Raw genomic sequence first — 67434 nt, 5'->3', positions numbered from 1 at the left:
GGCCCTGCCCCTTATTCATATCTCGTTCTTCCTCATTCTGTTTTTGGTGTTCATATCACTGATGTGTTGGTTCTCAATTTGTGGTACAAAATTTGGATCTGTGAAGTGCGATCTCTGGGTGATGTGACCTGATTTTCATTTTTCACTATCGTTCATATTCAGTTTGAAACTTCTTCCCATGATCAAGTGTAACTTGGTCACCCTTTGACCATTTACTTGATCTTTAAGAAATCATTTACTGTGCCCCATGGAAATACCGAACCTTTGAGTCTGGAACTATTTTTCAATACGTAGGGATGAATTTGTTTCTTCCTAAAAAGGGATGAATTTGCTTGGTCAATGCCATGTTGATTCCATTCATATAGAGACCTGCTGGATAGGGTAAATATAGTTATGCTAGCTTTTGTAGGCTTTGTATACTAAGAATTAACCACAGTGAATGCTCTAACTTCTACTCATCTCACTGCAATCTTGAGAAATGTAACTAGATTCTTGCACCTACTTTCTGCTAGCTTTTGTAGGCTTTGTATACTAAGAATAACCACAGTGAATGCTCTAACTTCTACTCATCTCACTGCAATCTTGAGAAATGTAACTAGATTCTTGCACCTACTTTCTAATTGGTTGTGCTAATTTTTCTTCTTGATATATTTAGAATGGTAAAAGTAAAGCTAAACGTGTATGCAGAAAGCTTCTTTGGTTCATTAGTTCATTAGTACATTACTGTTTCTAATAAACTGTTGGTGTTTCCATTTTAGTCTGTTTTTTCTTATAATTTATAAATGGTATGATTCGGAGCATGCACAGAATGCACTTGTAATCCATGTATGCTTGTCGATATTTTCTTTCCTTCTATTTGTTAGTGAGGTGTCAAAGACAAATTTGAGAACATGTTATTTTTCCTGTACTTTAGGGTCTCATGCGGGGACTGCTTTACATCATGCGGCGAAAAGAGGCCTTGAACAAACTGTGAAGTTACTTCTGGCCCATGGAGGTATGGTGTTAATTTATCGTTGGAGCTTGGACCTCAGTTCCTTGGGAGGAATGAGTTTTTTAATTATTGCCGTCTGTCAAAGTGTTCTTACTTAAGGAACTATTGTTGAACATTTCAGCTAATGCTTTTGCGATGAATGATGATTGTCAGACCCCACTTGAAGTTGCTAGGTCAAAGGGGTTTAGCAACGTTGTCCGCGTGATTGAGGTAGTTTTAAAGTTTCAGGCCGATAGTCTGTGGGGGCCAGAGTGCTATTTTAGCGCATGGATTCCAGAAAAAAAAAAAAAAAAGTTTTTTTGGTGAAGGAAGTGTTTTTACTATTGGTTTCTTTTGCAGAGCCATATATGTCTTTTCTCTGGATGGATGCGTGAGTTTTATGGACCAGGGTTTCTGGAAGCGTTAGCCCCTCAGTGGTTATCAAGAAAAATGTTGGTAGCATTATAAGATTCAGAGCTATTCTGATGCATGAGCACCCTCATTCTGTTTGCATTAGATTCTATATATGTGACTATTGGATTAGTGTTGTCTGAGCTATACCAAACTATGGTACCCAGGTACATGCACATGTTTAATGGACCCGCTAGCCATGATATGATATTGACTATACTAGATACTACATATTCTAGAGTCGGCCTGATTCCCCTTTCCAACCGCATATGCTATATACTTAAACTTCTGGAATTTTTCTTATTTGTTTTATTAAACATGGTGTGGATATGCACACATATAAATGGTATATAACAACTTCTCCTATGAAAAACTCTGTAAGTAGTTGACTTTGGATAAAATTTGGCAAAATATAAATACTAAATTCTCCCTCAAAAAAAAAAAAAAAGAGGTACTTGTCGTAAACATTGAAAATAGAAGCATGCTATAATGCTAACAGTATATCAGTTTACTTTTACTCCTGTCCATCTCCTGGTTTACTAGAAATGGGGAGCCATTTCCATGGTTCTCTTCAGTGCCTGTATCTTCATCTGTATCTGGTAATCTTAGGTGCTAACATGTATCTGTGGTGGACGAGTTTAGAGTTCATCTTGTGTAATTTGCATGTTTGCAACTCTTCTCTCTCTGTCTCTTTTCTCTCTCATAGTTGGGTTTATATGCTATCTAATATCTGCAATGTTTGCAGTTGGGTTGTGGTCATCCCTTGTGGTTCGCGTAATGCTGCAAACCCTATCAAGTTGGAGGTTGCTGCATATTCTAGTCCACAGGTATGATGGATTATCATTAGTCACCTTTGAAGAAATTTAAGATTATGATATGAATTCTCATTGTAAATATTGAACATATATTTATATGGAGAAAAATTTTCTGGTCTACCGATCAGATAACTGATACCGTGTTGCAGAAACAGAAATACCAAAAGTAATTTCTGGAATAGAAACATAGCCCAGAAACAGAAGTGTTATCATGCAGGGCTTTGGTTGTCTGTCTTTTGAGCGGCTGAGTAATTACTTTGACGTGTTATATTTCTTGAGTTTTCTCCAAATAACATCCCATTTGTGATTAAGTTGGCAGTGCGATGGAGAGAGTTTAATAATCAATGAAGACTTTAATCTTTTGGTATATCAACTTCTGTCTTGGTAGAGTTTTCAGTGATACAGATAATAAGTATCACTATCTCTGCAGTCATGTGCAACTTGAATTATGAGTAAACCGATATGAAGTGAGGTTTACAATATTTTGAGTCATGATCTTAGGTTATTTCAATGACTTGCAGGGTTAGTCCCATTCCATTTTCTCTCTCCGAAAACAATGCCAGAGACTGTATTCAGGTCATATGCTTAGTTCCTAAGTCTGGTGTGGAAATAAAAATTGATGTTGTAAGCATAATGGCGGATGGAGTTTCTTTTGTACCTTTGTGTTTACTATTAATTCCCATGTTTGTAAACAAACATGCTATTTGCTAGAAAACCCTCACTTGCGGTGCTGCTGCCCTTATGCCAGCTATTATTTCCTCTTGCTTCTCCGTTACACCCTTGCCCTCCAACAGTCTAGTGGGGTTACATGGGACACCTTTGTTCACTGATCCATAATTGCAATATCTTTTCAATTTGATTTTAGTTTATGTTATTGTTTTCAGTATGAAGATAAGAGAGTCAAGAGGGGTGGGGTAGGGGATTCACGATGCCTTAAAAAAAACTAGACTAGACAGATTCATATATTGAGTTTTCATGGTTTAGAAACTTGCTCATTCTTTCCATAACTAGTGGAAATTTTGCTAGCTTTCGTTCTTTACACTTGATTCATATATTGAGTTTTCATGGTTTAGAAACTTGCTTATTCTTTCCATAACTAGTGGAAATTTTGCTAGCTTTCATCCTTTACACCATCCCAGTGGTTGTATTTTGATTCATATATTGAGTTTTCATGGTTTAGAAACTTGCTCATTCTTTCCATAACTAGTGGAAATTTTGCTAGCTTTCATCCTTTACACCATCCCAGTGGTTGTATTTTATTTTCTGTTATTTTCATATTCTTCTTTTGCCAGTGACTAAATACTCACCTTTTGAGATATCATAAGTTTGTTGGTAAAGGGTTTTTGATGAATAAACAGGAAGCACAGCCTCGTATAGTTATTTCACTCTGGAAGGCCAACATTGAGGAACCGAGGTTTCACCAGCCTGATCCTACCTTGGTCATTTTTGATAAGTCTACTAGTAAGCTTCTTGTGCTCCAAAGCTCATCTCTCAGGATTGTGTCATGTTCATATGTGAATGGATGTTTTGAAATTGAATACCATAGTTGGCACGACGACTAGGCGACCAAGGCACCTGGACGCCTATGTGACACCTTGACAACTATGTTGAATAGCATGTCTATCTAGAGATCTGCGAAGCTGCTCTGCTTAACATAGGAACATGGGAGCCATATAAACCCGTTACATCTGTCCACTCTAATTAACTATCGAATTTTATTGGGATTTTTGTTTTACCTGTTTATGAGCTAGGAAAGATAATATTTTTGTATTTCATTCCCCCCAATTAGATGGTACTGAACATTACTTATTTAGCTATTTAACGATGCAAATATATTCCTCCTACTCTAAGCAGAGTATTGGATTATTTTGAAGCCACTGTTCGTCTATTCTGATGCTAGCTCATATTTTGTGTACTAGAAAATGTTTTCTTAGTCTTTTTTAATAGGAATAATGCAAATTTTGGTTGATTCTTGGTGGGGAAGGGGACCATGACACCATGTTCAAAGGTGTTCTCTGTAACATATCTCCATATCTTAAAACTGCACATCGGAGAGGAAAGTGGTCTAGTTGTCCATGTGATGTAAGGAGTCTAGAGTACCGAAGTACCGAACACAAATTTTCGGTTTTGTTGACGCTGAACACCTCCAGAATGAATGAGAAGAAAAGGGTTTTAAAAAGGATACAAGCGCAGTGGTTTCATCCTATCTACTGATATTTATTGAATCTCCAACTTCTCCAAGTTGCCTTATCATCTTTAAATGGAGATCCATTCTTTCCAGAAAGTCGATTTTTCTTTAAGAATCCTTCTTTCACAAGATCCTGATCGGTAATTAGCTCCAAGGGGCACCAAATATTCAATGTAGCTTCTAGGGGTAGTCCCCAGTATCTGGATGAGAGGTTACCCATTTTACAACTGACAGCAGCAGCGAGACCATCAAAGATTAGGATTTTTCCAACCCCCAAATACTTACACTTTTACTGAGGTTGATCTTCAACTCAAACACCACCTGACAGCAAGTTATAATTAGCTTCAATTTCGTCATTTCACTGTGGGCTGCTTCACAATTAATGTGGGCATTGTTGGAATACTGGAGATGAGATACCAGGAGGGAGGAGTTTCAAATTTAGAAACCTACTTATGCACCTACCCTATACAGCTTTGTGGGTTGTTTGCTTAGGCCACCACCACTATGACCACCATATTCAAAATTACATTATTTCTATCTTCTATTGGTTCATCATGCTGTCATTACCTACAGATTTAATGTGCATGTGTATTTACTGAACTGTGCCTAAACTTTCAGTACATGTTTCTATGCCAGAAACGCGATGTAAGCTTGCTTCTGCAAATGAGGGTGACAAGCAGCAACTGCAGTTTTTTTATAATGCTTGCAAGGGAATTCGCCAGGTAAGACTTAACAAAAGCTGTATGTTAACTTGGCATCACTTTCTGCTCATCTTTTACACCTCTCATTTCTTGAATGTAAAGAAGAAAAATGATCTTTCTTTGCTTGTGACTGACAGAGAGAGACGTACCAGTGCTCCCATTGCATAACAAATTTCAATTTGAGACCAGGATGTTGGCTTTAACTCTATTATGCTAATAGATCATTAAAATTCTGGTTATATATTAAGAATAAGTTAAAGAAATCTTTATGAAAATCTGATCCGATAATTTAAAGAACCTTAATGAAGCACTGACAATTGAACTTTCCGCTACAAGGGGCTACTGAGAAGGTAATATGACTCTCACAAACCTGATGTTGGACAAGGAAAAGAAAGTTTTCTACAGTTAGTTATAAGAGAAGACAAACTGAGGAATATTAACTAAGCTCATGAGAAAACTTGATCTTGTTAGACAAAATAAGACTAGAAGGAGCAATTCAGGACTTTTTTTCTCCGCAGTTCTTTTTGGTTTTAACTCTACATTCATCCAGAAATCCCTAACCTGGTCCCTTGGAATTTTCCCTGCTTTCCTATAATTCGGGAGCTTACTAGACTATTCAAATTTTTTGTTGCACTAAGGAATCCTGTTACCTTTTTATTTTTTTGGGTGTCTGTTTGATGAGTTATAATGTTAGTGCATTATGTATTGTATTTCAAATTTACACTTGAACTTGCCTCCGTCATGCTACAATTAGCAACTACTGCTTATTTGCAAAGGTACTGTACTACATATAGTTCTCCCTTTTGATGGGTAGGTATCTCTATTAGTAGTTTGTACTCCAATCAACAAAAAAATGAAATACATTGATCATTTTAAATATACATAGTTGCTAGTTTTTGACTTCTTCAAACATTTTCCAGGTACTGTCTCCTCTGTTGCCTGGTGCTCCAATTCTTCCTCCAACTGCACAGGCATCTACTGCAGAAGATCTTGATCTTGAATTAGCTATGGGAATAAATGCTTCCATGCAGTCTGCTACGGGTGTGATACCACCCCTATCTAATACCCATCTGAACTCTGAAGTGGACAACATGAATGGTTGGGCAAACAATGTAGATTCTAGTAGTCACAATGGCTCGGGGATAATAGGGGCTGCATCTTCTTCAGAAGCGACTAGCAGTGGATGGCTTGATGAGCCAGTTAAAGATGCATATAATGGATGGGGTGTATCTGGAGCTGGTCCAAGTAGCAACCCACCACAGCATATGCATAGTCTGAACAATGCGACAACTCAAATGGTTCCTGAAACTGCTTCGTCACTTCCATCAGCTCCTCCAATTCCTAATGAGATTGCATATGATGGCCCTATTCACTATCCATCAATCGACTCGAGTCCTGTTGATGTATCAGTGCCAACTGTGGAGGACAGACCAGGCAGAAAAAATGAGGGTAATGAAGCTGGGGGTGCTTCATCCTCATGTGTGATATGTTTGGATGCTCCAGTTGAGGGGGCTTGCATTCCTTGTGGCCACATGGCAGGATGCATGTCTTGTTTGAAAGAAATCGAAGCCAAGAAATGGGGCTGCCCTGTTTGCCGTGCCCAGATAGTTCAGGTTATAAGGCTTTATGCTGTGTGAGCAGAGGTCTAGAAATATATGGAGCTGATGGTGGTTCACAGGTATGTGGAATTCTGGGATTCTAATCTCAAAGTTCTCTTTATTCGTCATCATCGGACTTCATTACCTTTGTAATGCCGCACTGTACAGTTCGCAGTTAGGCCTTCAATATATATAGTTGCATAGCCAATACTCATAAGACTGTTTATCCCAAAACATAAAAGAGGGTAGGGTAGGGTGGGGTGGGGTGGGGGGGGGGTAAGGAAAAGAACAAAAAAGGAACCGTAAACTGCCTTATTTTTATGAGGAGGATTTCTCGCATGTACAGAAAGCATTACCGATTAAAAAGAACTTGGTTTCAACTAAACTCCAACTTACTGAGAGGAGGGGAATCTTCACCTATTATAGGTAATCTCTGTCAGCTTCATATGTATGTTTCCCTCACAACTCCACTTTGATCTGCAAGGGTTGCCAGAGATTGGTTGAAGGCATTGAAGTTTTCTATGCATTGAGCCTGGATGAACATTTAGGATCTGTATTATTGAAGTTTGCTTGTAGTGATCATTATGTTTCTCTATGTTGGTACAATGTGTTTATTTTGGGTGAGGGAATTTGAATCTTCGTCTGGATTATTGCTTTTGATTGTGTGTACAGTCCGTATTTGGAATCCTTCGGGTTGAAACTTTTGATTCTTGGAAGGATAGTGAATGAATTTATACAAACTCAGTTTGTAAATCAAACTTCTTTTAAGTTAATCAAATCTCAGTCAACTTAGGTTCCTTCAATGGTTGGAACACGTGGGTCCAGAGAGTACGGTTGGGTTAAAGAGGCTCCCTTTTTTCCTCTGGCCATTGTATCTCTTGCTTTTTCCTGTTGAACAATGTCATGAATGTATATATGATTAGAATAAATTTACTAGAAACGCACTCTGTCCAGGAGCACGGCACCTTAGGCAGACATTGGATTGGGCAAAATGACAGCCCCACCCAGTGTAAAGGGGGGAAATCTCACCCATGTTGATGCTTTTGTACGTGCTTCCATTGTTCCTGTGCTGGTGCAGGAGCCTTGCTCATTTCTCATGAACGGAACACTCTTTCCCAAAAGTTTATTGTTAGGGTGAGGGAATCCTGCCAGTTTAGCGTAGGAAACACCAAATCAGTGGGGCAATGGGAAGGCATGTGGGAGTATATTCTGTGCACATCAAGGGTTTTGGGGGGGGGGGGGGGTGTGGTCTTTTCGCACCCTGTGCATGACTGTCAGTGTTCTTTTATCCTTATTAATAATAGATCATTTGTAAACAAGGGAGCACGTCAAATTACACAATTTGATGGCAGTCTGATGGTATAGATGTCCATGATGAAGGAATTCCTCCTTAACCATGGGTGAAGGGAAACTCGTCCCTTAGTGAGATGAAAGTGATGCTTCTTGTTTCTTGGGAATGTTTAACCATATTCTCTCTCTCTCTCTCTAACATTAGTAAACTTAGTCCCGCTGGTGAGGAAGGTAGGGAGATGAGGGTTGAGGTTCTTGTTTCCTGGGAATGTTTAAGCTTCAGCCTCTTTCTTGTCTCCTAGTGAGATGAGGAAGGATCTCTCTCTCTCTCTCTCATGCTTATTTTCAGCTTTTATAATGAGGGGCTTAATTAGTTGATAAGCTGGATAATATCTTCCAACTTTGGGTTTTCAGGCCCATAAGTGGAGAAGACCCATCATCAAAATCTAAATCTAAAGGAAATCTCTTTACCAAAATATATATATATATATATATATTTAAATATAAATAGGCTTTAGTAAGTGCCAACCACTTCCATGTGGTATGCCACAACAAGCCATATACAGGCAGTCCTGCATGGGGTCCCCTTAGGTTCCATTGCCGGCCAGCAGGCACCAAACAAACAATAGATCATACATAAATCTTTTCTATCATTGCAAATGATGATGCCATTGCGTGAAGAGAAGTTCTGTGTATAGTTGGAAACACCTAAGATTTTTTGTTTTTGTTTTTTGTTTTTAATAAAATTGGAAACACCTAACCACTCAATGCCACAAAGTACAAAAAAAGTTTAATGCAATCAAGGATTTAGGCTGCGTTTGGTAACGTTTCTGTTCCAGAAACAATGTTTTGTGTCAAAAACGAAAATTTTAGTTCGTGTCAAATGCCCCTTTTTTTTTTTTTTTTTTTTTAACGAAACTGAAACGACGGAAACTACCATATTGCCCGTTCTATCAATTCTCGTTTCTAGCTTTTTTTTTTTTTTTTCACATTTTGTTCCAAAAAAAACGAAACATGCCATAAATACACCAAATGTTTTATTCCATTTCCATAGAACAAAAAAAACTCTAAAAATGTTTTTCTAGAACATTACCAAACGCAGCCTTAGTTATCGATATTGGTATATGGGTAAGGATTGTTGTTTATCGATTATTTTTGCACTTGTTTTTAAAAAAAAATATATATATATATATATATATTTTACTATTTTATCCCTGAAACGATATGGGAACTAATCCAAATTGATCAAGTATTGATATTGATTTTTGCTAATATTGATACTATATAATTGATACAATCGATACGACCGATACTTGAAACCATGAATGCAATAGAACTGAAGGGGAACGGGGATAGGGGGAAGGGGCCTTCACTAACCAACATTGATGACACTCTCAATCACCACATGGTCTTGCTTCCCAAGGGAAGCATTTTTTTTTTTTTTTTGGTAAGGGTCCCAAGGGAAGCATAAGAGGACAAAGGGTAAAACTAGAGAAGACCTACATGAGCTATGAGAATGAACCCTGATAAGACCCAACTTGGCACCCAACAGGCTAGCCATCTTTCTCCCACCTGGGGAACATTGCCATTTCTTTAACAGTCACATTGACCTATAGATTTTCCCTATTTCCTATTATCTTTTGGGTACGAAGGGTTCAGCTTGAAGGCCATAACTGGTTTATCAGGCCAATTTTGTTTCATAAGATGAAAATATTCTAATGAATAATTAGACAGTTTCTATCCCACAAGAAACCCATGAAATTGGATAGCTTGGGTTGATAAGAATGTGCACCCTTCACCCCAAGTCAAAGCTAAGGATGAGCCACCAACCATAAAATGAGAGTGAGAGAGAGAGAGAGAGAGAGAGAGAGAGAGAATATTACCATTCTCAACATACTAACACATAAGTTCCACTCCATTCCATGGAGATCGAAGCCTATAATCGAGGACTGTTGGTCTCAGATCCACAGATTTACCAATGTCTCATTTCGGCATATCTACGGAGAAGGTAATGCAGTGGCGGACCAGCTCGCTAACCATGGAGTTGAACTTCAAGGATCTCACTTGTGGACCAGTTTTTTGCCGCCTTTTCTAATTTTTTTGCTCAATATAGATGTATCTTGTGGGATCTTTTTTCATGTAATTTAAATTTTATTTTTATCATAAAAGAAAAAAAAGAAAAAAAGAGAGAAGGTATTCAATATAAAGGTTGGATAGCTTTTCTTGGTCAATGAGTCAAAACAAACTGCCATGATAAATAAATAAACTAGTCAATTGGATAGGTTTGCCAACCTCAAAATAAATTGGTTAGGGAGACAGGTAATACCTCTTTTTGAACCCCTTCATGAGTTATTGTACAGTGGATAAGTTTGTTTGGAATTAGTTTTAATAGTGACAAAAGAAAGATGTGGATAAGTCTAGGTCCAAAAAAATTAGTCCAACTTAGTGGTTCTAAGGGGATTAAATAAAAAAAGGTCATGAAGAACGTGGTAGATGGGTTGAATATATGAAACTTATAAAAGGTAAATCACACTTATTTAATTCCATGGCTGGAAATAGTTTTCCTGGAGAATATCCTCTTTCACATGGTTTGCATGTGTCCCAAACAATAACATTACAATTCCTAAACAGAAGATACCTTGGTTACAATAAGATTTTTCTAAAAAAAAAAAAAAACTAAACAAACCCGATATTAAACTGATGACAGTCTAATAAGAGGAAATCTAAATAAATCAAACCCAAATCAGATCAAAACCGAAGCTTTCTTTATTAGGTCGTTTCTTTATTTTTGTTACTCTCTTACTTTGTTAGTTAATACTTGTCCTTGAGCAATTTCTTAATTTGGATCTGCACATTGCACGTTAGAAAGGGGCCATATGCTAACAAAACTTTGGAAATAATAGTCAAGTATTTACCAAGGAAAAAAGAAGAATTGTTGAAAAATAAGGCTATGATTGAGAGTCAAGAAAAGAAAGAAAAGAGAACAAAAGAAAAGTTTTAAAAAACAATTGAATTTGAGGAGAGAGATAGATGTTATAGAAAAATAATTGTGTAATTATCATTTTTGTCTTATTATGTCTTTTGCACTTTTTTTTTTCTAGGCTTCGAAACAATAAAATGGATTGGCTGTTCATACAATCATTTGGTTGAACAGATGAGTATCCAACACCTATTCTTTTTACTTTCAAATACACCCCTCTTCACCTATATAATGGCAAGAAGTGGGATAGGTGTTGGATGTTTATTCGTACGACCAGGTGATCGTACAAGCAACGGATCCATTCTTATTCCCTTGCGACCAAATGGAGCTACCACATGAAAGGGTGTTACGAGCAGCGAATCCATTCTTACATCAAATCAATAGAACATCATTTCATGTGGTAGCTCCATTTGGTTGCAAGGGAATAAGAAAATGGGAGAAAATCGAAGAATGGGAGAAAATCGAAGAAAAATATTTGCATTTTTCTATAAAGTATATTTACTTTTCAAGTAAATATTTGCATTTCCGTTACAGTGAAACATAAAAAATTACTTTTTCTATAAAATATATTTCAGCTTTTCAAGTAAATATTTGCATTTCCGTTACAGTGAAACATAAAAAATTACTTTTTCTATAAAATATATTTCAGTCTCCAAATAATATTTGAATTTCCTTTGCACTGAAACAGAGCCGGTATAAATTAGGTGGATCATCTAGTAAAGTATTTTCATCTATGAATCATCTAGAAGACCTTTTGCCTTAAGTTTACAACAACTGCAAAAGTTTGCAAGTAACAAAGAAAGAGATAGGTGCATTGAAATCCCACTTCAATTTGTGGGGTTTACAATTAAGATTTATTTATTTATTTTATTTTTTACAAGAATGCATGTAATGGCCACACTATATTCAAATTGCTTTCTTCACTTTTCATGATCTAATGGGGTCATGTAGGTTTTTATCTAGGGGATTTTCTATGTAACTTAACCAATCAAGGTTATTTAAATAATAACAAACCAATCAAAATATCACCAAATAGAGTTTTAAATTATTCTTTCAAGAATTTGTTGCCACTAGGTTCCAGAAGAGATTTATATATTTGGGATAAAGGTTTTGCTAATGAATATTTAATATAATTTAACATATTTTAATTAATGTATCGGTGGGCTGATCTTGATTAGATTCAATTTATATAGACATCTCATCATTGCTTGATCATGATTAGGTACTTCTCTGGTAAGTTTAGAATATATACTAAAGATCCTAAAGATTAATTTTTTTTTTTTCTTTTTTGGTGAAATTTCAAACTATTAATTTGGTGAATCCAACAATGCACCAAGTATTGTTTAAACAATTATCTGCCTTTTAACACAAATATATATATATATATATATATATATTTATATCTGTCCTAGGTTAGCAAAGGTATCAATTAATATGTAGAGAACCCCTTCACTCTTATAGTTGGAATTCAGTCTCTTGTAAAGTCACATTACTAGCAATATTAGCAAATTGGAAATGTTACTAGCTCTATGAACAAGGAGGGAAACCACCATTCCACTTATAGTGGGGCTGCTTTTAAAAGTTTCGCCTTTTATTTCCCATAAATTTTGAATTCTATACGAAGTGGATAAGGTGATTCTTGGAGCTTGTATCCTCTATGACTGTTTTATTATCAAGCAGTAAATTGAGGAGGCAAGGATTACTACATATGTGAAAATGATTTTAGATTTACAATATCTCCATTTGATTGCAAGAATAATTCAAATATTTTTTTGAAAAGTGAAATATACTTTACAAGAAATTAGGTTTTTGTGTTAAATTATAAGAAAAATGCAAATATTTCCATAGGAAGTAAATGCTCTGCATACAGGGGCAGAAAGAGGAGTAGTTTTCAAGAGTAACAAGCAGATCAGATTTGAGCATGGTAACAAGGTATCTATTGACTTCTCTATGGTCTTAAGTGCAAATTAATTAATAGAAGGTCCAAGTAAATTTTGAGCTAGCTCTTATTGTTCATGCTTTTGATGATGCAGAAGGTTGATGATGTGTCTGATTTTTTTTTCTTAAACCTGCAAAATGATATTTTATATGGAAATTTTAGTTTATATAAAAATTTCTTCTTTTCTTTCCAAGGCTCCCTTTCCCCTCATACTCCCTTAAAAAACAAAAAATATCCTTACTTTTCTTCAACTTGATTTTCCTTTCATTGGGTACTTTGCTACATTTTCTTTTCCTGCTTGCCTGTAGCATTCAATGAGATTGATAAACATCCAAAGGGTATTCTGGTCACTACCAGTTCATCACAAAAGGAACTTGTCATTGAACTAAACCCTAGTTACCTAGTAAGACTTATAATTTTTTTAATAAAAAAAAAAAAAAAAAACCCTACTAAGATAAACAATGGAGAGAGGATGTAGCCATTAATCCGTTCTTACATTGGCAAAAACTAATAATGATCAACAAAATATTTGCCCTGAAAGTAACACATGCATAGCAATGGACAAATGGGGGACCTGACAACTTCACATGTTCATTTTGGAAGTTCTACAAGAAAGGTCTTTCATAAACCATAATCTAATCAAAATGCTCATCCTTTTCAAGGACTCAATAAATCATTATAATTTGATAGAAGAAACTATGTAATATGTATTTTACCTATATCATTAATAGTTTTTTTTTTTCTTATCAATATATCATAATTTCACAGATAAAAATACATATTAATTTTGATCACAAATGCACTTATTTTGTTAACCTACCCACTTATCCTTTCTTCATTCATCTTAAACATTATTTTTCCAAAATTTATTATTTTTTTTTTCAAAAAAATATTTACTCCCTCATATATGTATGCATTGTTGTTATTATAGACGTGTCAAAACCCTAAACCAAACTAGTCAAACCAATGGAATAAACTCAAATTAAGTTTCTATCGGACAACCTTCAATTTGAGATATTATGACACTGATTAAAAATTGGATCGCATTAGATAAATAACAAAATATTAGAAAACACATTTTTTTACCATAATTTCTTAAGGGAGAAAGAACTTTGCTGGTCCCCATTCCCTATGCCCACACCCACTGTTTTAAGGGGCTGTAAAAAAGACGTCCCTACCCCTGAAAATAGGGGCTGTGTGTGAGATAGGGGATAGGCATGGACATAGATATTTTTTCCATCTTTTAAATATATATACATGGCAGACCCAAATTGGATCGAACCCAACATCAAAATGATAAGAGTCTGATAAGAGGAAATAAAAAATAAACCAAAATCAAATCAGATTAAAATCAAAACCAAACTTTTCTTATCAGTTTGGATTTGATTTTGCCCATTATTATTTCGAAATCTATTTAACTAGAATGAAGCTAAATCAAACGGACCATTTGATATACCTAGTTTTCATGATTAGCTTCTCAAAACATAGCTAAAAAATTCATCAAAAGTTTGTTAATTTTAAAATGTTTAATGATATATTAAAACATTTTAATTTAAAAAATATACGCCAAGATTTCAATCATCTCAGTCATTTACTAGTTTTGCTAATATAAATCATCTTGGCCATTAACCTCTCAAAATGATCAAGGGAAAAACATGAAATAATTTATGACAAAACAAAAACGAATTTTTTTAATCTTGTCCCAAAATATTTGTTGGGTTTTTTTCACTTTTTTTTTTTAACTTTTTCTTTTAAATTTTTGTAAAAATAAATTATTCATTAACCAATAAAGTTTGCCATACCATCAAGATCAGTATCAGAGAATAAACTCCCAAGACTAACACTATTAGTAAATTCCCTCAACTAGTTGATTGGTATGATGAAAGTTGAAGAGTCTTTGAGGGACAAACAGAAAAAGCCAAAATAAAACCTGAGTAAAGACTCTCTAATAATGCCAGATGGAGATCAATGGTGAGAGTCATTATCCTGAGAAATGAGAATATTATGGCCCCCATTTGTCTCAACAATGAAAGCATTATGGGTTCTCATTTGCAGGTTAAAGGTAGCAATGGAGATCCGCTTCCATCAATTCTGTTAGAATCAGCTAAAATCGAACGCTAATCCTTAGAAATCGGCCTATTTTCTGCATCAGAAATCGAGCAGATTCGAAATTCAAATCCTTTCGATTCGATTCGAACGGAGTCGATCATGCATTTGCAAAGAATTCTGTAATTCTGTATCCTCTTTTTAAGTTTCATAAAATCTGATATTTTCTACTTCACTTAAAAAAAAATTACAGATTCTAATTTTATTTTAATGGTCATAAACTATGAATTTTTGATGAACCCATAAACGTAAAATGCTAATATTCTTGTTTTAATCTCTTAAAAATGCTAATTATTCTTGTAGACAACTTTTAGCTAGAAAGAGTTACCTGTAATCTTCATGGTCAATATTTAGTAATCTCATATCTTCTAATCTTCTATCATTATTATATTCTTAATTAATTTCACCAGCACAGCCAACAAATCTGCAATTAAAAAAGGACCCACAAACGACTCTTTTTACCCTTTTCCCCTGATATTCTGTTTCTCTTCTTTGTCATGGATGCCTGTAAGAGGAGCACTCAAAGCATGAATCAGAGGTTTATTGCAAGGATTCAAGCCTTCTTCAAGGAGATTCAAGCATACCCAGTTCGCTTTTTTTCACTTCAAAGTTGCTGATTTGGCGTTTAAACCGTCACAGGCTCAAACAGAGGTTTGTTTTGTTTTGTTTTATTGTTTTCTTTGTTTGTTGAAATGTAGTTTTGTTTCTGTTTTAGAATTTGTTATTTCTGAATTGTCTTGGATGCGTTGAAGATGCTATCAGTTGGGTTTTCCTTTTGTCTCTCTGAATTCAAGCTAGAAAGCTCATCTGGGTTTTCTTTATTTTCGTGAATTTGAGGCCTTACTGTTTTAGTTTGGTGAAAAGAGGAACTCAGAATCTAGAAGATGCGTATCGATATGATTTTGCGGTATCTTCTGATGTGCAAAAATGGTATTTTTTTCCACAATGAATTCATGAGATTTTCTTATTTAGGATATGTTCTTGCAGAAATGCTTCCCCACCCCCTCCCCCAGACTGAACATTGGTATCTTGAGTTGTTCTTTGAACAAGGTGTAACATTGGATTCCTCAACTGGGTTCTGTTGCTGGAGAGAAAATCTATGTAGAAAGCTATGAGTTGTTTATTATTTTTTTGGCATTTTTCATGTTTGTTGTCATGATTTGATATAAAAATTAGTACTGTAGATACCTAATCTGTCCTGGTGAGAAATGAGTGAAGGGCAATAGGATAGATTAAGATTTTCTGTTTGGTCGTTCTATGTCCAGAATATTATAATTGTTGCTACATTATGAATTCCCCTCTCCTCCCCCACAAGGACCAAGCTATGTTTGAGGGTGTATATTTCTTGAGGGAGCCTTCGCAGAAATCTTATGAGGATGGATCATGGAGCCAGTACAACTTGAGATGTTTTCATTAATCCATCATCATAAATCAGTAAAATCTGTCATGGCTGCCCCCTTTCCTAGTTATTTGCTATTGCTTCTCTTTGAAAGTTATGTCTTCCAAATCTAAAATCAAAATAAAAAAGAGACGTAAAAGCAAAAGCAATGGAAAGTGTTCTGTAATTAATGGGCCCTAAGGTTTCCGATTCTTGGAATATGGACTTCAACTTGCTGTGAGTTGAATTCTCTGGCTCATATTAATCCTATAACACCAGAGATAACCGTTTTCACAGCTTTATGTTAATCCTATTATGCAGTTTATGTTCATTGACCAAACTCCCTTTAATGTAATTATGCATTGGTTGTCTGAGGATGACAATTATTTCTTCCATAAACAGTTTCCTATGTGGAAATCCCTTCAGTTAGTTTTTTTGTTAATCAAAGTAATTGCTTTATTATTTTATGTTTTAACCCATTCAAAATGCTTTCTGCAACCACATTTGAGCTCCCATATGTTCTAACCATAGATAGCCAGAAAAAGAGAAAGCAAACTAATTTAATAGAAAATGGAGTCATATGTGTGAAGGTCTGATGCGAAACATGGAGATTATTGCGATAGTGATGGGCGGTGTTGTTCTTTAGAATTTAATGTAGATTTCTCTCCAGCATTATGATAAGCTAGTCATCAATGTATATTGAGATTTAAACCACAATTTTGAATCTATTCATGCTATTTTTTATGTTGATGTTCATTATGAAAAGTAGTAGCAGAAGATGATGTTCATTATGTGCTTTGCTTGTCTTGAAGTTGGTCTCATGGACACAAGATCTGTACCATGTCTGGTTAACAGCATTTCTCGATTCATTCACCTGGTTGCCTGCCAGACTCTGAAATTTGTGCCCGTTCAGAAGGATTATCAATATATGGTTGGTCTATTGAAGGTTTTAAAGCCAATGCTTAATGAAATCGTTGGTTCCAAAATACCTGCAAGTGGAATGCTAATTAAAGAATGCGAGGAATTGGATCTGGCTGTTAATAAGGCTAGAGAGTTCTTGGAGAAGTGGGATCCCAAGATGAGCAAGATAAATAGTGTGAGTGTCTGAACTCTTTTTCTTATTTTTCAGTCAAGCAAGAGAAAGAAATGCTTCTATCATTCAGGATTGATTCACCAAAGTCCTGAGTGGTGAAGAGAATATTTTTCATCTGGGGAGGGAGATATAACGATATTCACTGTGAAATGCATCGTTCTGAGAATTAATATTATTTTTCTTTGCTTTGAAGTTGTTGTTTATGATTTCTTAGTTAAGGATCGGCACTATGTTGACTCGTATCTGGTTTGCATGGTGTCAGATTTGTGTCGTGTTGAATTCGCCTCAACATGAGCATGACCTGTTTGATTAGTACAAAATTTGAACATGAACATGACCTGGTTTTCAACCCTTGAATATAGGGGTGTCAATCAGTCGGGCAGGGCCAGTCTCGGTTGGGCCTAGTCAGGCCTGGCGGGGCTTTGTCCTTAGACCATGACCTACCTATTTAAGGATGAGTTGGTCTCGGTCGGTCTTGTGTTGGGTTCGGTTGGGTTCTGGGCTTTAATCGGGGTAATCAGGCTATAATTGGGCCTTAAACGGGATAATGTACCAATAAAGCCTTAAATGGTCTTTACTTTTCATAGATTTAAGATGCTTTAATCTATTTTGTTAAATCATCAACAATTTTGAAAAGACTTAATTACATTCAATAATTGATAAAAATATCAATATATACCCTATTCTATCCCAGAAAAAAAAATCAAAATATACATATAAATGGTCAAGCTAAACGTGTCGGTCCGAGTTGGGCTTGTAAATGGGTCGGGCAGTGCAGGAGGCCCATCGGGCTTACCCCTTGCACCGTGTACTACCTGTTTATAAACAGGCTGGGCTTAGGCCCAACACGTTTAATAATCGGTGCAGGCCATGCCGATATTTAAACGGTTGGCCTGATCAGTCCAACTAGTGCGGGCTTGGGATTGACATTCAAGTTGAATACCAATGAAACAGACTGACCCATTTAATAATGGGTTGGCGGGAATATGACACCATGACATGATTGCAAATTTGCAACCTCTTTAGGATTTCATGAAGTCAAAATTTCTCATAGAATTACAATGACTTCAGCTCTTGGCCTCATGTATGAGAAGCAAGCGAGGCACCAACAGGCCATGCCCTAAGGTGTTTTACCATACACATGTATAACATTTAATTTTATTTTATACTGTTATAAAGCTAAATGATTGGATGGTTTACACACAAAAAAAAAAAAAAAAAAAACCCTTGTTCATAAATAGGGTATACATGTGGAGCCAAAATTTCCCCTAACGTAATCATTGCTAGATGCCAACCAAACATGCTAATTACCTGTCATGTCTGTTTAGCAGTTCTAGCAAAGAATTGTGTTCCCTCACCAGGTTATCATAGCCTGTAAAGATGTATCCTCGGGACTCTAAATGCTTGAAATCTCTTTAGTTTCTCTGTGCTCTATTCTTTAATTGACCCAAATACTTGCCTTTATTTAGTTGCTGATTCTGATTTGCTATTTTAACTGGTGGAACAGAGCAGAACCAAAAGGGTATATTACAAAATTCTAAAAGAAATGAATAAAAATGGAAGTGTGACTAAAGGGATTCCACAATGCTTTTTTCTCCCTGCAGGTTATATTTTTCTCCATAACATTTCAGAAGTAGTGGGATATAACCTGAAAATAAAAAATTCTTTGTTGGACTTCTTTCTTGCCATGCCTGAAGAAGCTTATCTGTAAATTCAGCAAACTATCTTTGCATGTTCTTTTAATCCTCTCTGAATAGGTCCTTTGTTATCTCCAGGTTTTACGGAGTGAATCATTGGCAAGAAAAGTTCAGAGTTCTTCACTGGAAATTTGCCACACATTGTGTAGGTTGCAGCAGTCCTCTCCACTTAGTTCTCATATGACTAGTATTCAGGTACTTGAGGAGTGAGCTTGCTGTTTCATTGGAAGTTTGCATGTTCTTTTTACTAATTATAGGCTGATTTTCTATGTACATTCTCTCAGTGTTGTATTCGGGAGCTTCAAAGTTTGGAGCAGGAGTACATATCAGACCTTGTAGAAGAGGCCATAAAATATCAGAGGGATAATCTCATCCCTCGTGCTGATATCCTGCTCAAAATTGCTGAGTTACTTGGTTTTACATCGAATCGAGAGTTGCTGGCAGAATGTGTGGCCCTGGAAAAGGAGAGAATGAAGGCTGGATGCAAGAAAAGCAATGGGGAGCTAGGCCACCTAAATCAGATACTGAATCTTGTTGCTCATATAAGGGATTCGATGGGTAAACTTGAACAATTTGGGGAGATAAATGGTGTACCTGTTCCTTCATACTTTCGTTGCCCACTGTCGCTGGAACTGATGGTGGACCCCGTAATTGTGGCCTCTGGGCAGACCTATGAGAGGGCTTTTATCCAGAAGTGGCTTGATCAAGGGCTTACCATTTGCCCCCAAACCTGTCAAACTCTCGCACACTCAAATCTCATACCAAATTTCACTGTGAAGGCGCTGATAGCAAATTGGTGTGAGGACAATAATATTAGGATTTTCAGAACTGTTGATTGCAACTATATGTCATCCCCATCCTCATCTCGTAATGTATCTAGCTTCCATGGTTCTTTGAGTGGCAGCAATTCCACTCCGAGGTCATCTATGGATGTTGGAAATGGATCTGAGAAGCAAAGGGTTGAGGTCTCTTCAAGATATGGTGCAGTCGATAGCAATGTATGTTGCAGCAGGACAACCCTAAAATGTGACCAACCTTCGCCAGAACAATCTTATGATCAAAGCCGAAGTGAATCAGTCTCAAGTGGCGTTTCCAGCATCGAATATATGCCCACAGCAATGACAACTGGTCTTACTGAAGAGCCAAGGGTGTTGAGTAGGCATGTCAGTGCTAGTGTTCTGTCAGAAGTCAAATGCGAGGGTCTGGCTTGTTCTCCAAATAAGGATTCAGGTTTTTCTCCATGGTTGTCGGGGAAACAATTTCACACTTCCGAAACAATGGTGGAAGTGGCTGAGGATGGCAAAAATAATCATCAAAGAAGTCTTTCTCTTCCAATTTCAGATTCCAGATTTGATGATTTGACCACTTCTTCCCATATTGAGAAATTGGTTGATGATCTAAAGAGTCAATCCCATGAAGTGCAAACTGCTGCTGCAGCAGAACTGCGGCTTCTTGCAAAGCACAATATGGAGAACCGTATCATTATTGCCCAGTGTGGGGCTATTGCTCCTTTGATTTCATTGCTCTATTCGCCAGTGAAACTGACACAAGAGCATGCTGTCACTGCCCTATTGAACTTGTCAATAAATGAAGGTAATAAAGCCTTGATTGCAGAAGCAGGAGCTATAGAACCTCTTATCCATGTTCTTAAGTCGGGAAATGCGGGAGCCAAAGAAAACTCTTCTGCAACTTTATTTAGTCTATCTGTATTGGAAGAATACAAGAAAAAAATTGGTCGATCCAATGCAGTAAAGGCCTTAGTTGATCTGCTAGGCTCTGGAACACTCAGGGGGAAGAAAGATGCTGCTACTGCTTTGTTCAATTTATCTATCTTTCATGAGAACAAGGCACGCATAGTCCAGGCCGGGGCTGTGAAGTACCTGGTTGAGTTGATGGATCCTTCCACGGGGATGGTTGACAAAGCTGTTGCTCTTCTTGCAAATCTCTCTACGATTCCAGAGGGACGGTCTGCTATCACTACCGAAGGTGGCATCCCGTTACTAGTTGAAGTTGTTGAATCAGGATCACACAGAGGAAAAGAAAATGCTGCATCCATCTTGTTGCAGCTTTGCATTAATAGCCAGAAGTTCTGTGGCCTGGTTCTTCAAGAAGGTGCAGTGCCACCTCTTGTTGCGTTATCTCAATCTGGGACACCGAGAGCAAAAGAAAAGGTGTGTATCTGAGTTTATAAATGTTACAATAGGAAGCTTTTGCATCTTTAAAACTAGCATCCCAGTAGCCGATCATACATGCATGGAAATGGTTTTATGGTTTTACCATATAAATCATGGGCTTCTTGTGCATTTTCTTAGATTTATGTGTATAATAATGAAGGACCTGCGAGAAATGATGGCTCTTTAGGAAAGGTTCCCTTTAATTTCTGGATGTTCTGAAATGAATGACATGCATTTTCCCTGTTCCCAAGGTATCTGGAACCCTGTGATTTAGAAAGACATGTTTTGCAGGCACAACAGATACTTAGTCACTTCCGGAACCAGCGAGAAGGAGCTGTTGGAAAGGCAAAATCATGACTTAGGATGTGGAATGTTTCAGCTTTCCGTGAGTTTGGCCTTCTCAAGTGCAATGAGTTCATTGATCAGCTATGGTATATTGGAAATTTCTTTGATTCTTTGTAAGATGTTCTAATTCTGCTTTCAAAATTCAATTGCAATACTTTCTTGAAAATTCTTTGGTTTTAAGTGGTTACTGTATTCATTTGCAGCATGAAACTTACTTAAGCGTGTGTGGATCACAAATAGAAGAGAAAGTATAGGCCATATCTCTCTTAGCTCCATCAAGGAAGCAAACAGCTCAACTTGTTACCAGGAGTAACTGATTTTGTCTGTTCTACTGTATTTGATGCTCTGGGTCTGCTGCAGCAGATATGTATAACTCCCTGTTGTCATTTGTTGTACAATAATATTATAGAAGTTCCATTTAATACATCAAGTTCTCTTATGCATCATGAAAGCAAAACACCATGTGGAAATCACTTATGCAAGAGATTCAAATTGTTTATGGCTGTTAAGAATGTTGGTATTAATGTTACCGCAGGGAGTAGTTTGCGGATGTAGCAGTTCTAGTTTGATGAGTTGTTGATCCTCGGTATGTACATTTGCCCCTCCCAGACCCTGCAGTAGCGGGAGGCTTGTGCACTGGGTTGCTCTTTTTTTCTTTCTTTTTTTTTAAAGTACAAATTGTATTCTAGTAACCTCTGCTTTTATTATAATATTATACGAGGCTTCTCTTCTTCTTCTTCCTCCTCCTTATTCTCTTGTGTTGCAGGTACTGACATGATATTTTTTCAATGGCATTTGCCAAATTCAGTGAAAAAGTTTCTCTCTTCTTAAAAAGGGTCTTCAACAGGAGCGTGTATTTGATTTTGGGCATCCTAAACTCAAGGTTCATCAATGGAGTTATAAAACCCAGATTGCAGAAGAGGGATTGGTCCTCTAGTTACCAGACTAACCCAGCATAACATCAGCCACGCATTACCAAATGTGATGCAATTATGAACCTTGATTTTGGTTTTGAAGTAAGGTTTCAATTATATAGATTATGGGAGAGGTTTACCCACGCTGCCAGCGTGGGCAGATATTTGGGTCATTATGCCCAGTTGGCGAAGACAATACCTCAAAATTAAGAGGTCATGAGTTCAACTCTCCTTGGGGCCTAATAATAATAATAATAATAATAATAATAATCTTTAAGTCCTTGGAAAAAAAAAAAGCAAGCCCCTCCTATATGATGCCTCATCTTGCACTCTCATTGGTGCCACCCACTAGTATATCCGCACAGGTGTTGAGCCCATCCCTCTCCCAAATTCATGTATTGCTCTCACTCAAACTTTCAACATCAGATTTAGTGCTGAGACCCATTACTATGTAACTTGTGAGCTAACTCTGAAGCTAGCTCTGAAACTATGTACTATCACCTTCACAAGCTCACACTGTCAGACATGTAATTTTCCATTGTTCTCTCTCTCCTTGCATGACCATGGAGGTCTAATGAAAATGATACCATTCCATTTTGCCGTTGGTGTGGCGTGGGAGATTCTCCCCAACTGGCACTATGGGTACCCTCTTCATTCTAAATTACGGGGAAAAGTTTTGCCAGTCTAGCGAGGCTGGCATAGAAAACTCTCAACTGTCAGATTAGGACTATTTAATGTGGACCATTGATTTAACTAGTGTACAAAATAAATTGCATTTAAGAAGGATACCATATTGTATGTATATACGAAGACTTGTTTTGTAGGTTATTAAATGAGCTATTGTTCTATACCGAAATAGAGAGGAGCTGGGTCATGGGCGTCTTTTCACAACCTGGTTGTACTTCCCATGTGTAGGGTGTAGGATATAGTAGGCAATAGTGTTCTTTTCCCCCTCTCTCTACCATTAGTTATTACTTTCTCTCTCGTTCGTCTCACTGTGACCCTTTCTTGTATTCAAAGAACTTCTGTCGCTCCATCTTCGTAGGGGCAAAGAACCCCTCAATGTCTTGCTTGTGCTACCATAGGGCAAGTCTATCCAAGAAGAGGCCACAAATGGAAGGTGGGTTTCTCTATGGAAATAGTGATCAAGTGTGGATCTCCTAATTCCATGCATACAGAAACAAATCCTCAATTGAAGTCTATCTATTGAAGATTTGTAAGGCTTCAATCTGAAGCAAGAGGAAGGATGGAAAGTTGATGAAATATGGAGTGACATTGAGGAGCTAGGAAATCTTCTTCTAAATGATAATATCAAATTGTGGCTTTGGAGTGATAATCCTCTCTTTTTGAAAGTTAATAATTCTTTATTGAAACCTATTTTTTATCTTGAGGCTAACAATGAATTAATACTTTTGTTAAAGAATATAGCCAACATGACTATGAACAAAAAAAAAAAAAAAAAAGATTAGGATCTCTAACCTTAGTATGCTAAAACGTTTCTTTTTTAATATTGAAGCCTCAATCAAATCCTCCACTGACTATTTCCATGAGTGCGTATTGCATGGTGTTTGCCTAGATCAATCCACCGATCCACTCATATTTGGCACAGCTATAGTCTGGTCTGAGTCGTTAGATGACTCAAGCGGACCGAAAAGGGTGAGAAACACAGACGACCTGAAGCATCCCTAGCTAAGAGCAGCTGAAGCTCCACAGCGATGCTAGTCGGGGTAACAAAAGTTTCACCAATGGAGGTAGGGGTGTCAATCTACGGATATGAATTTGAAATCAAAGTCGTGTACCAAAACTAAACCAAGCCATTTACATCAAAATTGTAAAACCGTTTAGTAAATGGTTTGGTTCTGGTTTCAAGTTTAAAACCGATTAGTTAAATGGGTTGAGTTAGTTTTTACCGTTTAACCTGTTGATTTAAAACCAAATTGACACTGTGAGAATCGAAACGTTTAAACCGTAAAAACTGATCCGATTAACCCGTATAAAGATTAAATATTTGGTTGTTTTAACAAAATATAATGGTTTAATTTAAGGAAGAATTAAGGACCATAGAGGTTGTCCAAGAGTCTATTCAATAATTTACTCATATTATGTAGTTATATAGTTAAATCCTTGCTTGTTCAATGCATCATTTTATTTGATATATGATTGAAGCATTTATTAACAAAAATAAATTTTAGTAAGCATGCAAATAAACTAGCAAACCGATTGTGAACCATTTAGAAACTGTATGGAATAAACCGCAATCAAAACCGTAAAACTGACACTGTTTACCATGGAACCGAATATGTTTACTAAACTATTGCGGTTTCAAAAAGTGCAACCGTTTAGTAAATGATGCAGTTTTGGTTTCAGCCAAATAAATGTGAACCGAACTAAAACCAAACCATATACACTGAAATTGAACCGATTAACACCCTTATGTTAATCGGTTCGACCGGGCCTGCAAGCTTATACCCTTGGAACGTGATCTACCTATATAAGGAATGAGTTGATCTCGATTAGTCTCATGTCAGGCTCGATCGAGTTTCGGGCTTTAATCGGTCTTCTCTTAATCGGGCTAACCGGGTTATAATCGGGTCTTAATCGAGATAATGTACCAATAAAACCTTAAACGATCTTTAATTGTCTAAGATTTAACTTACTTTAATATATTTTATTAAATCATCAACAGTAACAAAACAAAAAGAAAAAAAATCAAAATATAAATATAAATGGTCGGGCTAAACATGTCAGGCCGAGTTGGGCTTGTAAATGAATCGGGTCGATTGGGTGTTCATTGAGCTTGCCCCTTGCATCATGTACTACCTGTTTATAAATGGGGCGGGTCTAAACACAACACATTTAATAATCAGTGCAGATTAGATCTAATCGATCTAACTGGTGCGGGCTTGAAATTGACACCCTATATGGAGGATTGTTATTAGACAGGTGATCAGCAGGCCTATTAGTCTCTCTATATACAAATTTTGTGCACCTGCACTTCAGGAGAGAGATCAGCCGTTGGATTTCCATGAGGTGCCATAGCGCCAATCCAACGATTTTACTGGAAAGCCCCCGAGTTTTTACATTATGACGCTCAAATCACTCTCTTCTTCGTTTCTTAATTTTTCTACTTAACGACTTACGATCCACTATGAGAAACGCAGATCTGAGATAGCAGTTCCTCACCACCTCTCTCTCTCTCGACCCTAAAATCCATCCAGAATAGCGGATCTGTTCATCAATTCTCCATAATTGATTAGGAAGCTCTTCTCAATTCGACAGGAATTGTTCGTGTTTCACATTCGAGTAGTTGTGAAGATTGTTTACAAGGAGAGGGCATCGAATTTCACATTGGATTCCTGATCTGGTTCTTCGAGGTACGTTTGAAATCTCTCTTAATTTTCAGTTTTCCAATCCGAAGCTCCCTCAGTTGCGAGGCTCTTAGCTTTGGTTTGATTTCTTTCCTTATTTCCTTCAGTGAATCTAATAGAGATGCTTAGGATTTAGTGTTTCTAGGGAAAATTTTGGAAGAAATGAATAAAAAATTTCAGGTTTCTGAAGCGGGCGATGCATTGTAGGTTATAGGAAAAGAAAAAGGGGAAAAATGGAGAAATCTAGTACATTGCTTATTCACTTCGACAAAGGAACTCCTGCGCTCGCGAATGAGATCAAAGAGGCTCTTGAAGGGAACGATGTCCCATTTAAAATCGAGGCTATGAAGAAAGCAATCATGCTTCTGTTGAACGGGGAGACCCTCCCTCAGCTATTCATTACTATTGTACGATATGTCTTGCCTTCTGAAGATCACACTATTCAGAAACTTTTGCTTCTCTATTTGGAGATCATTGATAAGACTGATTCGAGAGGAAAAGTTCTCCCTGAAATGATTCTAATATGCCAGAACTTGAGAAATAATCTCCAGCACCCGAATGAATACATCCGTGGTGTAACTCTCAGATTTCTGTGTCGGTTGAATGAGACCGAGATCATTGAGCCTCTGATCCCATCAGTTTTGGCCAATTTGGAGCATCGCCACCCCTTCATTAGGAGGAATGCAATCCTTGCAGTCATGTCGATCTACAAGCTTCCCCAAGGGGATCAACTTCTTGTTGATGCCCCTGAGATGATCGAGAAAGTGCTTTCATCGGAGCAAGATCCATCAGCCAAACGAAATGCTTTTCTCATGCTTTTCACTTGTGCTCAGGATCGTGCAGTTAATTACCTACTCACCCATGTTGAAAGCATCCCTGAGTGGGGAGAGCTGCTTCAGATGGTTGTATTGGAGCTGATCCGGAAGGTATGCAGAACGAATCGGGGGGAGAAAGGGAAATACATAAAGATCATCATTTCTCTGTTAAATGCCCCATCCTCTGCTGTTATCTATGAATGTGCTGGGACTCTCGTATCTCTCTCATCTGCCCCAACAGCTATAAGAGCTGCTGCCAACACATACTGCCAGCTTCTGCTCTCTCAGAGTGATAACAATGTTAAACTTATTTTGCTGGATCGCTTGAATGAGCTCAAGTCTTCTCACAGAGAAATCATGGTTGATATGATCATGGATGTTCTAAGGGCATTATCTAGCCCCAACTTAGACATCCGAAGGAAAACACTGGACATTGCGCTTGAATTGATAACTCCCCGCAATATTGATGAGGTTGTTCTTACTCTGAAGAAGGAAGTTGTGAAGACTCAGAGCACTGAGCTTGAGAAGAATGGGGAATACCGGCAAATGCTGGTTCAAGCCATACATACTTGTGCAATAAAATTCCCTGAGGTTGCAAGCACTGTGGTTCATCTGTTGATGGATTTCCTCGGAGACAGCAATGTTGCTTCAGCTATCGACGTGGTTGTTTTTGTACGAGAGATAATTGAAACCAACCCAAAACTGAGAGTCTCAATAATAACAAGGCTCTTGGACACTTTCTACCAGATCCGTGCTGCTCGTGTTTGTTCATGTGCACTTTGGATTATCGCAGAATACTGTCTGTCACTGTCAGAAGTTGAGAGTGGGATAGCAACCATTAAGCAGTGTCTTGGGGACCTGCCTTTCTACACAGTTTCAGAAGAAGGGGATGCTTTAGATGCTCCCAAACGGTCCCAGCAAGTAAATTCTATTACTGTTTCCTCTAGAAGACCTGCGGTCCTTGCTGATGGGACCTATGCTACCCAGAGTGCTGCCTCCGAAACTGCTCTTTCCACTCCAACTCTTGTTCAAGGGTCTTTGGCTTCTCCTGGGAATTTGAGATCCCTGATTCTGACTGGTGAATTTTTCCTTGGGGCAGTGATTGCCTGCTCCCTAACAAAGCTGGTTCTGAGATTGGAAGAGGTTCAGCCATCACACGTTGAAGTGAACAAAGCTACCTCTCAAGCCTTATTGATCATGGTTTCTATGCTGCAATTGGGGCAGTCTTCAGTTCTTCCTCACCCAATTGATAATGATTCTTATGATAGGATTGTCCTTTGCATAAGATTGCTTTGCAATACTGGCGATGAGATTAGGACGATATGGCTGCAGTCATGCCGTCAAAGTTTTGTTAAAATGCTTGCAGATAAGCAGTTCAGGGAAACAGAGGAGATAAAAGCAAAGGCTCAGATCTCTCATGCACAACCAGATGACCTTATCGATTTCTACCATTTGAAGAGTAGGAAGGTGAGACATCTTAGTATTTTTACGTACTGGATTCTACAAATCGTAATAAGATGAATTATTTCATGAACTGTGGGGTACTATCATGCATTTACAGCTTGATCTAATTACCTGGAAAAGTTCATCTTAATTGAGAGACATTTGACAATTTTAATATCATTATAATGTCAGATAGTAATCGCTTGCACCTTTGCTTGGTAACCTCTTTAAGTAATGGTATTTTTCTGAAAGTAGATATGTTATGTGGGACCAAAATGAGTATAAACTCTGCTAGTTCTCCTACACCTATTTGGATTTTAAAACCCCCCAAAAAAGAAAAAATCCTACACCTATTTGGGAATGATGGAATTTTTTTTGAGATTTATAAATACGGTAAAAGGTAATAAGGTGGTAAGGGCTTATCTTGTAAATACATGGATGGATTAGTGTAATCACTGAAATACCCCTTGATATTTTTGCTGCCTGCCTGCTCATGAAATTGAACAGGTGAGTCATCCTCGACTGAGGCAATCATATTCTTTATCTAACTTGGAGAGTTGCAGGCTATACAATATAATTTCCTTCTATGCACTAGTGAGACAATGTGTTACTGGTGTCTTCAAACTAGAAATGTTTAAGAGTTGTTCCTTTACAAGAGCTGTATATTTGTTGACCTCATGTGCTTTTCCAGGGTATGAGCCAACTTGAGTTGGAAGATGAAGTTCAAGATGATTTAAAACGTGCAACTGGAGAGTTCACCAAAGACTCAGATGATGCTAATAAGCTTAATCGCATTCTTCAACTCACAGGATTTAGTGATCCTGTTTATGCTGAAGCATATGTCACTGTTCATCACTACGACATTGTCCTTGATGTCACTGTTATCAATCGAACTAAGGAGACCCTCCAGAATTTGTGCTTGGAGTTGGCAACCATGGGTGACCTCAAACTTGTGGAGCGTCCACAGAACTACACGCTGGCTCCAGAATCAAGCAAGCAGATACGGGCCAACATTAAGGTCTCTTCAACTGAAACAGGAGTAATATTTGGAAACATTGTTTACGAGACTTCAAATGTGCTTGAGAGAACAGTTGTTGTCCTCAATGACATCCATATTGATATCATGGACTATATCTCTCCTGCAACCTGTGCTGATGTGGCATTCAGGACTATGTGGGCTGAGTTTGAGTGGGAAAACAAGGTACATTTATCCCTCATTACTTTTTTAACTTAACTTTCACTGCCATTAGTACTTTTCTCTTTTTTTACCTTGTTTCGCTGGTATATCTAAATTGATTTAGATGGAAGAATTTCGATTTTTTTCTCTTTATAAATTCTTTTAGGAATAGAAGCATTCTTAGAGCAAATTTGTTAAGATGATGAAACAGAAAATGACCTGCTGTGCATGGAGTCAGTTGGGGGGAGGAGAAGGAGATGACACCATCCTAGAATGTGGGGATTAGAAGTGTAAAATATGGTAGTATACTGGGAAGTGATGGACCTCAAAGTCCAGTGAACAGTATAATGGAGTGAAATATTAATGGGCCAAGGCCGATGGTGGCCGTCAATTCTCAGATCCGTTCTGAATCAGTTGTATGACATTAATTATCAGATCAATTTAATCCCGAGTCACCACATTAGGCCCCGTGGTAATACTCTATAGGATATGATGAGGGGCTCTGGCAAGTTGGTGGCAAACCTGAAACCCTATGCCTAATTAAGGATTTAGGGGTTTGTACCTTCTGGTAAATAAATTTTAGATCACAGCACATCCTGGTAAATATTTTCCTTCAAGGCACAAAACAGTGAAGAAACTTAGCTTTGAGCAGCTGACTAAGGGGAATTTAGGAAAGGACTAAACAGTAAATAGACTTTCTAAAAGGGTGCTTTCTGTAATTTTAGTTTCTGCAATTTAAATTTGTTAGACAAGAGTCCACCTCACCCAAAACTTTTGATCAAAGCATCCAGCTCAATTCAGAGCTACTTTTTCATAAAATTTCAGACTGAAGCTTTTAAACCCTTAGCTTGTGGAATCCAGTCTGTATTGACTTATAATAATATATTCTTGAAACTGAGCTCGGCAGTAGCATAGGGATCAGGTCTGAAACTCAATTCAGATCTCTCAGCGCGGACAATCTGCCTCAAATTCTGCAATCTAGTTTTCTCTAGAGTAGAAAATCTTCCCAAAATCTGAAACTGATCCATGAAAATTCAGTTTGAGTCCTAAAGATTTTCTCTCAACTAGAAACTGACATAAAATAGGGTAGCAGAGTATACTATTTTAAAATTCAAGCATCAACCTGTAATGGAGAGAAACCAGACTTGATTTGAAGACGTTACTCAACAGTAACGATAGTTCAAATCACTAGCAGAAATTTAGGAACCAAATCACTTTTGCATGCACAACCAGCATACCACTCAATTGCCTCAAGGCAAAACTCAGAATTCTATTAATCAGAAATTCATGCTTTACAAAGAGGCTCAACACATAATTATAGATATAGTTGACTACCAAAATTCCTAATCACACTTAATGACTTCTGTTGGGCTCTAACACTAGACTCCCTACTTTCTAACCACTTAACTAAGACTAACCCTGATATTTGGGCTTATGTATTGGCCCATTAAAAAATAAAATTCCATAAATAAGCCCCCTTAGGGCCCATATAACCGTAGATGGATTTTATTTTAATCAAGATCAAGCCTAAACATCTTAAATTGAGGCCCACAGCTAGCACTAAAGCCTGTCCTCTTGTGAGGAGGCACATATCTTCCAAAAGGCTCTTTAAATCCCTACTCCATTGGCTCCCTGCATCACAGTGGGAATCAGCATGGGGGTGGGGTTTTATGTGAACCAGTCCAATCCCTACTGAGAAAACCCCAAAGAAAAACCTGAAACTGAAGTTAAAACTTGTGCACGTGGCATATCATTCAGAGATATTTATTGACCTTGGGTTGCGAAATGGGTGGCCTTGGTGGTGCCGTATTTGGTAATACGATGTACTTGTACATAGATATCTTAATGATGTTTTTACGGTTAATGGGTTGGGCTCGGGCTCGGGCTCTCGGACATCTTATTCTTGGATTGTGCTTGGGCCACCTCTACAGCTGCCCTACTCTCCAAATGCCAAACCCTAATGGGACGTGTTGAAAATTTTTGGGGGGAGCTAGTTTCTAGGTGTTGCCTAGTCAAGCATAGAATTCGAGAGCTAGGCATTGCCTTTCTGCTTTAACGATACTGGCGTGTTTGCCATACTGTCTAGCCAGAGTAGAACATATAGTTTAATCTAGGACGGCCAAATGGGACAGTTTGTACGATGGCATCCAAATAAATGAATTGTAGTATTGCATTAAAGGCAGAAGTTACTTTGCTAAGGCTGATTTCTCTGTCTCTGACACACATACACATGCATTTTCTTGTTCTTTTCTGGATAAGTTCGACTCATTCAACCCCCTCCCTCCTGCATTTCCATTTCCCATTTGGCTTACTCTGTTATCGCTGTGCTGCATTTTTTGCGGTTCATTTTTATTTTTGCGTTTGAATGTTGGCTATGATATTCAACTTAATAACAGAATATTACTAAATCTACTTGCATTCCAGGTGGCTGTAAACACTGTCATTAATGATGAGAAAGAATTCCTGGATCACATCATCAGGTCAACCAATATGAAGTGCCTCACTGCACCGTAAGTTACTGCTCTCTGCTTCACAGATGCCATGCAGTCCCCACCCCTCCCTTTTGCCACCCCCAACCTACTTTAAAGGAAAGTTAGAATTCCTCCTGCTCTTATTTGTTGTCAAGTCTGCATTTGATGGGTCCCATTTGCAAGTTGTTCTTGGCCCATAAGTTGTCCACAAAGAGTCGACTATTCTTTCAGTCACCATTTGGGGAATTGGTTGGAACCTTATAATTTTTCACATGCTCTCGTTAGGGATCTTACTGTCAGCTGATTTTGTTTCAGGTCGGCACTCGATGGGGAATGTGGGTTCCTGGCTGCTAACTTGTATGCAAAGAGTGTGTTTGGGGAGGATGCTTTGGTAAATATCAGTGTGGAGAAACAAACAGATGGGAAATTGAGCGGGTACATAAGGATAAGAAGCAAGACGCAGGGAATTGCCCTGAGTCTTGGTGACAAGATCACTCTCAAACAGAAGGGAGGCAGTTAATCTGCAATAGTACCTTTTCATCTAAGTTCTCTTTTGAAATTCTCTATTTCTCTTCTTTTCGTATCATCATTTGAGACTGATTTTTTGATGGCATTTGTATTGGAAATTTTGTTTCCAAATAGAAAAATGAAATAGTGTTTCAACTCCGGTCTTTTGTTGTTTATCCGACATCTAGTAAGAGTAGTAGTATATATAGTACTAAATCTGTCACTGCTTTTCCTTGGCTACCAATACCTTTATTGCTATGCTGCGAGTGAATTATTATGTTGGGTACACTTCTGGTGCTCGATTGTAACTATTCATTATTAGCTTCATTTAGTATGACATTGGTAATTTGTCCAAATTCTGATTTCAACTTTTAGTTACAACCTGGTTATTGTGTTTCTGTGCTTATCTAGGGTACTACCAATTTGTTGATGATTCGTAGGCATATGTAAAGCTGCTAATATGCAAATCAACATTATTGAAGTCCCAGATTACCAGGTGAGGATGCCAATTGGGTGGCTTAAAAAGGCGATCCACGTATGCCTCATTTGGGTTATATGGGGTGGTGCAGAGTGAGGTGGGTGATGTTTTAGATGGGTCTAGTCTGGTATTGCCTAAACTCGTCTCTGCTCCCACTGCTATCCCATAACCAGAGCTACATTAAGTGCACAAATTCTCTGAAAGTAACATTTTAGGAGGGAGATTTGAGCAGCTGTCCGATCTGGTTCTGCGTAACTCGTTTTTTGGTCTGATCTGGTATTGGCCCCGATGTTGGTTTCCAATTAACAAACTTGAAATCCTTCTTCTCTATGGGTGAGGGAAAACCGTCGCCTTTATTCCAACTTCATTAAAAAATAAGCTACCAAAGGGACGCTTATCTTGGTAACTACAGTATATTTGCCACATTTTTTATGGGGCCTAATTTTGTCGACAAGCAAATCCAAAGTTTCCTGGCATACATGTTGAGTTTTAGCCTAATCTGTTGGGTGGAAAGCGAAGCATTAAATAAATCTAGGACTACAAAGAAAGTGCATAATTATCTAATGGTGGTGCATTTTACCTGAAACAAATAATTTCAATTTTATAGTGTCATTGGATGGCTAACCCCAAGGGAGTAGCGGAGTTGGCAAGGGAACTTCATCTTAGGAAGTGTGTGGTTTTGAGTTCGACTTCTCTTGCCTCTTTGGAATCTTTCGCATGGGGTATTTAACGCTGTTACACTGTTTTAGATAAAAGTTAAATGACTTTCATTCAATCCCAAAATGATTTGATGTATATGGTTGTGGGGTCAATATGTACCTAAGGGATTAGTGAGGCTAAAGACCTAAATACCCTTTGTTGGCAAAAATAAAGAATAAAAAGAAAAGTTTCCATGGATGGCTCATCTCCTACAACAGTTCAAGATTCTCTACGTGTCCTAGCTAAGAGATTGTATAAGATGACATCCATCTTGTGCTAAATTGTGCTACTAACACCTCTCATCTGCTGTTACTCTTTGGAGCATTATAAAAAATTCTGCTGTTGCTTTTCGAAGGATACAATAATAAGGTTGCTCCATTGTGATCAATTTGACCAGGAAACAGCTTCTCCGCAAAATGGGAGGTAAGTCTACTTAAATTATGACCCTCCTATACCCTAAAGTGGTGCCTCGTGCATTGGATACACTTTTTTTTCTCAGAAATTTCTCACTGCCCAAATGAATAATATAGTCAATTTGTTGATCTCAAGTCTTGTATCGCCCACTGCACCCTGCGTCCATCTCCGACACCAATCAGAATAAAAAAGGCATCACGGCTGCTTTATGAAGAAAATTATCCTCACCCTAATCAACACAGAATGGCTCATTCTTTTACCATCAAAACTTTACCTAGGGCTTCTACCAAGAGAGAGAGAGAGAGAGAGGGGGGGGGGGGAACACTTTATCTAGGGCTAAAAGAGTATCTGTACATAAATAACAAATTCGAATGTATGCGATCCCAGGTCACATCGTCCCGTCATAGGTACAAAACTCTTCTGTTTATTTTCAAGGTACTGATAAATTGCAGAATAACCATATATACTCGAATCTCTACCAATGGCAGTTACAACTATCTTTCATGAAAACTTATCAGCACAAACTTTTTGCCAACAAAACAATAAGCAGTGTTAGCATACCGCGATAACTACAAGATGCTGATCCCCTAATTACAAATTTTACAGAATCGAACATAGCCAGAACATGTCGTCAGCAGAATCACAGCAAAAATCAAATTGCAAGCAAAGTATAATCCTCTTCAAAAAAAAACCTGATTCTGGCAAGATTTCCAGCATGTCATTGTCAAGGTGAAATGGCTCCATCAGTGAGCAGTAGAGTTTGAACATAGAAGCATGGTATGCGTATCATCCAAGGCTCATCTGTTAACAAGCCAACCAGGCTTGATTATGATTTCCCGCTTGAAGTTACGTCCAGTTACTGAAATGGACTCACCCTGACGACGGAAACACTGCGTGGAAAAGGAGGTAATTGTAAAAAAAATCCAATTTTTTACTTCCAAGATTCACTAAGAACAATATGTAAATCTAGGGCTCTGTTATGGTTGAGTCTTCAAAACTTGAGGCAGACAAAATGTCGAATCAAAGGGGGAATTGGAACTGTCCAAGGTTATAGGGATTATTAGGACTTGTCACAAGAATCCTAAATAAATTGTGCTGCCTGCTATTTTTCCAAATACTTTCAAAAGTCTGAAGGAGTCTGTCCAATCACAAGCTTTACACACAGGATGCGAGAGTGGATGAACATTAATGACTTGTCACATAGTCATGTAATATTGGGAAAAACAAAAGTTAAGAGATAAACAACCACCTTGTAACAGACAATCGAATCATCAGGGTACATAGCAAAGAGCTTGGTACCAAGGCGGGTGTGACAAGAATCACATAGGCTTTCATCATTGATCTGCACATTTCTTGATCTCTCTTCTAATCTTGCCAACTTTGTGTCTATGCTAATGGCACGGGAGAGATTACGCACAATCTGAAACAATATCAATGTTTAGTTGAACAATCCAAAAGAGAAAGCAACCAATGGCACAAATACCAATGTTGTCAGTGTACAATAAAAGACAGAACAGTGCAGCTCCCGCTCCCTCTCCCTCTCCCCTCTCTACATAACTAGTAGTCTGGATCATCCTTCTCAAGATATAATAAATGATTTGGGAACCTTCCAAAAAGAATTAAATCAAGCTCAGTTGTGATGGATCTCACTTTCCTATTTGGGAGCATCTCCAGAGATGGACAAGTAACCCATTCTTGGATTCCTTGGGGAAAGAGTAGTTCCAATGGAGCATCTTTTCTATTCATTGGGACCTACCCACACCCACACCCCCACCTCTAAAAAAAAAGATCTTATTAGGTGGTCTGATATGAGATCAGCTAACAATGAAGTAGATTAGCTAAACAAGTTCAGGAGCAGAGTTTTTAGTGTCGTATATTGACCTTTTCATGCACTTATCTGAATTAAAATGTAAATAAAAGGTATAATTCAAAACAATTGAACTTAGCCACCAAATATGGTTTCCTACTATATGAACCTACATTTCTTTCATTACTTTTCTCCAATTTATCAGAAACTCAACAAATATCCACCACTAATCTCCCTAGGTGGACACTGATGCAAGCTGGACCATAATCTTTGCATTCCATCACAGGGGCATTTTGTACAATAGGAAAATGCTTTAACTTTGTAGAGAGGATTCAATTATCTTCCTCCAAGTCATCTTTACAAACTTAGACCAGCTCAAGATTTGCTAAAAACCACAGAAGATAAAAGGAAGCATTCGTATGGAGAGTTACCTGTCCTTGACGACGGTGATGAAGCCGAGCTTTCAACATCCTTAATATTGTATCAGAGGCCAGTTGGAGGGGCATGTCTGCGGACAGTGTCTGCAAACAAAAATTTCAAATTCCCCACAAACAAATTCTGAAGAAAACAGATTTCTTGACCAAAAAAGGCAGAATTCCAAATAAGAACCACTAAAAAAGATTTGAGAACATGTGGTCTGTGACTCCTGTTTCACCATTCTAGTCTCTCCAGAACAATACATCGAACACTAAATACTAAATGATTATCTCTGCACAAGTGCCCAAATCCAGGTTTTCTCAACTTGCTGAGTCAGATACTGATATCCATTGGGTTTGTGACACTTTTCCCATCTATTCATAGAAGAACGCTAAAAACTATATCTCAATAATAACAACGATAAACCTTCCAAACGATGTGTTTTATGACATAGCCAAGAAATTTTCTCTTGAGATCTCAACCTAATCTCAGTCAACTAAGCCAAATTCCAGGAGCATGCAGTCCTCTTTAAGGATCAATGGAAAACATCTGGAAGGTTACAAAATTCAGGTGATCTTGGATTTAAGCTCCCTAGGACAGGCATGCAAGGGCACATGTTTGCAAAACAGACAGATTTGTTACCTCTAAAACTTGTAGGGGATCCAAAGATTCTCCATGGTTATGAAGAAGGCGAACTGCAGCCTTAAACATAGGCTCCTTCCCGTCTTGTGGATCCAAATACATATCAAGCAGCCTGCAGCAAACATTATCAATCAAATCATGGACATGGATGAGATTTAGATAAAGTTTCATATAAAGTGATTAAATTTTGTTCACATGAAAAAGAAACTAACTGCATGTAGGCGTCTGGTCTACCGATTTCTGCACAGTATTGTTCAGCTGCTTCACTGTCCTCCAGCTTCCTAAAATATCATAGCGAATTACACACACATAAACAAATCAAAAGTTGATAAGCTACAGTGCATATTAAGACATAATTATTGTTTTCACCCAGAACTCTTCTATGTTTCTAAAATCCCTACGTGGTATCATTGATTGGGATTACTATTATCCTATAAAATAATGAAAACTTACAAAGCCAAAATCTGGAGAACTAGTGTCTCTTGCCCCAGTTTCCTGTACAGAATAGCCTGTCATAGACAGTCAAAAATAAAATAAGGAGCTTATAAACCTTATCCTTCTAATAGGGATACTCCCAAGAAATCCATAATTTCATCCAAAACAATATGTAGGGCCCCAGGGTAACAGATAATTACAAACCAACCTTTTCCAACCATAATTCCGATCCTTCAATCAAGTCTAGGACTTCTTCAGCATCGTAGAAGTCCGAAGACTGTAAAAACACTTGTAATCTCTCTCTGATTGGACTCTGAAAGTTAATAACATTTTCAACATTGGAAGTATTTGCTTCTTCAAACTTTCCAGCAAGAGGGGTTTGATAACTGCTTTCCATCTCTATGGCTTCTATCACTGATTTTGCAAGAGAAAGAGCATATAGTGTATGGAACTGCATGTCATCGGTATCTTGATCCTCAATCAACCATCGCAAATATCTACAAGATAATGGAAACATGATTGAAATACATGAAAGTATGGAAAACTGCCACAGTAGTGAGAACCATCTCCAGTACTAGAGAGAAGCAGAACATGAATTTATGCTGATCTTTTTAGTTTTTCAGTATATCTAATGAAGTAGCCACAAGTTTGATGTAAAATCTGAATTTGACCACGATATTTTCTAGCTAAACATACAAGGTGATACTTTAGACGCTAAAGAATAAAGATGGTAAACAATCCTTGGCAGTTGATACATTAGACTCACTGCAAGGAGATGGAGTCCAATTGCATCTTGAGTTTCACCTGGGAGATCTACTAGTGGACTTTTTAAAAAGTCCTTGAACAAGGATTCCTAAAGAACTGCAGCAAACCAAGTCAGTTGATCCTGAAATTGAGATCAATCGACCACTAGAGACAGTAAAGCAATTATACAAAGTTCGGACTGAATCCAACAAAGGGAAGATGCTCATTCAAGAATTTGACTTGAAATCAAACCAAAATAGCAGAAAGCTGATCAGATCATATCACAGAGGCTTGATTGAAGACTAATAACCATTCATGCATGATCACAGCAGAGAAGGCTTCATCCATGCAAGAAATCTCTTGTTTTATATTTCATCAAATAAGTGAATGCATCATGAATAATAGAAGTTGCAGCACATGTTTTGCTTTGAGGACTCTCAAAGCAAAAAAAGAGAACAAATAGTAGATTACTGGTTAATGGTTCTCTGATACCATGTGACATAATCAGAAAACAATAACCAATACCTGCGCAGATCAAGAGAAAAGGACGAAAGAGGAAAAAATATGGGAGAAAACAGAAGATGGTCAATTAGGGTGTTGTGTTACCCTAACCGACAACTTAAGGCTATATTTATAACATAATAACAATAGAGAAGGGTAATTTACAACGCCACCCCCTAGAGAATGCCACAATTATAAGAACACCCCCTATGTTTCACCAAATTAAACTCAGACTCCTTACCGTCACATGTTAAGTCAAGAGGTATGATGCAGATTAATTACCAAAATAGACTTGTTTTATTAGGAATAAGCCTAGGGTTGGGTTCCATAAATGTTAGGCCTTTGATCCCATGTGTTTTGAGTGTATTGGGCTACTTTTATGGGTCTAAACTAGGGGTTCTAAGGTTGCATACGGGATTCAGTGATTTGTTTCCTTTTTCTTTAGTTTCCTTTTTAGATGGGGTTATTTAGTTTTTAATTTTCAGTCATAAGTTAGTTTCTATTTCCAGTAGTAACTAAAGGACTTTCTATTTTGCAAGTTTCTAATTTTAGATTTAGAACTAGGTGAGTTTCTAATTTTTTGTTTCCTATTTCAGTTTTTAGAAACTAAAGTTAGTTTCTATTTTCTTGTAACCCCATCATTATTATAAATAAAGGAGAGCTCTCATCATAGGGAGACGATTTATGTTTTAAAAAAAAAGAGTCTTGTTGCTGCCGCTGGCTTCATTGGATGTTCTTAGTGTTTGATCAAAGAAGAAGGGTTTGGTGTTTGACCCAAGCGACTCCTCGCGGCGTGAAGTCCAGGAGGTTTTCTTCAAGCTTTCTTATTTCTTTCAAGTTTGTTTTCAAGGTTCTACTGCTGTCGAAACATTCAGGTATTTATATTTCTGATTTCTGCCAAAAGAGCCAATCGGCCTCTACTGTTGGTATTAGTTCCAGCCGTCAGTTTGCTCTCAAATTCTGGTAGACTGCTCTCCCATTCCCCACTAAGGATCAATCCAAATTTGGGCTGTTTCTGTGCAGCCATTAGTGAGATATTCGAAATCTCTCATATTTTGTCCTGTAGTGGTTTTTCCAGAACAGAACCAGAATCGATTGCTTTGATCTGTCCTATTCTGTTTCTGTGATTCCTGCTGTTGATTTGGGACTGTTGCATCATATTAATACTGCTAGTTCATCTACTTGATCAATTATAATCTGACCTACGTAGTATTGGATATTGAAGTTGACAGCAGCTGGTTTGCCTCTATTTTCTGTTGGTCTGCTATTTGCTGGTGTGTTGGGATTGGTTGTGGTTGTTCTTTGGTTTAAAGTTCCTACAGTTGGATTAGTTTGCGTTTTCAAACTTAGTCCTACATTAAGGTAAAATGACCGTTATACCCTTTTCACTAAAACTCATTTTAATCCAATTCCTCTTCACCCCTCCCTATTCTCACCTTCACCGAGACATTAAGCGCAGAGAGTCATCGTCCTCCTCGACGCCAAGACCTTCCTAGTCCTATCCAACATCTCCGAGGTAGAGAGAAAAAAAACGTCTTCGCCGGCACTTTCATGCCCTCCCCTTCTTACACCGGTGGTTACTGCATTTGCTCCTATCTCGATCCCTCGGAACCCAAACACGCCCTTCTCAAACGTTTCATCTTCTCTATCCTCGTGTCTCGTCATAAGAGATTCATTCCTGAGTTTTGCTCCACTCTCCAATGACCTCTTCCCACTTCTCGAAGATTAGATTTCTAGAAAAGGTAAAGCCGACTTCAACACTACTAGTGATTCCATGTCTTTCTACTTCGTATTTCGTTTGTTCTGTGATAATAAGAATCCATCCATTACCAAGATCAGATCGGACGGACCCAAACTTCTTGCCAAGTGGCTCGCCTTCCAGCTTGCTCCTCTATGTACATTGGGTTTGACCAAAAATTTCCAAACTTCTTAGAAGATCAGCTCATACACACGTTCCCCCTCCCATCCTTCCTCGTCAAATCTGACTACAAGAAGCTCTATGATGCCTTCTATGAATCCGCAACTCAGATACTGGACGAAGCCGAAGTGATGGGACTCAAGAGAGACGAAGCATGTCATAATCTCATCTTCCTTTCTGGGTTCAACACGTTTGGAAGAATGAAGACTTTGTTCCCATCTCTATTTAAGTGGGTCGGCTTAGCAGGAGAAAAGCTACACCAGCAATTTGCCAGAGAGATCAGAAAAGCTATTAACTTAGGAGGGGTGGTGACTCTTTAGGTGATAGAGAAGATGGAGTTTACCAAATCGGTGGTATTCGAAGTGTTGAGGATCGATCCACCAGTGCAATTCCAGTATGGGAAGTCGAAGGCAGATATGGTGATAGAGAGCCATGACGCGGCGTTTCTGGTCAAGAAAGGAGAGATGATGTTCGGGTATCAACCGTTAGCGAATAAGGATCCGATGGTGTTTCAGAATCCTGAGGATTTTGTGGGAAGCATCAGCGCTTGGTCTGTGGAAGATAACAGTGGGATTCCAAGATGGTGGTACCGGTGGCCATATCTACCCTTCCGTCGCCATTGCTGATGAACTCAAGACTATTGACCCTAGTATTCAAGTACTTTTCGTTGGAACCAAACATGGAATGGAAAGCACAGCAATCCCTTCGGCGGGCTATGATTTCGTTTCTGTCCCCGCCGTGCCATTGACCCATCCTATGTTTTCTCTGAAAAATCTTCTCCCGTTCTGTCTGTTCAAGTATGTGATCTCATCGGAACCATCTGAAAGTGACTGAGAAAGAGAGTGGTTTTAGTGTTCCTCATCGGAATCGCGAGTAGAGAGAGGACTTGAGATTCCGGTGGGGTGTGGTGTGGTTGTAAAAACACAACCCTAAAACGATACAAAAGATAATGGAAAAACAAGAACAAGCAATGCACATAGATTTACGAGGTTCGACAAGATTGCCTATGTCCCTGGTGAGATGAGATCTTGCTTCACTATCAATGGAGAATAGGGTTATAACGTTCGTCCCTCACACCTCTCAGTATTGCTTGCATTACAGAGAAAAAAACTCTCGTTACAAATATATAGCGAAAAACCCTAATCCGGAAAGTACACAATTGCCCTCAAATAAAAAATTTGAGTGGGGGCATCCCCTACTATGCAGGGGGGCCTCCTGCCCCCCTTGCAACCCCCATGGCCCGCTAACCGGCTAGCGGGACCCCGTCCTGCCTATCGAGGCGCTGCACCAGTACTCCCTGGATTAAACTGTGATGGAATACAAGACATCGTACACCAACAGTGGTCAGTCAGATTATCGTTATTCCTGTGGTGCTCACTAGTCGGTGAGACGGTGATGGTGAGACGATAAGTACTTTGCTTTAGACCTTTCTTTCTTAGACTTGCAAGTGCGAGGATATAGGTACCACGTGCTTGCTGATGTAGTTAGGGTATTTTGGTATTTTATAAAAAAAATATAATAGCTGACATCAGCATATAAGGTATATTCCTTAACAGTGACTAACGGTAGGGGGTTTGACTATAATTTGGTGAAACAAATGGGGTGTTCTTATAATTGTGGCATTCTCCAGGGGGTGACACTGTAAATTACCCTATAGAGAATTAAAAGAAACCCCTTGAAATATAAGAAACGTAACAAAATGCCTCTTATAGTATAACTTTAACATGCCTTTACAGCCAATGCTCACATCTTTCCTGTGACATTGATTAGGTAGTGTGCAGTATGCTGTTAGTAGCTTCCTACTTGGTGGGTATCTGACAATAGGATCTTTTAAAATTTTGATAAATTAAATATTTAATATTTGACAGCTCACAATAATAATGTTAACAGTCAAGTACTGGTAAAGTGGTAAGATTGATGGTGATTCATGTGCTGCGGAACCACTTTTCATATGCTATTAGTCTTTTTCTTTTATTGGCAAAAGGAAATCCTGGTAGCTTCCTAAATCCACCACATGGTAGTTACAATGTTCAAACAACAATTATTTATAGTCATCACTCAGAGATTTTTCTTTTCTTCTCTGGTTTTTAATAACGTTTTTGTTTCTGTTTGGAAGTAAGATTTTTTTTCAAAACTTCTATTGCTCTTGAGTTGCTGGGAGATACAGGAATTACTTTCTGGATCAATGATTCAGAACAGTACAACAAACAACAAGATGATTAGATCAGACATCTAAAGAGACTGCTTAGGCAGTTTAAACAATAAATGAATTGTGAATAAGGACTGTAGCATAGGATCATTAGATCTGCGCAAGATTTTGAGTTTATACTCACCCATCCAAGATGTGGCTCAAGAAAATCAATGGACTTGGTTGACTGTATTTTTGTAACATTTTTTATAGCATTAAGGTGATGAAATGTTTGAAATAGTGACAGATGGAAACAAGACAAAACAGCTTTCCTCTATATCATGCAATGGGGAACAGGGGAAAAAAAGAAAAAGAAAACATACCTCTGAAGAATCTCTACCTTTTTTGGATCAATTGCCGAAATTACTTCTTCTGCAGTAAGAAACATGAAAGGATTCATTAATATCGATCCAAACAAGGTTAAGAACAATATCCAAAGGGAGAAAGAACCCTGCCCACTTGCATTGCTCTACGCCAAGACATAGGCAGCACGAAAAGACCACACTGCCCCCCCCATACTACCCTGATGCCTCCGCATGGCCTCCCACTGGCCTGCATGCTGTGCAGTGGTTGCACAAATGGACAGAGTTCCTTCGCATGTATAAAAAATAAGAGCACTCTTCCTACACAATCCAACTTCACTCTCTAATAGTGTATGATATCCAGTTATACACTGATCAGTGGATCAATAAGAAGGGTACTACAGTGAAAGTGTGAAACAGAATCATGGAAGTTATTATGAACAATAGACCAAAAAACAAGCTTTTTCAAAGACATGTTCTAAGCAGACTTGGTAGCCATAACATAACCTATGGGCGGAAAATATAGAGTACCTAAAAGAGAACAGACTATTTTACTTTATTGTTGAAAAAAAAATATATGGGTGAGAAGGTGCAAGTATGGTCAGGTGGTCAGGTGCAACTCCCACCTGTCATATCTGCCACATGTGCAAGCAGATGGGGCCCAAATTGTGGTGAGAAGTAGGACCCACTCTTCTACTTATGAGTCAAGTTTGAGCCCAACTTGACTCTGCCAAGTGTCAAATATTAGCAAAAGAGACTGGTGAAAAAACTAATTTTTGGACAATTCCAGACCATTGGAAATACAACAGAAAGTGTGCAATACAAGGTTGTCCTTCCAATTGAATTAGGAAATACGTGGAGTCCTCTCCCATAATCACATTCAATGGTTCCAATCAGTCCAGTTGGCATGCCATGTGGCAGAAAGGGGGCGTGGGTGGGAGGAGTTGCACTCCCACCCCCTCCAATGAACTTGCATCCATTCTACGTAAAAATCTATTCCTAAACTATCTTTTATGCTAACGTAAGATAAAATTCCCAAAAGAATTTTAAAAAAAAATTTGCACGTTGATACAAAGGAGTAACTGACATAGGAAAGTGTGCAAAAGAGACTGGTGAAAAAACTAATCTTTGGACAATTCCAGACCATTGGAAATACAACAGAAAGTGTGAAATACAAGGTTGTCCTTCCAATTGAATTAGGCAATACATGGAGTCCTCTCCCATAATCACATTCAATGGTTCCAATCAGTCCAGTTAGCATGCCATGTGGCAGAAAGGGGGCGTGGGTGGGAGGAGTTGCACTCCCACCCCCTCCAATGTACTTGCATCCATTCTACATAAAAATCTATTCCTAAACTATCTTTTATGCTAACGTAAGATAGAATTCCCAAAATAATTTCTTAAAAAAATTTGCACGTTGATAAAAAGGAGTAACTGACATAGGAAAGTGAGGTTCTAGTTTAGGATGGACGTAAAATAGATGTAGAGTTGGTTAATTGATGAAATACGTCAGAAACGAAATTGAAAGCTAGTTAATGGACATAGGAATGTAGGTTACTTAAGGTTGTACAAATGAAGTTTATGAATTTTTCGGGTAAGTAAATGTATGAAGGAAGGCTTTTCAACTTGAATAAGTAAACTATAAGGAAAGAGGATATGAATAAATAAATACAGGAACAGAGATGAGAAGAGCAGTCATAGAACCTAGCAGTATACCTGAGGTTTCTCTATGGGCATGGACTCCTAAGTAAAGTATGAATTTGGAAAATAACATTTCATCATATCCTGAAAATCATGCAATTATTTGGGGCATGAATCTCCGAGGAGGTGTTGAATAGGTAATTGAAAAACATCTTTTGCGACAAAAAGGGGGAAAAAAAGAATAAAAAAAAGCAACATAAGACAAGTTTTGAGTTCCAAAAACAAGGTCAAAAGATAAGTTGCAGGAATAAAACCAAACTATCTTTAGAAGCACCCCAAAAGGAACCAATGGTTACATAAACACACACATACACATGTCATGTCACAAACATTTACTGGATTTCATGGGAAGACTGGTATGAATGGTAAGTTCTCATTCTTTTTTTCAAGACTCTTTAAATTTCAATGGACACTGGAGGAATTTGATCATCCGTTAATAGACCACAAGATGGGATGGCCCCTCCATCTGCAAGATTTGAAGTGGTAAATTGATCAAAGTCATAAATTTCTAAAACCAATACAGAAGGATATGTTGTGGCTTTACCGGATTGGTTGATAATGGTAGTTTTTATTTTGATAGGTAGTCATTAAGATTAATTATTGCTTTCACAGCTTGTCTGGCTCTTTTGAAGACATTGGAGCAGTGTTTTAAAGGGATGCCTGGCACTAAGCCTAACTGTCCCCCCGTCTTTTTGGTGGTTGGGACACCATGTGCTGTGAAAGGAAAAAATGCTTGGCAACTCTGCAACCATCCTGAATGCAAAAATGCTTTTAAAAACACTGCATTGGGGGTATAAAACTATTTGACATGACCACCAAGAGAAGCACCTCGATGTGGGGAGATTCTAAGCTATTCATTAGTCAGACTAATGGAAAACAAGAGACAAGAAATTGATCCCATATCGCACTACCCTAACAAGTCATGGCAGGGATTCATATTGACTTGATGGGAAACGTCCACCCCCTCCTTCCAAGCAGAGATTTTTGTTCCTCTTCCAGGAAATGAATCTCTTGTGTCACGAGTTTCTCTTGTTCGCTAAGTTTATCACATCCCTTGAGAAAATAGTGATCAGTCAGATAAAGTTGAAAATCTTAGGAACTAATTCTCATCACAGAAGAGTATCTATGGTGGGATAGAGGTCACTGTCTGCAAGTTGATGAAACCCATCAAATTACAGCTTTCCAAGAGTAGAAAGAGACCCGCTGTATTTGTTATTTACAGGTAAGAACAATATCTTGTCCTTGATCTAAATGCAACCTCTAGCACCCATGCAAGATAGTCAAAGCAAAAGAACAATCAAGAAGCCAAGAATGATGGAATGTGTAAGTTTTCGTGAAGTGTGAGGTAACCTGGTGAAAGTTGGTCAGCTCTCTTCTCTGATGTTAAAACTCTAACAGCGACTTCCTCATCTACATCCACAATCTAATAAAAATACCCAGAACATCCAAATTAGCTATAACCAATGGAAGTACAACTTTAAATTGCTTCAAATTTTTTATCAAGTTTGAGCAATACATACCCACCCAAGATGCTGCAGAACCATGTCCTGGTCAGATAACTCCTCCAGAAGCTTCGAAGCCTCAATTGCAGCAGTCTTTGTCCCAGAGATCACACTAGTACCAGTATCCTGATTGGGTTGTTCCATTGAAGGGTCTTTCCATAGGCCAGATGAATAATTTCTAGCCAAAATACGCCAGATAGCAAGAGCCTTTGAGCTCAATCCTTTACTTGCATACAGGAAGGCAAGCGTCCGTAAGTGCCCAGAGTCATCTAACAAAGATTCCAATTCCTCCTGCACCCGCCATGCAAGTTGCAAGGTCATCTTTCAAGCAAGCTTCTGACAATGGCCTCTTTGCTTTGCAATACACAGGAATACTATGATTCTGCTGCTTTCCAACATACACAAGTTTTTCATGATCTTGAGGCTTAGATCACTAAGTTCTGACCATAAAACTAACCAACATGTGTATGCCTAATGATTGATCGGTGAAATATAATATCAAAAGTTACCAGCAAGTATGTACATACCACCACACAACTGTTATCAGAAGATGCCAGCTGCTCCATATCATCCACACGATTAAGGGCTCTAAAGAGGTACATTAGAAGAGTGTCAACTCCCTCCCTGACCTGAAGAGCTAAATCCTTATTCCGGCAAACTCGCAGATACCTACAGTATATCAGCAGCTTAATGGATACAGAATTACTGATAAGCAATCCAGAACAAATAGAATGTGTCAACGCTTGTTTTTTTCAAAAGATTACTTATCAGTATTATTTTAGCTCTCTCTCCCTCTCTCTCTCTCTCTCTCTCTCTCTCTCACACACACACACACACACACACACACACCCACACCCACCCACTCACACACATATGCTCAAACTGGAAAATAAATAAATAAAAAGTTACCTGATCATGTTTTGGATTGCCGACTCTAATAGTTCAGCTCTACTTGGTGGATTCAAAAGAAAATCTTCATCAGTTGCAGTTTCCACTCCTGCCTTTCTAAGAAAGACTGCTCTCTGTATGGCCATCAACCCATCATCTACAACATTTTCAAGAGGTACAGGAGGAGGATGCAAGCCCCAATACCGCTTCCTGGGAACCTGAAATCCAAAAGTTTTATTAGTTTTATTTTCTTACATTTGAAACCAAAATATGGTTGCTAAAGACAGCAACATATTTGAACGGAAAATCATGATTATGCTTATTATGTGCGGAAAATCATGTTTATGGTGTGGAAAGATGCAACTAGTTACAGTGCCATACTACTTCATGGCCATGCACATAAATAGTATCCATTATAGAGACAATCAAGAATTTGTCAACACATGTAACTTGACTTTTTCTACCAAAAAATGAAAAAAATGTAACCTGACTTCTAAGAGCTAATCAATGCAGCTTTACGTTGGGACAAAATCCCCACTGGAAATACACTACAGAAGCATAATGCCTCAGAATGTTGCATTCCCATATCTGATATTCAAGGACTTGAGAAGTCTAAGTAGAACATTGCAACCCCAAGGAAATTCCAAGCAAAAAAGCCCTGTCTATCACTTTACAAAACCATAAAATCAATGATTGAAGAAACTCCTTCAGGCTTCACTATTGTCAAGTTTTGAAAATGATAATAAGTTACTTAGGAAGCTTTTTTGGTCCTTTTCTCGGAGGAGTGAACGAACACCTTGTAGGATTTGGAGATGAAGAATGCATGGATAAAATAACCCAAAAGGCCAACTGTAAGAACATTTAGAATTCCATAAGAACAAGGCAACGGGAATAGCCTAATTATACATAGGATTCAATGGCATGTTCCAAGATGTGAATAAATACCAAGAGCAGATGCATAAGGAATCCTACTTTAGAGATGATGGAGAACAAGCTTTGTGGATGGAACTGGTGATTTATAATTGAATGCTTAAGATAATGCATTAAAAGGAAGGGGGGAGGGGAATAAACAAACATGTGATTTCTATCCTCTCAAGGGAGCGATATTATTAGAAAATACTCCATGGTATTTATCTAAGGTCCATTTTTGGCACCAGAATCAGTGTAAGAGAAACGTAGAAGACTATGCACAAGTTTCGTGGGATGGGATGGAAGGACAAAGTTTTGTTGGTAAGACGAAGTGGATTTGTAAACCAAAAAGATTAGGAGGGTGTTCGGTATTTGATCTATGAGGATTTGTGAATAATGCTTTGCCTATTTATTGGCTATGGAGATCCAGTATCAAGTTCGAGTCCTCTTGATGCAGGTTGGCTGATAGATCTGCTGGCAGTAGGCTTGCTTAATAGATAGAAAGGGAAAGATTCACATATGAGGAGAACCTGCCAGTAAGGTGCTGAGGCAAAGGGGAGAAAAAGATCACCAAGATGAGGGAGAAGGGAGATCGAATGATCATGCATAGCCTTATCAAAAAAAAAAATTCTATTCCATTCCAAAATAAAAGAAAATCTCCAAGATTAACTCAACTAGTAAGATTTTCTTAACTAGACAGCTAAGGACTCTAAAGTTCCCAAACTAACTCAAAGACTAATGGTTAGGAATAACATATAAGGTAGATCCCTATCCAACAATTATCAACATCAGTCCCACTAAAATAAGGTAATAATTTTGTGTGGCCTTAATCCCCCACTTTTGATCCTTATATTCAGCCCATTACAGATTAACCCAAAAATTAATGCCCAACACAAGCCAAGACTCAGTCCTGGCCCAAATTTAAACTGGACCTTGAACCAGGCCTGCATTACTCTCCTACAAGGCCTTGCATAATGGGAGAGGATTAATGGATGCAAGAGGCTAAGCTTTGTGGTATGTCTCCTAGACTATATAATATCACTGTCAACATCAGGAGCTTCAATTACTGAGTGGACTGAAGTATTGAAGGAGAGGTGGAATAGTCATAGTTTCTTAGGAGAAATCGAATGATTGGAAGATGGACGATTACTTAAGGATTCTCTATAGATTTTATGATTTTGTAATTCACAGATATAATTCTGATTTGAGGATTTAATAGGATGAAGCGGCTGGAACAAAAGGAGTACTGTAACGTCCTATAATCTGTTGCTTTGTAAAGAACTGGGTATTAATAAGCGGAAGGGGGAATTCAAGGGGCCAAGGACCACAGGTGGGATGGAAATCTTTGCATGGATTCTTTCAAAGGAAGAGGTATTGATGCAGGAACCAAAGAAAAGAGGCATTAGATTAGCAAGCCATTGAAGAAGAAGAATCAGTTAGTCATTTTCATTTGAGGCATAAGGCAAAGGAGATGGTGTGCCACTTCTTTTTAGACTTGTTTAGGCTTGGTTGGGTAGCTCCATCTCCAGAGGGATCCAATCATGGAATTTATGACCAATAGCAATCACATGGGAAATTTTGGAAAGACATAAATAGAAGAATCTTTGATGGAAAGTGTAAATTAACTACAATACTAATGCTTATGTACTCATTTTAGCTCTTTTCTTAGCAATCAGCCTTGCAGGTATTCTAAATTTTGTGGAGTTCAGAGTTGAATTTGGAAACAATTGGTATACAATAATTCAATTTTAGTAGTTGTCTCTTGCCTACAGTCCTGTTATTTTTTTATTTTTTTTTATGTGGAAATAAAGCTAAACTTTAATTAATTGCACATATTACAAACTCTGTTCCAATCTAATGTGCAAGACAATTTCTCTTTCTTGCTTTGACAGCAAGATCATAAGCATGTGCTATCGGATTATCAGGTGTATATTTACCTTGTTAATATTACAGACCCAAATGATTTGAGAAGTTTCTTAATGTCAAATAAAATTGTTTAGATATCCAACAGCCACTGAACTGATTCTTCCAACTCCAGCCTGCTTGATGGCCCTGGCCTCTGCCTCTTGTGCACATCCCATGCTGCCATAATTCAAGTGTACTTATCATGGCAACACTGCATAGATTGCTGAAAATATTTTTCACTCTGACAATCAAAATAAATATATAAACACCTACTCTCTCTCTCTCTGTCTTTTCAAATTGGATAATAAATGCAAGGGTTTATGTGTTAAGTTTCCTAAGAACCTATTACTTAATTTGTGTGATGGAAGAACAAACAAGAGGTAGGACTGTTTTTACAAGATAAAGGGATTTTATCAATTATGTTCCACAAATTCACTAACTCTTCTTAGAAATTACAACACAAGAACTCTACCACATAATGATGTCAGGAAATGAGGAAGAAAAAAGGTTTGGCATGAATGGATGGGAATTGAACTTACTACAGAGTGTCTTCAAACTCAAGCCAACAACAGGATAAAGATGTATTTACGGGGAAGGCATAAAAGGGAAAGAAACTCCACTATTTACAAGATAACACGGTTAGAACTACCTCTCAGCACAAAAATGGTGACACACAGCTAATGATTGACAGTAAGCAGTGGAATTTTGTCAAAAGAACATATACAAGGAGCATATTCTCACAGAAAAATGTAGCTCATTGTTGATAATAGTTAGTTAGTTATATTTTCAAGGAATCTAATAGACAATTCATTTATTTATTTTTTTGGTAAAAAAAATAAGGATCAATAGAAACATATGGAAACAATAACAGGAATCAGTAAATAAAGATAAATACCAGCAGTGACCAGCGGTTTGGATCTCGCATTATAAAAGGAAATATTTCCGATGGTTCCATTGTTACAGACTGCAAGAAATGATTTACAGCTTCCTCAAAATGCAAGTCAAAAAGCAAGAGAAATCCCACTTGAGCATGCACAAAAGAAAGCATTTCCTTTGTCATTTCTCCCTCACACTCGAGTTCTTCCACCAAAGAGATGGCTTCTTTAAAATTCTTCCTCCTCAGCAAGTCTTTAATTTGTTCTTCAGCAGATACTTTCCGAAAGCAAATGGCCTGTAGAAGTGAAGATAAAGTTCTGGTAACAAAATGAGAAAAGTGTATCATTACAACTTATCAAGCCAGAAATATACCTATTTGAAACTTTTGTTGCCAGCTTAGGATAAAAAAACTACCACAGTTGAAAAGACATGTTTTTGGAAGAAATAAATGCCTCCATTTTTTGGAAACTTTTAACTAATGTGACATTACAACTTCAAAAACTTGAGCCTACTTCATGTTCTCTGGAGATCATAATGCCTACTATTCTCGCTGCAATTTATATAAGCACATATAGGATCTTCACTTCAAATCATTTAATAAACCTGACAATTCCAAGACCAAACCAATAATCAAGGTTGGCCTTTTCTTCTCAAGTAAGGCAGCCACTCAACATACTTTTATTCTATTTCTTGACATCCTAAGGTACTGCAGTCGCCACCATAATCTTCATGTCCACTGGACAAGCTATTTAGATTTATAGCTAAAAGCTCGTCCATGTTATTTGCAATTTCGTTAGGCCTGATTTTCATTAATTGAACAAAATTGGCTGAGAACCATCAACAATCAAAAGCATATTGATAAGAATTCCAATTTCTGAAATGTTCACCAAACTGGCCACATGATATCAGCCATCCCTTTTGTAAAATTAAAGTGGTAGACAAAAAAACTTGCAGCTCATAAGTGGACCAGTTTCACAGTCTCCCAGGCCTAAGCTGATGACAGTCAACGATTCATCACAACAACAACCATAGCCTCAAAAATTCTATTTGCCAAAACGTTTCAAGGACATGAATATGGGAATAAGAGTTCAATGAACGTGCCTCAGAGAAACATTTGCAAACACTTAAGAACAGGAAGCATTATATGAGTCAATATTACAGATGAAAAGAACATACATCCAGAATCTCCAGACAAAAGTAATTACTCTAACAACTTCCTAATTAACTTAGCTTACGTGATACAAGTTACATATAGATATGAAGTAATGGACCTAAATGAAAATGGTACATATTATCTCAATGCCATGCAGGAATTATGCGATGGATTAGCCTATAAAGGACAGCATATGGTAGATATATTATCTTCATGTTATGGAATTCCAACCTCAGTTTCCTCTATAGTATTAGAGCCAGACCAATGATACTAACTGGTTCAAATCACAAGTTGGTCAACCAAGTTAAGTCTTAGACTCATTTTGACTATTTTCAAACATGGTTTTTTAGATTCTGAATTGTATTAGACTTGCAGCACATGTGACTCACTGTCTAGATAATTCCTGGATAAGAGTTCATGAAACACTTGCTATGCTGAATTTATAATGACATTGAAATTTATGTTGATCAAGATATTTGGATAGGTATAGAAAACCTACCTTGGAAGGTGTTGCAAAAACAACAAACTCCCCAGTCCCAGTCTCCTCATTTGCGACAATGCATGGACCAACCCCTTCCATTGCAAAATACAGTGACTGAATGCAGAGGCTTGTTTTCTTGTGGTACAAATCAATATTTCCATCCTTTACAACTATCACATAAGAAGATATCTCCCCAACAGAATCTGGAACACATCGAAAGATCAAGCTCCCACCAACTGGCTGCCCAAAAGCATTAACGATGATACCGACATTGTCAACAAACAAAAGCACATTATGGTCTTTAACCAGAGGTTTCAAGCACGGAGGACTAGATGTATCTGGAAGTGAAAATAATGGTTCACTTTGCCCCGTAACGCAAGAGAACAATGTGTATCCATTAACAGTGCCCACAATTATTGAATCATCAAGCCACACCATCGTCTTGACCCCCTCAATACTCTGAATCTCTTTTAGAACAAGGAAAATCTCTCCAGTATCAGCATCGCGATCAGTTCTATCCGTTCTACTGGATAAGAGGAGCTCTATCAAAATCAGCCTTTTCCCCACTGCAACTGCAACGACACAGTTACCTTCTCTGAGCGATTCATAACCCCTAGATTTCGTACCATTTGCCCTAATCCCTCCTCCTAACCTCTGAAGAAACCTTTGGCTAGCGCTAGATAATTCAGACCGAGGAACCCCATCCCCAAGAAGATCTGAACTCGTTGAGTCTATGCCACGCAATCTCCTAGAAACAACAGTTGCTCCCCGTGGAAAATTCAATCTCCGAATTGGTTGCGATAGATGCAAATCCATCAAAAACATAAATCCATCGGAAACCACAAGAAGTTTCCCAATTTCCACACACTCCTGTATCGTATCCACTGAACAGTCACTAACCGATAAAGATCTCAAAAAAGTGAGTCTCTTGGAGAAAGAAGCTTCACAATCGGTTTGATTTGCAGGATCCGAATTAGAAGCAACGACCGAGGAGGAATTAAGAGAGAGTAAGATGATCTTCCCGCTATGAGTACCAATGTATACTAGAGTTTGAGAATCCGATACCGTAGAAATCGCTAGAGATCGAAAAGAACTACGTACGGATGGAGGTAGAGCTGAAGTCTTCGGAAGCTCGAACTCTGCAACTGCTTCTAGAACCGTACGAGTCTTCGTCTCTAGCTTCGTGGTAGAAGATGATAAGCTCGATCTCGAAGAGAAGCTTGAGGATACCTCCCCTAATCCCCTAGACATTGAGAGAGGAAGGGGATTCTCCAAGCTCATGCTCCCGAATTGAAGAAGCCTTGACTTGCAGATAACGTTGAAAATTCTAATCTTTATTAGTTGCAGAGGAAAGCCTTGAACGCATGAGACATGGAGGCCAGATGAACCGGTTCAGTCCGATTCGATTCATTAATGGTTCGAGTTTCCCGGTTAGATATTAGACCAAGCCGGTGTTGGGTAGCTTTTAAACGTTGATTTCAAACCGGTTTGTCTGCTGCAGAGATGCTCGCACTGCTCTCACCTCGTCTTTCTCTTCCTTCTATTCACAATTGCTACCATTCTCCTTCGTCTAGTATCAGGCTTAGGGTTTCTCTTCCAACCGGTTCGAGGTTTAGGGTTTTACATCGGCATTGTTCGGAATCAATGAGCAGTTCCACCGTAGATGCAGCAGGAGAGGCCAGTTCTCTTGCTTCTGATTCAGGAAATGCCGTCGGAAACACCCCAGATGCTGATGTTCTAGTTCAGTATATCGTTCTCCGTCGAGATCTAATCGATTCATGGCCACTTGGAAGCATTATCACCCAAGGCTGCCACGCTTCTGTATCGGCGATTTGGAGTCATAAGGACGACGCCCATACCCTCGATTACTGCAGCCCTGAGAATATCAATTCCATGCACAAGGTAAGATTTTTTTTTTCCCCTTTTATGCTTTTGGTTGTCAAATTCTGTTTTCGTTTGAACTCTTTGAGGTTTTTCCACGAATAGCTATGTAGAGTGCATTTCCTTCAGGGACTGAAACCGAAATTTGAATTCTGATTTTATCTCTGAACTTATATTGGGTTTTGATTGGTAACTTTTTGTTAATATGATTACTAAACAGTCCTCTCATAAGAATAGTTCATTCTAATTCTATTATGGTTGGATTCAATTTTGTCACCTCTTTGATAGGAGCGTCTAGGTCAGCAAGGTCTTGCAATATGTGTGTGTTGCAGTACATGTGTTTATCTTTGTTCACGCAACAAGGAGAGGAAATGCGGATTGCGGATTTATCATAAGAACCCATCAGACTGATCCATCCTAATTTACTGTGACATTCACATAGCTATACAATTGGTTAGAAAAAAATGTGTAGTTTTCTTTATGGTAATCTTTAATTTCTGCTACCATCAATCATCTCTGGTTGGAGTGTAACATTCATAGATGGACCCCCAAATCTCGTTCGTCGGATATGATTTGGAAAGCTATCTACTTTGATGTTACATCCAAAGTCCATGCCCTCCCAATTCGGCCCATCCCCTCCTCCCCCAGAAACTCCCACATTATTACTTCTTGGAACCTCCAAGTTGATCTCATCCAAAGTCCATCCCTCTTCTTGATAGTATGTATGCTCCCCACCACCCCAACCCCCAAAAAAAAAAAAAATTTGTATCTCTGGGTTTGATTTAGTCTTTCTTTGTTTTCCCGCCGGTGGGTGGCTTCTCTAAAGCCTTCCTCCCCCCCCCGCCTTCCTTTGTATATCTTCTTCTCTCTGGTAATGAATTATTTATTCATCCAAAAAAAAAAAAAAATCTTTAATTTCTGTAAGAAATTTACGGTTTGACTTCTTATTTGCATTGAGGAAAAATAACTTAAGCCTTTGCAGGGTTTTCATCAATGGTTGAATTGAACCTTTTGCTAGCATTTCGTGCCCCTTCAGTTCTGCAAGGTGCTAAGTAAGCTAAATCCTTGTGGGTGCTGAAAAATATATCCCCATGTCTGTATGCTGATGCATGTGTAATGAGTAGGCTATTTTACCTTCTGCTTCATAGGGAGCTACTCTCCAAACTTAACATATAGACGGAAGAGACTACAACCAAACTACCGTGATCTATAGATATGTGGCTTCTGCTCTTGTTTATAAGAATGGGCTGCAGGTTACATGCCATAGTGGCCATTTAGAAGCAAATCATAAGTTAAACAGGTTGACAGGCTTTGATGTTAGCTTTGATCAGTTTCTAGTGAATGAGCCCATGGTATGCCGAGGCACAGATGCACAGTGGTATTTACATGGTTCCATAGATATTCATTTTTACATCCCACCATCAATCTTTTACCTGAGTTTATGTTGTATTAAAATCTTGAAAATATCAAATAGGTTGTTAATTATGTATCTTTGGTTTCCAGAAAAAGTTGATCTTTTGCAGTTTAATTCCTGCTGCTTGATGATGAATTATTAGCTCTTTGTGTAGTTTTTATGTGAGAATTTGAAAGTGATCCTTGCACTATGCATGTCTATCATTTAAGAATGATCGACTGTGCACAGAAGGAAAAAAAAGAGAGGCCTTTATCAGCATAATAAGGACAATAAAAGCTTGAAGCCTTTGAATAATATAGTCAGTGGGAAATGAAGCAGTAAAACCAAGTTGATTTTTTATGTGACATGAGTCACATGATTTTTTAGAAATCTGGGTTTCCTGAAGGGTTTAACGAGTAGTGCTGATGATCAGTGATTTCCTGAGTATTAGGGTCGGTGAAAATAAAAAATTCTGCAGAATGGAAAAGAAGAAAAAGAACTATGCGATCAGACCTAGGAAGAAGATAAAAAATTGTGCTTCAAAATTAAAAGAACTAAATAGGCTGCTCAAGATATGATGTTTCAATAAGCTTTGAACAAGAGAAACAATATGGATGTATAGACTTCGCCTTGGATATCCTGCTGCTGCTCTACTGCTACTTTCACTATAATTTGAATATATAGACAAATAGTACCAATAAGATAAAAGAATAAATGGCAAATGATCTTCTGTTTGAAAATATATAAACATCATTGAACGGAAAATTTTTCTTAGGCATATTTATTAAAGAGTAAACAAAACCCATATATGTGCATGTGAGAAAACGCAGAGAGAAATCCAAAATTAAATAAATAAAAACTTACTGCAGAACAGAAGAATTCACATAGTTACAAAACCATGATTAAATCAAATATGTGAAGCTAATAAGTTTGTCTGATTCTTTTGGGCAGTATAAAACCAGTCAAAGGTTACTACCCACCCAAAATAAATAAATAAATCAAAGAGGAAACTAGTAGGACAATTTATCTAGTCTAGACATATATTGAGCATCATAAATTATCATGAAACTAAATTATCTATATTAATCTGTGCCACAGGCAACTGGAAGGGATCTGATATGTGCAACATTGTTACTAAAACAGGCTGTGCATCAACTCAACCTCATTACTAGTGTGACCCTACTATGGTAATATTTGATTTGCAATATTGTATTTTCCTGTATCCAAGAGAAGTTCTTGCCTTGTACTTGCTGCCTGGGCTACAGTGATGGCCTCCTTAATTACTCATTGATTTTGGAATCGATCCCCCTTAGAAATGAAACTGGATTAACTTATTGTTGCGGAGATTGGGGTCACTCAAATAATGCAATCACTTAGATTCTCAGGGAGATTTCCGTTGTAGGAGCTGAAGATTGAAGCTTTATTTTTGTGAATTCACCCAATTACTCTGGACATACGTTTATATGGCTAAGAAAGTTGACTGTTCTGTTAAATCCCATAATAGATCCTGAAATAACAGAGACAGAACTGCTTTTATGGTTTTGCAGGTTACACTGGAGGTTAAAGGAGAACCCCAGATCTTGAACTTGTCAGAAAAACTGACAGCTGCTGGCATTGCTCATAAACTATGGACTGAACAACCTGAAAATTTTCCTACCTGTCTTGCTACAAAGCCATATCCCAAGTCTATAGTTTCATCATTCTTCAAGAAGTTGAAACTCTGTAAGTGATTATTTTCAAGTTGCATCAACGGCGTTATATCAAGTGATATTGATTGATAAGAGATGAGGATCACCAAAGATATATGCAGAGTTATTTTCCTATTTGTTCCCTTTGCAGTCTACATTGTAAAGTTTAAATATTTTGGGCTTATGCCTCTTTGAACCAATTCTTTAATGGGAAATAGTTCCCCGTGCTGCCAGTGTGGGGAGGTAAAAGTAACGCACAAACACTGTTGTACTAGTTGTAGCATGACCGATGCTCGGTCTAATTTAAAGGCTCATGGAGGGATGATTTGGTCATTCCCAACCATTAGATGGTTAAGCTGACCTTTGCATTTGCCTCCTGCTAAATTTAGTGGTCCAACCAACCGATGGGGACGGTTGGGATAGAGAATCAAGAGTTCATAGTCCAGTGTGTTGATTATCTAAAGATGCCATAATATCGTTCCTATGTCTATCTCTCCTCCTTTCCTATGAAATAACATATCTGCCCTTTATTAAGGGTGGAGAAAAGTAGACACAAGAGGCACTACTGGACACTATGCGGCTGGACAGGGAACTCAGTCGCTTCTTTTTTATGACATTGCTTATGAATATTAGTTGTCTCTGAAATCACATAAAAAGGGGAAAGATAATTCCATATATTATCATTAGATAAAGAAATGGGAAAAAAAAATCAACGAAAGATAATAAAAGGCGATATAAGAAACATGTTAAAAATGGAAAATTAAATCTCTATAGCTATTTGGATGGCTATGATAACAAACACAATCTTAAATAATTTTGAATGGCAAATTAAGATCCTTATCTGTTTGATTACGATGGGAATTTAAAGGGAAATGAAGTGAAATTTTTATACTTTAAAAAGAAATGTTTATAATCATTAGCCATATGATTGTATAAACTATTTAATTTTTTTAACCATATTTAGTAATGATATATTTTACATATAATTTTTATTTTATATATTTCCACCAATTTATTTTTTATTCTTTTTTTTTATTTTACATATTATAGCAAAGAGATTTGGATGCAAAGTAAAGTAAAATTTTATAACCAAATATGGAATGTTAAAGTCACATGAGTAATGATTATATATACTTCTTTTTTAGTATGAGAATTGCATTTCCTTTCCCTTTAATTCCCCTTACAACCAAACATAGTTTATATTATCATTAGATAAAGAAATGGAAAAAAAAAATCAATGAATGATGAATAAAAGGCAATATAAGGGCCCGTTTGATAACGTTTGAAAAAACGTGTTTCTGTGACTAGAAACGGTAAAAATAGAACAAAAAGTATTTAATAAAACTACTTCGTTTCACTTGTTTTAGAAATATAAAGTGAAATTTCTATCTATTTATGGTTCAAGAAACGACCCAGGCGAAACAAGTAGAATTTGTTTCACCGTTTCTGGAAACGACTCGTGGCCATTATTTCGCTAGTTACTATCGATTTCCAGAAACATGACTTATTGAAACACCTTTAATTTCGTTTCTATTTTAATAAATGGAAATTTATGTTTTTGCGATTTCTTAAAATAGAACGGTAGAAACGTTATCAAACGGCCCTAAAAAACATGTTAAAAATGGAAAATTGAATCTCTATAGCTATTTGGATGGCTATGATAACAGACATGATCTTAAATAATTTTGAATGGCAGATTAAGATCCTTATAATTGGTTATGTTTTTTGAGAAAAAAAGTTTAGTCTGAATATGATGCAACCTCCTTGGAAGCAGCGGATTGGGAGTCTAACACACCATTCTAGGTGTGCAATAGTGCAAAGTGAACACAAGCAATAAAAAATGAAGGAGAGAAAGCTACATTATTATCATACTGGTAGTAAGACTATGATTTAAGGTTTATACTATAATTGGAAAACTAGGTTTTGATTTGATTGAACGAATAAAAAATTTACAAAACTTAATCAAGAGTCATGAGGACTTGGCCATATTAAAAAATGACCAAGTACCAAGTTGGGGGCCAGTGCACAAGCCAATAGAACACCCTTCAAACTAGCCTATGTTTTAACTTTAGATGCATAAATGCATTTTTATGTAAAAAAATTAAGGCAAGAGATCGCTACATTGTTGGCATATTTACACATTAGTGCACAGGCCAATAGGATGGCACGTGAGAGCATCTTTAGAGTCGGGGCAGCACAATTTTTTTTGCACCCACTATTTCTAGGCATGTGCCTATACTAGTGGGTAGCATTATTTATTCCAAAAACAACAAATGGGGTTTGACTCACCCTTATCACAATGTTTTGGATAGGAAGAGCATGTAAAAAAACTTGGTTTTTCAACTATAGTAAAATAATAGAATATTATCCTATATCTCATTGCTTTTTGGACCCAATCACCAAAAATAATAAGATGGAATTGAAAGGAGGGAGTCCAAGACTCCAAATCCTCTATGACGAGCTATAGAGGGCGATGAGGGTACCAGGCGTCATATGAATCTCACGCAACCCAACACATAAGGGGTCCATCTCACGACTGGGACCCTCATTGCCTTCGACCTGATAATAACCTTGTCCAAGCTTTGACAAATCTGGATGCGGCGGCTCTTCTCTATTTAGCCCAAAGACCCGTGCGTGATCCTAGGATTAGGAGAATGCAGGCATGCATTCCTATATCACCGCAGTCCTTGGAGCACTCTCTGATCAATGGATTTTATGGAGAGGAATTAGGGAAAATTACATAATTACTCATTTTTGGGTTTTTCTTTACAAAATTACCCACAAAAAAGTTTTGGTTAATAAAAATACCTAAAATTAGGTTTGGGTTTATAAAATTATCCACCAAAAGTTTCAGTTAACAAAAATACCCAAAATCTCATTTGGGTTTACAAAACTACCAAAAATAATGATTCTTTATCTTCCACATATAATCATGTATTTTTTTATTACTAAAACATTGAGTGGGTAGTTTTGTAAACCCAAACTCAATTTTGGATATTTTTGTTAACTTAAACTTTAAATGGGTAATTTTATAAAGAGAAACCTAATTTTGGGTATTTTTGTTAACTAAAACTTTTGATGAGTAATTTTGTAAAGAGAAATCAAAAAATGGATAATCATGTAATTTTCCTGAGGAATTATATCCCGCAAATTTACTGATCTTTTCAATATAAAGGTAAGGAGAGTAGACAATTTCTACAATTCTATTCTCTATTTTGTTGGTAAGGAGAGTACGCAATTTCTACAATTCTATTCTCTATTTTGTTTCTTTCCTATAATAAAGGGACCGCTTGCAACTGGCTGGAGAGCTTCTAGGAGGCTTAGTCAGCCAATAGAAAGGCTGGAGAGAGAATATACTTGGGGCCCAAGCTAAAGAGGATTATGCTGACCTTTTAAATTCTTTTGGCTTTGGCTGGGCACTAGGATGAGTTGCAGAACGAGAGAGAGAGAGAGAGAGTAGCCGTTGAGGAAAACCTAGAAACCGGAAGCACCTAGTTGCTGCCACCACCGCCATTGTTGCCGCCGTCATGGGAGAGGAAGCATATCGATCCTAATGGAGGTAAGTCGATCCTTAACCTCCTTATTGTTCAATTTAAAAAAAAATTGAAAGGGAAAATCTTTCTCAGTTTGGTTATTAATAATGTCGGTTATCTAGCATCATCCTGAAATCGATAGTGACTAGAATTTGTTTATATCTGGTTAGAGAGGTTGCTTTGTTGTTTTGATTGAAGGATATCATTGTTAAGATATTGGTTTGCTTAAATTGACAAAAGGCTGGATCTTTTTTCCTTCCTCTTCTGTGCTACTACTTGGTTTGCTGATGATATATGTTTGATTTGGGTCTTCCCCACCTTGAAAACATATGACTAATAACCCTGTTTCCATTACTGCGCAGACTGAATCGACCATAGAAGAATTGCAACGGCCAGAATCCAAGCCTGCACGTTTGGAACCTTTTGATTTGGACGAGGACGAAAAGCAAATGCTATTAGAAGTACGGGCTCGGTTAGAAGACACCAGAGGAAGGCAGGCAAAGAGGAAAGCTAGGGAGAGACAGGTCGAAGAGGTCAGGAGGCTTGCTTCTTTAGGGAAACGGATGGAATTAATGGAAGTTGGGATTGAAACTAGACTTAGGAAGAGGAAAAGGAAGGATATAGACTACAATGCAGAAATCATTGAAGAACTTGAGAGGAAAAAGAGGTTTGTAGAAGCACAATTGAGAAAGCTAATAATTGCAAAACTGATTCTTTCTGCACCACAGATTTCGGATCATGAACTGGAATAAATTGCAAAGATGGGTTTGCAAGGACATTAAGGTTAGATTCAATTTTGTCTTCTCTTTGATAGAAGTGTCTAGTTCAGCAAGGTCCTGCAATCTCCATGTAAGGTCCTGCTTACCTTTGTTCATGCACTAGGAGAGGAAATACTGATTTATCATAAGAACCCATTAGACTGATCCATCCTAATTTACTGTGACATTCACATAGCTGATATATTTTATTAGAAAAAAAATATTTGTATTGTTATTTAATATGCTCTTTAATTTCTCTTACATGCATTGAAGCAGAATACCTTGAGCCTTTGCAGGGTTTTCATCAATGGTTGACATAGACCTTTTGCCAGCAGTTCTTGTCCCTACAGTTCAGAGTCAGTGTTTTTCAATCCTAACCACCCTCATGGTCAGAAATCTTAAACCCAGCCTTGTGTGAGCCAGGGGGTTCTGGCCGTCAAGGCCAAAATTACACCCCTAATTTTTTTTTTTTTTTAAATACACCCCTATAATTTGACACATAGTTCGTGATATTGATATCCGATCACCCATATGGGTATCACCAGGTACCGATTCCAATTCCATGCCAATCTAGTATCGATGTAACAGTAGTGACTAGAGGCAGTAAAAAGGAAACTAAGGGCATACCTGTCCGATCAGAAATAATAACTTCTTGATCATCAAGACACTGTAAATCAGGAAATACAAAATTCATTACTTTCTGGAATAGAAAATCAAGAAAACAGAGGCTACCTTCTCTTCCCCACACGTCCCTTAGTTTCCTTTTTTTCACTATACCTTCCCTACGAGTTCCACTGCTTCTGCAACTGTGCTTTTAACAATTCTGTGTTAAAAGAGGTATTCGAAGCTCTGTAATGGATCTTTCGTACTCGAGTAAGAGGCAGAGGGAAGCAACGAAAGAGTCTAGATGAGGATTATGATGAAGGGTGGTGTGTGGAAGAACACAGAAGATGAGATCCTTAAAGCGGCTGTTATGAAATATGGGAAGAATCAATGGGCTCGGATCTCTTCTCTTCTTGTCTGAGTCCGTGAAGCAATGTAAAGGTCTGTGGTATGAGTGGCTTGATCCATCCATCAAAAAGGTGAGTTGTTGTTTTCCTTTAATCTTTCTGGTTATCTCATTGTGATTTGCAACAGAAGCACTTGAAAATTTTATTTTTTTTCTCAAACGGTTGAAAGCGAAAATCTGTGATTAATCATTCCATTCCTGTTTGATCCTAAGGTTGCTTCGTTGGATTTTTTTTTTTTTCTTTCGATTTGGTTATTAATCATGTCAGTTATCTACCATCGTCCTGAAAGTGAGAGTTAAATTAGGGAAATCTGTGGAACTGTTCTTGATCCTTAGGTTGCTTCTTTGGAATTTTCTCTCTTTCAGTTTGGTTATTAATAATGTCGGTTATGTAGCATTGTTCTGAAATTGATAGTTAAATTATTGGGCATTGTTATCAAAATTTTCGGTTTCACTAGAATTTGTTAATTTCTGGCTAGAGAGGTTGCTTTGTTGTTTTTGATTGAAGGATTCCCCCCCCCCCCTCCACCCCCCTTCCCTTTCCTTTTTTTCCCCATATATCATTGTTAGGATATCTGGTTTGCTTAAATTTACAAAGGCTTGCTCTTTCTGAAGTAACCTTCTTTTCCTTCCTGTTGTCTGCTTCTTCTTGGTTTGCTGATGATATATGTTTGATTTGGGTTGTTATTGTGTATTGGTTATGCTGTGCAAGTCACTCCATTTCCTTTTCCCTCACTCCTGATCTGCATTATTTTAGTCTCTCTGGACCTTGGAAACATATGACTAATGACCCTGTTTCCATCACTGCACAGACTGAATGGGCCAGAGAAGAAGATGAGAAGCTGCTCCATCTTGCCAAACTCATGCCGACAGAGTGGAGAACGATTGCCCCTATTGTGGGTCGAACTCCATCTCAATGCCTTGAGCGTTATGAGAAACTGCTTGATGCTGCCTGTGTGAATGATGAAAACTATGAACCCAGTGATGACCCCAGGAAATTGCGTCCTGGTGAGATTGATCCAAACCCAGAATCGAAGGATGTCCAGACCCTGTTGATATGAATGAGAATAAAAAGGAAAAGCTATCAGAAGCACGGGCTCGGTTGGCAAACACTAGAGGAAAGAAGGCAAAGAGGAAAGCTATGGAGAAACAGCTTGAAGAAGCCAGGAGGCTTACTTCTTTACAGAAACGGAGGGAATTAAAGGCAGCTGGGATTGAGATTTGACACTAGACATATAAAGAAGAAAAGGAAGGGGACAGACTACAATGCAGAAATCCCCTTTGAAAAGAAGCCACCACCGGGATTTTTTGACGTTACAGATGAAGAAAGAACAGTGGAACAGCCTAAGTTCCCAACAACCGTTGAAGAACTTGAGGAAAAAAGGAGGGTTGATGTAGAAACACAATTAGGAAATCGAGATAATGCCAAAAACAAAATTGCACAGTGGCAGGATGCTCCTTCCACTATATTACAAGTCAACAAACTGAATGTTCCCAAGACAGTGAGGAAGAGATCAAAACTGATGCTTCCTGCACCACAGATTTCAGATCATGAACTGGAAGAAATTGTGAAGATGGGTTATGCAAGTGACCTTATTGCAGGGAGAGAGGAACTTGCAGAAGGAAGTGGTGCCACACGGGCTCTTCTCGCAAATTATGCTCAGACTCCACAACAGGGAATGACCCCAGTGAGGACTCCTCAGAGTTCAGAGAACCCCTGCTGGAAAGGGTGATGCTATTATGATGGAAGCTGAAAACCTTGCTAGATTAAGGGAGTCACAAACGCCATTGTTAGCTGGGGAGAATCCAGAGTTGCACCCATCTGATTTTTCAGGTGTTATTTCTAAGAAAAGGAATATTCGAACTTCAAACCCAATGGCTACTCCTTTGTCAACTCCTGGACCCATGGGTCTTACTCCAAGAATTGGCATGACACCATCAAGGGATGGGTACTCTTATCAAAGATGTGCTTCATATAATTGTAGACATGGATATGCCTGATAATGCAAAACTTGAACTCTGTAGGCAAGCTGGGGTTAGAAGAAACTTGCATTCTGGGCTAACCAATCTTCCACAGCCGAAAAATGAATACCAGATAATCATCCAGCTGCCTCCAGATGAAAATGAAGAGCTAGAAGATATGTCAAATTGGGTAGCTAGAGAAAATGCAGCAGGCATTGCTTCGAAAAGGAAAAAAAAAATCTTCAGAGGGAACTGCCTAGACCTCCTGCTGCTTCTTAACTTACTAAGAAATCAATGATGAAAGCTGATGAAGACAAGAATTCTTTTGTTCCTCCTACTTCGATTGATCAGACTGATGGAATGATAAGGAAGAACCTCCTTAAACTAGTAAGACAATTTATCTAGTCTAGACATATATTGAGCATCATAATTTGTCATGAAACTATAAATGATCTATATTTATCTGTACCAGATGCAATTGGAAGGGATATGACTTGTACAATATTGTTACTAAAACTCGCTGTGCATCAAGTTGACCTGATTACTACTATGTCTGCTGACATTTGATTTGCAATATTGTAATTTCCTGTATCAAGAGGAGTTCTTGCCCATAAAGTTACTGCGAGGGAGACGATGATGGTCTCCTTAATTATTTGTTGATTTTGGAGCCCATCCCCCTTAGAATAAAACTTACAGAGTTTCAACTTCTTGAAGAATTATATCTTGGCTTTGTGGTAAGACATGTAGGAAAAATTTTCCGGTTGTTCAATCCACAGTTTATGAGCAATGCCAGAAACTGTAAAATTTTCTGACAACTTCAAGTTCTGGGGTTCTCCTGTGAAACAAATCCTGGAGTGGTTGAAACTCTGTAAGTGAGAATTTTCAAGTTGCATCAATGGCATTACATCAAGTGATATTGATTGATAAGAGAAGAGGATCACTAAAGATATATGCAGAGATTTTCCATTGTGTGGATTATTTAAAGATGCCATAGTTGTCATCTCTTTGTCTATCTCTTTTCTCCCCTCTCCTATGAAATGGCATATCTACACCCTATTGTGGGGGGAGGGAAATAGACATAGGAGACACTAGGGTACATTACACAGCCGGACATTGAACTCAATCCCTTCTTTTTTATGGCATTGTATATGAATATTATTTTTCTCAAAAATCACATAAAGGGGAAAGATAAATCCATATATTATCATTTGGGAAAAATTTTGTGCTCAGTCATGCATGGTGCATGATCATGCATAAAGCCAATGGATGGGGTTTGAGAGTCTATAGTTCACCCCCTCAATTTCGTCCGATGGTTGACCGGACAGACAACCTTATGCCATTATCATTAGATAAAGAAATGGTGGGGGGGGGGCGGAATCAATAGAAGATACTATAAGGTAATGAAATATAAAGTGTATACACACGCACTCATCAACACTGAATCCTATAAGAAACATAGAAGCCGTGGGGCTAGGCCCCAAGTGGATAAGGGGGGTTGAACTCATGATGCATATCGATTTAGGTTACTTGGTATCGTGGCCCCTACACTAATGTGGGGGCCAATGAAACACATAGGGGCATCAACAGAGCGGTGGATTCATAGGAGCAGGCCGTCACTTTGCCCACATCTATGTCTGGGCCTAGGGGCAAGCAGGCAAAGTAGCGATCTTTCGCCCTTTTTCCAGTATCGTCAGTATCAGTCTGAGAATCACCCGGATCAAATCAGTATCAGTCGAGATTGATCTCAAGTTTTGATCAATCCTATACCCATCCACTGGTAGTCTGATACCATCTAACGGTAAAAAGGTTTATACCCTCAATTATATAGAAAAAGGGTAATCAGTCCGATCCATATCGATATTGGTTGAGACCAATCCCGACTCCGAGTTTTAAGACCTTGCTTGTGGTTCGATGCCTAAACTTGGCCCCAAGCTGGAGAGTGCATATACTTGGGGCCCATAGAATGCAAATGGTAGCGCTAAAGGGGATCTACTCGCCTCTTTTAGGATTTTTGCAGAAGGAATACTTCGAACCCTACGAGGGAGGGTGGAAGAACTGAGGAGATGAGTTGCAGAACGACCCGTAAACAGTAGAGAGAGAGAGAGAGAGAGAGAGAGAGAGAGAGAGAGAGAGAGAGTTGTGGTCTTATTCTTCATTAGGATTCCCAAGTTGCAGAAAGGCACTTTTGGAAAACCCTCGATGGGGAGTTACGGGGGAAGGTTCTGTGCTGAAAGAGGGATTTGAAGCTCCATAATACACTCTGTGAAGTCTGCATCTTTCGTAGTTGAGTAAGAAGCAGAGGGAAACAACAAAGAGTCAAGATGAGGATTATGATAAAGGGTGGTGTGTGGAAGAACACAGAAGATGAGATCCTTAAAGCGGCTGTTATGAAATATGGGAAGAATCAATGGGCTCGGATCTCTTCTCTTCTCGTCCGCAAGTCGGCAAAGCAGTGTAAAGCTCGGTGGTATGAGTGGCTTGATCCATCCATCAAAAAGGTAAGTCGATGTGTTCCTGTAATCCATTAGTAAACACTGGAATGTTTGCTTGTTTGATCGTCTCTCCACCCCCAAAACCATTCCCAAATCCAAAATAAAAAAGGTTGAAAGGGAAAATTCGTGAAACTGTTCGTTAACATTGTCGTTAATCATTCCACTCCGGTTTGAATCCTTAGGTTGCTTCGTTGGAATTTTCTTTCTTCAGTTTGGTTATTAGTAATTTCTTATCTAGCATTCTCCTGAAATCGATAGTTAAAATATTGGGCATTGTTATCAAAATTTCCAGTTTGAGTAGAATTTGTTTATATCTGGCTAGAGAAGTTGTTTTGTTGTTTTTGATTGAAGGATTTGTTAACCACACCCCCCCCCCCC

General features: G+C 38.0%; 5 protein-coding genes and 1 pseudogene across 15 annotated transcripts in view; 5 read left to right on the top strand and 1 right to left on the bottom strand.

Annotated features, from left to right (window-relative positions):
* Positions 1–7486, top strand: part of LOC122091597 (putative E3 ubiquitin-protein ligase XBAT34) — an 11836-nt gene extending 4350 nt beyond the window's left edge. For 2 of the 3 annotated variants that reach the window (XM_042661614.1, XM_042661616.1), the window contains 7 exons: positions 914–994; positions 1113–1201; positions 1331–1422; positions 2127–2208; positions 3555–3657; positions 5021–5106; positions 6006–7486. In XM_042661614.1, the coding sequence (XP_042517548.1) occupies positions 914–994; positions 1113–1201; positions 1331–1422; positions 2127–2208; positions 3555–3657; positions 5021–5106; positions 6006–6722 (1250 nt within the window). In that variant the 3' untranslated portion in view covers positions 6723–7486. The remainder of the gene's footprint in view (positions 1–913; positions 995–1112; positions 1202–1330; positions 1423–2126; positions 2209–3554; positions 3658–5020; positions 5107–6005) is intronic. The other variant, XM_042661615.1, reaches the window with a different exon arrangement.
* Positions 7487–14815: 7329 nt separating this feature from the next.
* On the top strand, positions 14816–22422 carry LOC122091722 (U-box domain-containing protein 3-like). 7 transcript variants are annotated; one of them, XM_042661826.1, is made up of 8 exons: positions 14816–14863; positions 14948–14954; positions 15511–15649; positions 17232–17472; positions 19245–19361; positions 19451–21337; positions 21632–21798; positions 21889–22422. In XM_042661826.1, exons 1-7 carry the CDS (start codon positions 14861–14863, stop codon positions 21695–21697), a joined length of 2460 nt encoding a protein of 819 aa, XP_042517760.1. In that variant the 5' UTR covers positions 14816–14860; the 3' UTR covers positions 21698–21798; positions 21889–22422. The 7 variants fall into 7 exon arrangements, with proteins under 7 accessions (XP_042517760.1, XP_042517762.1, XP_042517759.1 ...); XM_042661828.1 differs by having other exon boundaries at positions 14845–14863; positions 14948–15649; positions 17189–17472; XM_042661825.1 differs by lacking the exon at positions 14816–14863 and having other exon boundaries at positions 14874–14954; positions 21632–21771.
* A 3316-nt stretch (positions 22423–25738) lies between these two features.
* Positions 25739–32736, top strand: LOC122091630 (coatomer subunit beta-1). Its single transcript, XM_042661656.1, has 5 exons — positions 25739–25973; positions 26175–28249; positions 28917–29426; positions 31827–31912; positions 32189–32736. Exons 2-5 carry the CDS (start codon positions 26201–26203, stop codon positions 32391–32393), a joined length of 2850 nt encoding a protein of 949 aa, XP_042517590.1. The 5' UTR covers positions 25739–25973; positions 26175–26200; the 3' UTR covers positions 32394–32736.
* Positions 32737–34417: 1681 nt separating this feature from the next.
* On the bottom strand, positions 34418–53660 carry LOC122091349 (vacuolar sorting protein 3). Of its 2 annotated transcripts, none has more exons than XM_042661228.1 (14): positions 52359–53660; positions 50726–51001; positions 47038–47234; positions 46656–46797; positions 46147–46419; positions 45977–46049; positions 42947–42995; positions 37481–37769; positions 37291–37346; positions 37050–37118; positions 36838–36949; positions 36210–36299; positions 35221–35391; positions 34418–34861 (listed from the first exon to the last, which is right to left on the bottom strand). In XM_042661228.1, the coding sequence occupies exons 1-14, from the start codon at positions 53619–53621 to the stop codon at positions 34769–34771; spliced, it is 3153 nt and encodes a 1050-aa protein (XP_042517162.1). In that variant the 5' UTR covers positions 53622–53660; the 3' UTR covers positions 34418–34768. The 2 variants fall into 2 exon arrangements, with proteins under 2 accessions (XP_042517162.1, XP_042517163.1); XM_042661229.1 differs by having other exon boundaries at positions 50726–51023; positions 52359–52490.
* A 149-nt stretch (positions 53661–53809) lies between these two features.
* On the top strand, positions 53810–57633 carry LOC122091351 (putative peptidyl-tRNA hydrolase PTRHD1). 2 transcript variants are annotated; one of them, XM_042661231.1, is made up of 3 exons: positions 53810–54242; positions 56713–56801; positions 57162–57303. In XM_042661231.1, the coding sequence occupies exons 1-3, from the start codon at positions 53844–53846 to the stop codon at positions 57196–57198; spliced, it is 525 nt and encodes a 174-aa protein (XP_042517165.1). In that variant the 5' UTR covers positions 53810–53843; the 3' UTR covers positions 57199–57303. The 2 variants fall into 2 exon arrangements, with proteins under 2 accessions (XP_042517165.1, XP_042517164.1); XM_042661230.1 differs by lacking the exon at positions 56713–56801 and having other exon boundaries at positions 53817–54242; positions 57162–57633.
* A 2984-nt stretch (positions 57634–60617) lies between these two features.
* The window catches only part of LOC122092256, a 23207-nt pseudogene continuing 16390 nt past the window's right edge, over positions 60618–67434 (top strand).

The sequence above is a fragment of the Macadamia integrifolia genome, chromosome 10 (genome assembly GCF_013358625.1).
Source record: "Macadamia integrifolia cultivar HAES 741 chromosome 10, SCU_Mint_v3, whole genome shotgun sequence".
Classification (NCBI taxonomy): Eukaryota; Viridiplantae; Streptophyta; class Magnoliopsida; order Proteales; family Proteaceae; genus Macadamia; species Macadamia integrifolia.
The sequence above is the reverse complement of the archived record's forward strand: the minus strand, read 5'-3'. Positions and strand labels throughout refer to the sequence as shown.

What these genes read in the sequence shown, in the direction of transcription:
- LOC122091349 (XM_042661228.1), bottom strand. Translation starts at nt 53,621, where the DNA reads ATGAGCTTGGAGAATCCCCTTCCTCTCTCAATGTCTAGGGGATTAGGG. An exon ending in AAGGTAGAGATTCTTCAGAG is followed by an intron (nt 37,770 to 42,946) that starts GTATGTTTTCTT and finishes ATTATCTTGTAG; the next exon opens with ATATTTGCGATGGTTGATTG. An exon ending in GTTCTCCAGATTTTGGCTTT is followed by an intron (nt 37,119 to 37,290) that starts GTAAGTTTTCAT and finishes ATGATATTTTAG; the next exon opens with GAAGCTGGAGGACAGTGAAG.
- LOC122091630 (XM_042661656.1), top strand. Translation starts at nt 26,201, where the DNA reads ATGGAGAAATCTAGTACATTGCTTATTCACTTCGACAAAGGAACTCCT. An exon ending in AGTTTGAGTGGGAAAACAAG is followed by an intron (nt 29,427 to 31,826) that starts GTACATTTATCC and finishes CTTGCATTCCAG; the next exon opens with GTGGCTGTAAACACTGTCAT. An exon ending in ATGAAGTGCCTCACTGCACC is followed by an intron (nt 31,913 to 32,188) that starts GTAAGTTACTGC and finishes ATTTTGTTTCAG; the next exon opens with GTCGGCACTCGATGGGGAAT.
- LOC122091351 (XM_042661230.1), top strand. Translation starts at nt 53,844, where the DNA reads ATGCTCGCACTGCTCTCACCTCGTCTTTCTCTTCCTTCTATTCACAAT. An exon ending in ATATCAATTCCATGCACAAG is followed by an intron (nt 54,243 to 57,161) that starts GTAAGATTTTTT and finishes ATGGTTTTGCAG; the next exon opens with GTTACACTGGAGGTTAAAGG.
- LOC122091722 (XM_042661825.1), top strand. Translation starts at nt 14,897, where the DNA reads ATGGCCCCCATTTGTCTCAACAATGAAAGCATTATGGGTTCTCATTTG. An exon ending in CGTCACAGGCTCAAACAGAG is followed by an intron (nt 15,650 to 17,231) that starts GTTTGTTTTGTT and finishes TCTGGTTAACAG; the next exon opens with CATTTCTCGATTCATTCACC. An exon ending in CTCATATGACTAGTATTCAG is followed by an intron (nt 19,362 to 19,450) that starts GTACTTGAGGAG and finishes ACATTCTCTCAG; the next exon opens with TGTTGTATTCGGGAGCTTCA.